The 63,960-nt window shown below is 36.5% G+C and overlaps 1 protein-coding gene and 1 pseudogene across 1 annotated transcript; one reads left to right on the forward strand and one right to left on the reverse strand.

Moving 5' to 3' along the window:
- Positions 1-34,177: 34,177 nt before the first annotated feature.
- LOC122897436 (melanoma antigen preferentially expressed in tumors-like) lies at positions 34,178-37,135 on the reverse strand. Its single transcript, XM_044235678.1, has 3 exons — positions 36,846-37,135; positions 35,519-36,121; positions 34,178-34,691 (listed from the first exon to the last, which is right to left on the reverse strand). Exons 1-3 carry the CDS (start codon positions 37,133-37,135, stop codon positions 34,178-34,180), a joined length of 1,407 nt encoding a protein of 468 aa, XP_044091613.1.
- Positions 37,136-59,502: 22,367 nt separating this feature from the next.
- Positions 59,503-60,137, forward strand: LOC122896559 (annotated as a pseudogene).
- The last annotated feature ends 3,823 nt before the right edge of the window (positions 60,138-63,960 follow it).

Here is a 63,960-nt window from a genome sequence, read left to right on the forward strand (position 1 = left end):
GAGGACAGAAAATTTATTTGAAGAAATAATGGATGGCTGTTGCCATTTTTGATGATATGGATGATGAAGATAGAGAGGATTATGCTAAGTGAAATGAATCAGTCAGAGAAAGATAAATATCATATGATTTTACTCATATGTGGAATTTAAGAAACAAAACAAATGAAAAAGGGGTACAAAGGAGATTTAAACCAGAAATAGACTCTTAATTTTAGAGAACTAATGGTTACCATAGGGGAAATGAGCAGAGAGATGGCTTAAACAGGTGATAGGAATGAAGGAGCGCACTTGTGATGAACACTGGGTTTTGTTATGTAAGTGCTGAATAACTAAATTCTACATCTGAAACTAATATTACATGGTATGTTAAGTAACTGGAATTTAAATGAAAACTTGGAATTAAAAAAAAACTTTAAAGAGAAAAAAAAATGAAGAATAATGGCTGAAAATTGTCCTAACCTAAGAAAGAAAACAGACATCCAGCTGCGAGAAACCCAGAGAGTTCCAAGTAAGATGAACCCAATGAGACTCGAATCAAGATATATTATAATTAAAATGTCAAAAGTTGGGGTGCCTGGAAGGCTCAGTGGGTTAAGCCTCTGCCTTCAGCTCAGCTCATGATCTCAGGGTCCTGGGATTGAGCCCCATATCGAGCTCTCTGCTCAGCAGGGAGCCTGCTTCCCTCTCTCTCTGCCTGCCTCTCTGCCTACTTGTGATCTCTCTCTCTGTCAAATAAATAAAATATAAATAAATAAATAAATAAAATATCAAAAGTTGAAGACAAGAAGCAAACCTTAAATGTGACAAAAGAAAAACAAGTTGTTGGGATTAAGAGAACCCTGTAAGGCTATCAACAGATTTTTCAGCAGAAACTTTGCAAACCATAAAAAACTGGCATGATAGATTCAAAATACTGAAAGAAAAAAAAACTTAACAAAAAATATCTACTCAGCAAAGTTACCATTAAAAACTTTTCCAGACAAACAAAAGCTAAAGGAATTCATCACTACTAAACCAGCCTTGTTCTTCATGATAAAGAGAAAGGGTGTTAATTATTAGCAAGAAAATATATGAAAGTATAGGGGTGACTGGGTGGCTCAGTGGATTAAAGCCTCTGCCTTCAGCTCAGGTCAGGATCTCAGGGTCCTGGGATCAAGCCCTGCATTGAGCTCTCTGCTCAGCAGGAAGCCTGCTTCCTCCTCTCTCTGCCTGCCCCTCTGCCTACTTGTGATCTCTGTCTCTGTCAAATAAATAAAATCTTTAAACAAAAGAAAATATATGAAAGTATAAATATCACTGGTAAAGTTTAATATATAGTAAAGGTAGTGAAGTAAACACTTATGAAGCTAGTAGAAAGTTAAAAGACAAAAGTAATAAAAATAACTACAATGATAGGATGGAGGCAAGATGGCAGAGGAGTAGGAGACACTGTTTCAACTGGTCCCCTAAAGTGAGCTGATTATCTACCAGAACACTCTGAATACCCATGAAATCAGCCTGAGATGTAGGATTATACATTTCTAGATCTCTACAGTGGGCAGAAGATGCCAGTGGACAGGTAAAGTGGAGTGGGAACATCAGACTGATATCAGAACATAAACAAAAGGGGAGGGAGCCAACAGAAGTGACCCATTGGAAAGCAATACCCCAATATGAGAGTGCCCTGTAATTGGGGACCAGCATTAACTTGGAGTCTAGTTAAAAGCACTTGAAAAGAGCAAAATATCTTAAGGGGAAATTGGTGGAATTGGGTGGCTACAGGCACGGGCTTAAGCACACAGACCCAGGATGGCCACTGCTCGTGCCATGCCAGAGAGAGTGAAGCAAAGCCCACAGGCCATTGTCTATAAGCCACAGGCATGTGTGAGAGCATCTGGGTGGTGGCACGCATGACAGAGTCTGGTGTGGATGCCAGCCGGCGCTCTCTAGAACGACAGCCTTTTGCATTCTGCGTGCGTGCTATGCACTGGGGTCTGAGCTATACTCCATACCCTCCCCTGAGAGAGGTCCATGTGGGTGCTGGCTGGTGCTCTCTAGGACCTGTAAGAGTCTGAACACTTCCAGCCCGGGCCAACACAAAAATCTCAGCTCTCTGTTTCTGTTTGGGATCTCTCTGGTGGTCTGGACCTGCCCAGACAGCCTTGGCAAAGGCAGCCACTGGAAGAGGGCTCTCTGAACTAATATTGTTCACTGTTTTAATAGCCCCAGGGTACAGAGACAAACAGAAGCTCCTTCAACCCCTCTGACTGTGGCTGGGGACCTGCTCTGCTGGTGGGAGGTGGCAGAGGGGGAGTCTATGTGCTCTGGACGACCCAGAGGGAAACAGACTGAGGCTTATCTCTGAGATGGAGGTCTGGGAGAAGTCTTCTTTCCTCTAAACCTCCAAGAACCCCCAAAAGCCACAAAGGGGACAAAAAAAAAAAACCCTCCAGAGAATAAAAGCCTGAAAAACCAGTTTCCTCAGAGCCCAGTCCCTTGATAGGGGGGCAGGAGGATTTAACTCTAGCAAGACTGCCTGAAAAACCATGCAGCTGGTTCCTCCCACAGAAATCCAGCCAAAAGAAACAAGAGGACAACTACCACAGGGTCCCCATAAAACTGTAAAACCCCAATATCAGGGGAAAAGAAGATATTAAGCTCCCAGTATTGCCCTAAAACCTGTATACTTCATAGACACAGCTTTTATTTTTAATTTGTTCCCCCTATTCTCATTCTTTTTAATTTTTAATAATTTTTAACATACTTGCCATTACAATGAGAGGCTTAGTACAACAAATTCCATAATAACCTTTTAACTTGAACTTTTTTTGATACTTATGCCTGTGTTTTTCTTTTGCTTTTCTATTTTTTTAATATTCATATAGTGATAAGCTTCAAGGTAATCATCTTTCCCCAATCAATACTACCCCTATATATAAACCAATTTTAATCCCCCTTTATCTCAGGAAACTTGAGTCCTTTAACAAAGATATCAAGATACAGCAAGGAAGAATCAAAATAACCTTCTTTACCCACACTGAGGATTTATAACCACCCTCCCATCCTTTTCTTCTGTCAGTGTTTCTGTGTATCTGTTTTTGTTCTGGTAGTATATAAATCTTATACTTGGGGTTCATTTTGGCTGGGTTCTTTTTTTTCTCGTCATTTACTTTTGTCAGACTTTTTGTTTGTCTGTTTTTGTTTGTGTACTTTATAAATCTTACCTTTGGGGCCCATTATGGATGGGTCTTCTCTCTTTTTTTCCCTCTCTCTCCTTCTCTCTCTTTTTTTCTTTTTTCTTTCTTTTTGGTGGGGACTCCTGATTGCTCAGAAGCGTTCCATGGTGCACCTTGCCTGGATTATGGTTGATACATTCAGCTACACATCCTCTCAACCATCTCTCACCAAAATGACTAGGAAGAAGAATGTCCAACAGGGGAAAAGTTCAGAGACTGTGCCCTCTCCATCAGAGCTATTGGATATGGACATACACAGTATGTCAGAAAGGGAATTCAGGCTAACAATTATCCAGGCAATGGCTAGGTTGGAAAAAAACATTAACGACAACATGGGATTAATTAAGGCAGAAGTGAAAGCCACCAGGAAAGATGTGAAAAATGCTATCAATGAGTTCCAATCTAATCTAAATTCTCTAACAGCTCGGGTAACTGAGACAGAAGGTAGAATTAGTGATCTAGAGGACAAGCTGATAGAGAAAAAGAAACAGGAGGAGGCCTGGAACAAACAGCTTAGAAGCCATGAAAACAGAATTTGGGAAATAAATGGCTCCATGAAGTGTCCCAACATCAGAATTATTGGAATCCCTGAGGGGGAGGAGAAAGAAAAAAGTACTAGAGGATATAGTTGAAGAAATTCTTCATGAAAATTTTCCCAATCTGGGGAATGGAACCAGCATTTGTGTCCTAGAAGCAGAAAGGTCAACCCCGCCAAGATCATAGAATCTAGAAAGACCTCAAGACACATGATTGTGAAACTGATGAATCATAATTTTAGACAGGAGCTCTCGTAAGCAGCTATGGGGAAGAGATTCCTTACATACAGAAGAGGGCCCATCAGAATAATGTCAGACCTGTCCACAGAAACCTAGCAAGCCAGAAGGACTGGCAAGATATATTCAGGGCACTAAATGAAAAGAATGTGAAGCCAAGAATACATTATCTAGCAAGGCTGACATTCAAAATGAATGGAGAGATAAAGAGCTTCCAAGACTGGCAAGGTTTAAAAGAGTATGTGACCACCAAGCTGGAACTACAAGAAATATTAAGGTGGGGGGGAGTTCTATAAGAGAAGAAAGAACCCCAAAGTGTCATAGAACAGAAATTTATGGAGACAATCTATAGAAACAAGGACTTCACAGGCAGCACGATGTTAATAAAAACATGTCTCTCAATAATCACTCTCAATGTGAATGGCCTAAACGCTCCCACAAAAAGGCACAGGGTTGCAGATTGGGTAAAATGACAGGACCTATCCATATGTTGCCTACAAGAGACCATTTTGAACCTAAGGATACATCCAGACTGCAAGTGAAGGGATAGACAACCATCTTTTGTGCCAATAGGTCTCAAGAGAAGACCTGGAAGAGAGATTCTTATATCAGATAAATTAGATTCTAAGCTAAAGACTAGTCAGAGATAAAGGACACTATATCATTCTTAAAGGGTCTATCCACCAAGAAGATCTAACAATTGTAATTATTTATGCCCCCAATATGAGAGTAGCCAACTACATAAGACAACTGTTAATCAAGATAAAGTCATATTGATATGAATACATTAATAGTAGGGGATTTTAACATGCCACTCTCAGTAATAGATGATCCAAGCAGAAAATCAATAAAGAAACAAGAGGTTTTAATGACACATTGGACCAGATGAACCTCATAGATATATACAGAACATTCCACCCTAAAACAACAGAATACTCATTCTTCTCAAGGGCACATAGAAATTTCTCCAGAACAGACCACATACTGGGTCACAAACCAGGACTCAACTGATATCAAAAGATTGAGATTATTCCGTGCATATTGTCAGACCAAATGCTTTGAAACTGGATCTCAACCACAAGAAAAATTTGGCAGGAATTCAAACACCTGGAAGCTAAAGACCACCTTGCTTAAGAATGCTTGGATCAATCAGGAAATCAAAGAAGAACTTTAAAAATTCATGGAAACCAATGAGAATGAAGACACTTTCATCCAAAACCTATGGGATACAGCAAAGGCAGTCCTAAGGGGAAAATACATAGCCATCCAAGCCTTCCTCAAAAAAATTGAAAAATCCAGAATACATATCTGCTTACACCTTAAAGAACTGGAGAATCAACAACAATTTAAGCCAACTCCACACACAAGGAGAGAAATAATCAAGATTAGATTAGAGATCAATGAGATAGAAACTAGAGACAGTAGAACACATTAACAAAATTAGAAGCTGGTTTTTTGAAAGAATCAATAAGATCTATAAATCATTGGCCAAACTAATCCAAAAGAAAATAGAGAGGACCCAAATTAATAAAATTATGAATGAAAAGGAACTAACACCAAGGAAATAGAAACAATGATCAGAAATTATTATCAACAGTTATATGCCAATAAGTTAGGCAACCAAGAAGAAATAAATGCATTCCTGGAAACCTATAAACTTCCAAAACTGAACCAGGAAGAAACTGACAACCTGAATAGACCAATATCTAGTAACAAGAATGAACTAGTTATCAAAAACCTCCCAAAAAACAAGAGCCCAGGACCTGACGCATTCCCTGGGGAATTCTACCAAACTTTCAAAGAAGAAATAATACATATTCTCCTGAAACTGTTTAAAAAACTGAAGCAGAAGGAAAACTTCCAGGCTCTTTTTATGAAGCCAGCATTACCCTGATACCCAAACCAGGCAAAGACCCCCACCAAAAAGGAGAATTTCAGACCAATATCCCTGATGAATGTGGATGCCAAGATTCTCAACAAGATCCTAGCTAATAGGATCCAACAGTACATTAGAAAGAAAGTTGCTTTATTATACACTAACAATGAAAATACGGAAAGGAGGGGCACCTGGGTGGCTCAGTGGGTTAAGCCGCTGCCTTCGGCTCAGGTCATGATCTCAGGGTCCTGGGATCGAGTCCCGCATCGGGCTCTCTGCTCAGCAGGGAGCCTGCTTCCTCCTCTCTCTCTGCCTGCCTCTTTGCCTACTTGTGATATCTCTGTCAAATAAATAAATAAAATCATTTTAAAAAAAAAGAAAATACAGAAAGGAAATCAGAGAATTCATTCCATTTACTATATCACCAAGAACCATAAGATACCTGGGAATAAACCTAACCAAAAAGGTAAAGGATCTGTACTCAAGGAACTACAGAACACTCATGAAAGAAATTGAAGAAGACACAAAAGGATGGAAGACCATTCCATGCTCAAGGATTGGAAGAATAAACATTGGTAAAATAACTATAGTGCCTAGAGCCATCTATACTTTCAATGCCATTCCAATCAAAATTCCACCAACATTTTTCAGAGAGCTGGAGCAAACAATCCTAAAAATTGTATGGAACCAGAAGAGACCCCGAACGTCTAAGGAAATGTTGAAAAGAAAAACAAAACTGGGGACACCACATGGCCTGATTTCAAGCTTTACCACAAAGCTGTGTTCACCAGGACAGCATGGTACTGGCACAAAAACAAACACACAGACCAGTGGAACAGGGTAGAGAGCCCAGATATGGACCCTCAACTCTATGGTCAAATAATCTTCGGCAAAGCAGGAAAAAATATCCAGTGGAAAAAAGACAGTCCCTTCAATATAAGATTCTGGGAAAATTGAACATCTATGTGTAGAAGAATGAACCTTGACCATTCTCTTACACCATAAACAAAGATAATCTCTAAATGGATGACTGACCTCAGTGTAAGACAGGAATCCATCAAATCCTAGAGAAGAACATAGGAAGGAACCTCTTCGACATTGGCCACAGCAACTTCTTTCAAGACATGTCTCCAAAGTCAAAGGAAACAAAAGGAAAAATGAACTTTTGGGACTTTATCAAGATCAAAACTTCTGCACAGCAAAGGAAACAGTCAACAAAACAAAGAGGCAACTCATGGAATGGGAGAAGATATTCACAAATGACAGTACAGACAAAGGGCTTATATCCAAGATCTATAAAGAACTCCTCAAACTCAATGCACACAAAAGAGATAATCATGTCAAAAAATGGACAGAAGACATGAACAGACACTTCTCCAAAGACACACAAATGGCTATCAGACACATGAAAAAATGTTCATCAACATTAGTCATCAGGGAGATGCACATCAAAACCACATTGAGATACAACCTTACACCAGTTAGAATGGCCAAAATTACCAAGACAGTAAACAACAAGTGTTAGAGATGATGGGAGAAAGGGGAACCGTCTTACACTGTTGGTAGGAATGCAAGTCGGTGCAGCCACTTTGGAAGACAGTGTGGAGATTCCTTAAGTAATTAAAAATAGAGCTACCTTATGACCCTGCAATTGCACTGCTGGGTATTTACCCCAAAGATACAGACATAGTGAAAAGAAGGGCCATCTGTACCACAATGTTTATAGCAGCAATGGCCACAGTCGCCAAACTGTGGAAAGAAACAACATGCCCTTCAATGGATGAATGGATAAAAGATATGGTTCATATATACTATAGAGTATTATGCCTCCATCAGAAAGGATGAATACCCAGCCTTTGTATCAACATGGACGGGACTGGAAGAGATTATCTGAGTGAAATAAGTCAAGCAGAGAGAGTCAATTATCATATGGTTTCACTTATTTGTGGAACATAAGGAATAAGACAGAAGACATGCAGAGATGAAGAGGAGAAGGGCGTTGGGGGAATTTGGAGGGGAGATGAACCACGAGAGACTGCGGACCCTAAGAAACAAACTGAGGGTTTTGAAGGGGAAGGGGGCTGGAGGTTGGGTGAGCCTGGTGGTGGATGTTATGGAGGGCACGTATTGCATGGAGCACTGAGTGTGGTGCATAAAGAATGAATTCTGGAACACTGAAAAGAAATTTAAAAAAGAAAGAAAAATTTAAAAAAGAAAAAAAATAACTACAACTGTAATGTTTAGTTAAGGGATACACAGAAAAAAGGATGTAAAATCTGACTAAAACATGTGGCTGGAGTAGAGCAAAAATATAGAGCATTTGAATGCCATCAAACTTAAGTTGTTCTCAACTTGAAATAGATGGTTATAAATATAAGTTGTGATATATAAGCTTCATGGCAACCCCAAAGTAAAAACCTATAGTATATACACACACACACACACGACGAAGACCAAAGAACTCTAAACATACCAGTAATAAAAATAATCAAACTGCAAAGGAACATGAAATGAACAAGAGGAACTACAAAACAGCCAGAAAACAATTAAGAAAATGGCAAGAAGTACATGTCTATTAATAATTACTTCCAATGTAAATAAATAAATCCTCCAATCAAAAGACATGGAGTAGCTGAGTAGAATTTTTAAAATGCCCCATCTGTAGGCTGCCTAAAAGAGGCTAATTTTAGATGAAGGACACACAGACTGGAAGAAAAGGAATTGGGAAATACATTATATAAAAATGGAAAATGGGTTTAGCTATATTCATATCAGACAAACTAGATTTTAAAATAAAGACTGTAATAGGAGAGAAAAAAACATCATTGCATAATGGTAAAGGGGTGAATCCAAAGATAATATAATATTTCTAAATATATCTTCAGGTAAAAAAGAAGACCTAAATATATAAAACAAATATTAACAGACATAAAGAGTGAAATAGACAACAATACAATTATAGTAGGGGACTCTAAAACCCTGCTTACATCAATGAATCTATCACCCAAATAGAAAATCAATTAGAAGGTATCAACCTTAAAAAAAAAGAAGACATCAACCTTAAACAACACATTGGACCAGATGTACATAACAGATATATACAGAACATTCAATCCAGAAGCAACAGAACACACAATCTCCTCAAGTGCACATGGAATATTCTCTAGTATGGATCATAGGTGAGGCCACAAAACAAGTCTGAATAAATTTAAGAATAGTCAAATCATATCAAGCAACTTTTCTGACCACAATGTCATTAAAATAAAAATCAGGTGCAGAAAAAAACTGGAAAATTTACAAATATGTGGAGTTTGAACAACATGCTATTGAACAACCAGTGAGTCAAAGGATAAGTAAAAAGAGAAATAAAAAATACACTAAGACTAATAAAAATGGAGATACAATATACTAAAACTTAAGGGATGCAGCAAAAACAGTTCTAAGAGGAAAGTTTATAAAGATAAATGCTTACATCAAGAAACAGGAAAAAAATCAAATAACACAAATTCACACCTGAAGTCACTAGAAAAAAGAAAATCTACCCTCAAAATTAGCAAAAGGAAAGAAGTAACAAAGATTAGAGTAAAAAATAAATGAAACATAGACTAAAAGGACAACAGAAAAGATCCATGAAATTAAGAACCGGTTCTTTCAAAAGATAAAGAAAATTGGCAAACCTTTAGCTAGACTCACCAAGACGAAAAGAGAGAGAACTCAAATAAATAAAATCAGAAATGAAAGAAGAGATATTATGACTGATGACACAGAAATACAAAAGATCATAAGAAAATACTGTGAACATCAACAAATTTGACAATCTAGAAGAAACAGATAAGTACCTAGAAATACACACCTTACCAAGACTGAATCATGAAGAAAGAGAACTCTGAAAAGAATGATTATTAGGAAGGTGATTGAATCAATAATCCAAAAAACTAAAAAAAAAAAAAAATCCAGAGCCAGAGAGCTTCACTTTTAAATTCTGCTAAAATATTCAAAGAATTAATACCAGGGAAGAGAAGAAAAGGTGTCAGCAAAGTAGGTGGACTCTAGGCTCATCTTGTCCCTTGAACACAGCTAGATGGCTATCAAATCATTCTAAATACCTTATAAATTAACCTGAAAAAATGACAGAACAAATTCCACAACTAAAAGGAAAGAAGAAGCCACATAAAAGAAGGTAGGAAGTGTGGAGATGTGGTTTATGAGAGAAATGGATCACGGGAGCTGCAGAGCTGAGGGAGCCACAGTCGTGAAGGGCAAGAGAGAGAGAACACACAAGAAACTCACAAGGAGAACATTTCCCCAAAGCCATTGTCTAGAAAAGGGAGAAGGGCTGATTTTGTTAGTTCTTGCAACCAGTGGGGCTTAAAACCTGGAGGGTTTAAATATTTATATATATATATAAATATATATATATAATTTATATATATAAATTATATATAATATATATAATAATATAATATATAATTATATATAATAATATATATAAATATATATAGATAGATATATAATCTATCTATCTATCTATCTATTTATTTATTTTGACAGAGACACAGTGAGAGAGGAAACAAAAGCAAGGGGAGTGGGAGAGGGAGAACAGGCTTCCTATGGAGCTGGACACTACATGACCTCTTCTTTATAAAGCCATTATTCTCAGAAGTAGGAAAAATAGCTGGCTTTTCTAACAGAAGACAAAAACTTAGCCAAAATGCCAATATGGAGGAACTTATCCCAGATGAAAGAACAATATAAGGTCACTGCCAGATATCTAATCCCAGGACTCTGGGATCATGACCTGAGCAGAAGGTAGGCGCTTAATGGACTGAACCATCTAGGCACACTGGAGTTTTAAAGGTCAGAGATCTTGGCTAAGATAGAGCCCAGAGGGCAATGTACCACTCCTAGAGAGAAGGCAGGTAAATAGCCTGGAGGCAGACAGCATGGAAACAAGGATCTGAAATTTTTTAAAAAATGCCTGGGGAATATAGTGGGGAGGGGATGGGGGTATTATTTGATCTTCTTGGAGTGCTTCCTTCAGAGGCAGCATTCATGTTCATGGAGATGCTTCTCTGGAGACAAAGGAGATGGCTGACACAATTTCCCTCCCCTCCAGACCCTCAACTTTAAACCACCTGCAGGAAGCAGGGCAGCGCAGACACAGGCTGCCTACCTTGCTTTCACCAAGTCCCACACCACTGCACTCCGGTAGGACTGCCCATCTCAGTCAAACTTGCCTTGTCCCAGTGTGGCAAGCTCCTTCTCCAGCAGAGCAACACAAACCACTTCCCAGAGAGTTCCTGAACAGAGAGTTCTGCAGGGCTTTGGTTCTAGTGGAAGTAGTATCAAGTCTCATTTAACAAGCAGATCAGAGCACACCTAGTTAAAACTTGCCATATTCTGGCCAAGAACCAAACATTGTCCACTGCAGGCAAGGACAGCCTCTGCAGAAGGCTGGCTTGAAGGGTAGAACAGCCAAAATGCAACGGCAGAGTTAATGTAGCACAAAACTGCAACACTCCCTGAAGTGCCAGGCCCTGGACACTACATGACCTCTTCTTTATAAAGCCATTATTCGCAGAAGTAGGAAAAATAGCTGGCTTTTCTAACAGAAGACAAAAACTTAGCCAAAATGCCAAGATGGAGGAACTTATCCCAGATGAAAGAACAAGATAAGGTCACCATAAAGATACTCACTTGGCTTGAGAAAAGAATGTAAGACATCACTGAGACCCTTACCACAGAAATAAAATGGTTAAAAAAGAATCAACCAGAGAGGAAGAGTGCAATAAACAAGATTAGAAACACGTTTGATGCAATGAACAGTAGGCTGGGAGAAGTAGAGGAATGAATCAGTGACTTAGAAGACAAAGTAATGGAAAGCAATGAGGCTGAACAAAAGAGAGAAAGGAGAGTTACACAACATGAGAATAAATTTAGGGAACTCCATACTCCATCAAATGTAATAACATTTATATTATAGGAATCCCAGAAGAAGAAGAGAAAGAAAAGGGGACAGAAAGTTTATTTGAGGAAATAATAGTGGAAAACTTCCCTAATCTAGGGAAAGAAATAGACATCCAGGTCCAGGAGGCACAAAAAACTCCCATCAAAATCAATGAAAATAGACCAACACCAAGACATATTGAGATTAAATTTGGAGACCATGGTGATAAAGAAAAAAAATTTTAAAACAGCAAGACAAAGCAAGTCCTTAACTTACAAGGGAACCCCTTGTAAGTCTAGCTGGAGATTTCTCAATAGAAATTTGGCAAGCCATAAGGGAGTAGCATGATATATTCATTGTGCCAAATGGTAAAAATCTGTGGCCAAGGATATGCTACCCAGCAAGGCTATCATTCAGACTAGAAGGGGAGATAAGGAGTTTCCCAGACAAACAGAAACCAAAGGAGTTTGTGACCACTAAACCAGCCATGGACGAAATAAAGGGTACTCTCTGAGCAGAAAGAAAGGAAAAACCAAAACTGACAAAGAGAAGAAAGCATCAGAGAAAATCTCCAGGAAAAAAAAAAGACAAAACAAGCAATAAAATGGCACTATATACTGACCTATCAATAATTACTTGAATGTAAGTGGACTAAATGCCCCAATCAATACACATAAGTTGTGAGAATGGATAAAATCAAGACCCGTCTATATGCTATGTACAAGAGACTCACTTTAGACCTAAAGAAACTTGTAGATTGAAAGTGAGGGGATGAGAAAACATATATCATGCAAATAGATGTAAAAAAATGTACTGGCAATACTTGTATCAGAAAATAAACTGGATGTTAAAAAAAAGACTGTAACATGAGTCAAAGAAGGGCATTATATCATAATGAAGGGGACAATTCAACAAGAAGATATAACAACTGTAAATATTTATGTACCCAACACAGGAGCACCCAAACACATAAAACAACTAATAACAAACATAAGGAACTCACTGATGATAGAATAGCAGTAGGGAACTTTAACATCCCACTTACATCAAAGGACCAATCATCTAAACAGAAAATCAACAAGGAAACAATGGCTTTGAATGACACACTGGACCAGATGAACTTCACAGATATATTCAGAACATTTCATCCTAAAACAGCAGAATACACATTCTTTTCAAGTGCAGCCACTCTGGAAAACAGTATGGAGGTTCCTCAAAAAGTTAAAAATTGAAGGACCCTAATGATCCAGTAATTGCACTACTAGGTATTTACCCAAAGAATACAAAAGTATGAAATCAAAGGGATACACTCATACCTATGTTTATAATAGCATTATCTTCAATTGGGATTCCAGAAGAAGGAGAAAGAGAGAGGGGAGCAGAAGGTATATTGGAGAAAATTATTAGAGAGAATTTCCCTAATATGGCAAAGGGAACAAGCATCAAAATCCAGGAGGCTCAGAGAATCCCCCTCAAAATCAACAAGAATAAGTCCACACCCCGTCACCTAATAGTAAAATTTACAAGTCTTAGTGACAAAGAGAAAGTCCTGAAAGCAGCCCGGGAAAAGAAGTCTGTAACATACAATGGTAAAAGTATTAGATTGGCAGAAGACTTATCCACAGAAACATGGCAGGCCAGAAAGAACTGGCATGATATATTCAGAGCACTAAATGAGAAAAACATGCAGCCAAGAATACTATATCCAGCTAGGCTATCATTGAAAATAAAAGGAGAGAGTAAAAGCTTCCAGGACAAACAAAAACTGAAATAATTTGAAAACCAGCTCTACAGGAAATATTGAAAGGGGTCCTCTAAGAAAAGAGAGTGCCTAAAAGTAGTAGATCAGAAAGGAACAGAGACAATATACAGTAACAGTCACCTTACAGGCTATACAATGTCACTAAATTCATATCTCTCAATAGTTACCCTGAATGTTAATGGGATAAATGCCCAAATCAAAGACACAGGGTATGAGAATGGGTTTAAAAAAAATCTATATGTTGCCTACAAGAAACTCATTTCAGACATGAAGACAACTCCAGATTTAAAATGAGGGGGTGGAAAAGAATTTACCATGCTAATGGACATCAGAAGAAAGTAGGAGTGGCAATCCTTATATCAGATCAATTAGATTTTAAGCCAACGACTATAATAAGAGATGAGGAAGGACACTATATCATAATCAAAGGATCTGTCAAACAAGAAAATCTAACAATTTTAAGTATCTATGCCCCTAATGTGTGAGCAGCCAAGTATATAAACCAATTCATAACAAAATCAAAGAAACACATCAACAATAATACAATAATAGTAGGGGACTTTAACACTCCCCTCAATGAAATGGACAGATCATCGAAGCAAAGGATCAACAAGGAAATAAAGGCCTTCAATGACACACTGGACCAGATGGACATCACAGATGTATCAGAACATTTCATCCCAAAGCAACAGAATGCACATTCTTCTCTAGTGCACATGGAACCTTCTCCAGAATAGATCACATCCTGGGTCCTAAATCAGGTCTCAACTGGTATCAAAGATTGGGATCATTCCCTGCATATTTTCAGACCACAATACTCTGAAGCTGGCACTCAATCACAAGAGGATATTTGGAAAGAACCCAAATACATGGAGACTAAACAGCATCCTTCTAAAGAATGAATGGGTCAACCAGGAAATTAAAGAAGAATTGAAAAAATTCATGGAAACAAATGGTAATGAAAACACAATGGTTCAAAATCTGTGGGACACAGCAGAGGCAGTCCTGAGAGGAAAATATATAGTGGTACAAGCCTTTCTCAAGAAACAAGAAAGGTCTCAAGTACACAACCTAACCCTACACCTAATGGAGCTGGATAAAGAACAAGAAAGAAACCCTAAACCCAGCAGGAGAAGAGAAATCATAAAGATCGGAGAAGAAATCAATGAAATAGAAACCAAAAAAACAAGAGAGCAAATCAACGAAACTAGGAGCTGGTTCTTTGAAAGAATTAATAAGATTAATAAACCCCTGTGCAGACTTATCAAAATGAAAAGGGAAAGGACCCAAATAAATAAAATCATGAATGAAAGAGGGGAGATCACAACTAACACCAAAGAAATACAATTATAAAAACATACTATAAGCAACTCTACACCAACAAATTGGACAATCTGGAAGAAATGGATGCATTCCTAGAGACATATAAACTACCACAACTGAACCAGGGAGAAATAGAAAGCCTGAACAGACCCATAACCAGTAAGGAGATTGAAACAGTCATCAAAAATCTCCAAACAAACAAAAACCCAGGCCCAGACGGCTTCCTGGGGGAATTCTACCAAACATTTAAAGAAGAACTAATTCCTATTCTTCTGAAACTGTTCCAAAAAATAGAAATGGAAGGAAAACTTCCAAATTCATTTTATGAGGCCAGCATCACCTTGATCCCAAAACCAGAGAAGGAGCCCATCAAAAAAGAGAATGACAGACCAATATCCTTGATGAACACAGATGCAAAAATTCTCACCAAAATACTAGCCAATAGGATTCAACAGTACATTAAAAGGATTATTCACCACGACCAAGTGGGATTTATTCCAGGGCTGCAAGGCTGGTTCAACATCCGCAAATCAATCAATGTGATACAACACATTAATAAAAGAAAGAACAAGAACCATACAATACTCTCAATAGATGCTGAAAAAGCATTTGACAAAGTACAACATCCCTTCCTGATCAAAATTCTTCAAAGTGTAGGGATAGAGGGCACATACCTCAATATTATCAAAGCCATCTATGAAAAACCCACTCCAAATATCATTCTCAATGGAGAAAAACTGAAAGCATTTCTGCTAAGGTCAGGAACATGGCAGGGATGTCCATTATCTCCACTGCTATTCAACATAGTACTAGAAGTCCTACCCTCAGCAATCAGACAAGAAAAGGAAATTAAAGGCATCCAAATTGGCAAAGAAGAAGTCAAACTAGAACTCTTCGCAGATGATTTGATACTATATGTGGAAAACCCAAAAGACTCCACTCCACAACTGCTAGAACTCATACAGGAATTCAGTAAAATGTCAGGATATAAAATCAGTGCACAGAAATCAGTTGCATTTCTCTACACCAACAACAAGACAGAATAAAGAGAAATTAAGGAGTCAATCCCAAAATACAATTGCAGCCAAAACTATAAGATACCTAGGAATAAACCTAACCAAAGAGGCTAAGAATCTATACTCAGAAAACTATAAAATACTCATGAAAGAAATTGAGGAAGTCACAAAGATATGGAAAAATGTTCCATGCTCCTGGATTGGAAGAACAAATATGTGAAAATATCTATGCTACCTAAAGCAATCTACATATTTAATGCAATTCCTATCAAAATACCATCTATTTTTTTCAAAGAAGTGGAACAAATAACCCTAAGATTTATATGGAACCAGAAAAGACTTCGAATAGCCAAAAGAATATTGACAAAGAAAGCCAAAGTTGGTGGCATCACAATTCTGAACTTCAAGCTCTATTACAAAGCTGTTATCATCAAGACAGCATGGTACTGGCATGAAAACAGACACATAGATCAATGGAACAGAATAGAGAGTCCAGAAATAGACCCTAAACTCTATGGTCAACTAATCTTCCACAAAGCAGGAAAGAATGTCCAATGGAGAAAAGACAGCCTCTTTAATAAATGGTTTTGGGAAAATTGGACAGCCACATGCAGAAAAATGAAATTGGACCATTTCTTTACACCACACATGAAAATAGACTCAAAATGGATAAAGGACCTCAATGTGAGAAAGGAATCCATCAAAATCCTTGAGGAGAACTCAGGCAGCAACCTCTTTGACCTCAGCTGCAGCAACATCTTCCTAAGAACATCGCCAAAGGCAAGGGAAGCAAGAACAAAAATGAACTATTGGGATTTCATCGAGATCAAAAGCTTTTGTACAGCAAAGGAAACAGTTAAAAAACCAAAAGACAACTGACAGAATGGGAAAAGATGTTTGCAAAGGACATATCAGATAAAGGGATAGTGTCCAAAATCTCTAAAGAACTTAGCAAACTCAACACCCAAAGAACAAATAATCCAGTGAAGAAATGGGCAGAAGACATGAACAGACATTTCTGCAAAGAAAACATCCAGATGGCCAACAGACACATGAGAAAGTGCTCCACATCACTCGGCATCAGGGAAATACAAATCAAAACCACAATGAGATATCACCTCACACCAGTCAGAATGGCTAAAATTAACAAGTCAGGAAATGACAGATGCTGGCAAGGATGCGGAGAAAGGGGAAACCTCCTACACTGTTGGTGGGAATGCAAGCTGGTGCAACCACTCTGGAAAACAGCATGGAGGTTCCTCAAAATGTTGAAAATAGAACTACCCTATGACCCAGCAATTGCACTACTGGGTATTTACCCTAAAGATACAAACGTAGTGATTCAAAGGGGCACATGCACCCGAATGTTTATAGCAGCAATGTCTACAATAGCCAAACTATGGAAAGAGCCTAGATGTCCATCAACAGATGAGTGGATCAAGAAGATGTGGTATATATACAGAATGGAATACTATGCAACCATCAAAAGAAATGAAATCTTGCCATTTGCGATGACGTGGATGGAACTAGAGGGTATCATGCTTAGCGAAATAAGTCAAGCGGAGAAAGACAACTATCATATGATCTCCCTGATATGAGGAAGTGGTGATGCAACATGGTGTGTTAAGGGGGTAGGAGAAGAATAAATTAAGCAAGATGGGATTGGGAAGGAGAGAAACCATAAGTGACTCTGAATCTCACAAAACAAACTGAGGGTTGCTGGGGGGAGGGGGTTTGGGGGTGGGGTGGGGTTATGGACATTGGGGAGGGTATGTGATATGGTGAGTGCTGTGAAGTGTGTAAACCTGGCGATTCACAGACCTGTACCCCTGGGGATAAAAATGCATTATATGTTTATAAAAAATAAAAATAAAAATAAATGCAATATTACCCAGCCATAAAAAGAATAAATTCTTACCATTTGCAATGACATGGATGGAGCTAGATAGTGTTATCCTAAGTGAAATAAGCCAGGCAGAGGAAGACAAATGTCATATGCTTTCACTCATATGTGGACTTAAGAAACAAAACAATCATAGAGACAAAAAGAGAGATATGCATACCAAGAAACAGATTCCCTACTATAGAGAATAAAATGATAACCATCCAGAGGGGAGGTGAGAGGGGGGATGTGTTAAATAGGTGTTGGGTATTAAGGATTGCATTGTGATGTGCTCCAGGTATTGTATGGAAGTGTGAATCACGAAATTCTACATGTGAATATAGCATTACACTGTACATTAACTAACTGCAATTTAAATAAAAACTTTTTAAAAAGATTTATTTGTTTGTTTGAGATAGATAGCTGGGGAAAGGGCAGAAGCAGAGAATATTCAGGCAGACTTCCCACTAAGTTCAGAGGCCAGCTTAGGGCTCCATGCCATGATCCATGAGATCATGACCTTAACCAAAACCAAGAGCTCGATGCTCAGCAAGTGAGCCACTCAAGTAGCCTAAAATAGAAATTTTTAAAAAGCATAAATACCAATCCTTCTCAAACTTTACCAAAATATTAATTATAATAGTAATAACAATAATAATAATAGTAAAAATAGGAAAGGAAAGAACACTTCCAAGCTCATTTTATAAGGCCAGCATTATCCTGATCACAAAACCAAAGATTTTACCAAAAAAAAGCCATAGGCCAATATGTCTGAGGAACATAGATGCAAAAATCCTCAACGAAATATTACCAAACTGAATACATTAAAAGGATCATACACCATGATCAAATGGAATTTATTCTAGAGATGCTAGGATGACTCAACAACCACAGATTAGGAGCGCTTGGGTGACTGAGTCAGTTAAGTGTCAGACTGTTGGTTTTCTCGGGTTACAATCTCAGGGTTGTAAGACAGAACCCTGTGTCAGGCTCTGTGCTCAGTATGGAGTCTGCTTGGGATTCTCTCTCCACCTCTCCCTCTGACCTTTTCCCCTCCTCTTTAAATATTTTTTAAAATCCACAAATCACACAATGTGATACATGACATTAACAACGTGAAAGATAAAAGTCATAGAAACATCAAAATAGATATAAAAAAGGCATTTGACAAAATCCATCATCCATCTATCTAAACTCTTGACAAAGTAATTATACAGGGAATGTATTTTAACATAATAAAGGCCGTATATGACAACCCCACAACTTGTATCATACTCAATGGTGAAAAGTTGAAAGCTTTTCCTCTAATATCAGGAACAAGACAAAAATAACCACTATTGCCACTTTTGTTCAACGTAGTATTGGAAGTCCTGGCCAGAACAACCAGACAAAAATAATAAATAAAAAGCTTCCAAACCAGAAAGGAATAAATAACCGTGTCACTACTTGCAGATTATGTGATATTTTATATTTTAAAAAACCATAGACACACAAAACAGATAATCATATCAAAAAATGGGCAGAAGATATGAACAAACACTTCTCCAATGAAGACATAAAAATGGCTATAAGACACATGAAAAAATGTTCATCATCACTAGCCATCAGGGAGATTCAAATTAAAACCACACTGAGAAATCACCTTACACCAGTTAGAATGGCCAAAATCAGCAAGACAGAAAACAACATGTGTTGGAGGGGATGTGGAGAAAGGGGAACCCTCTTACACTGTTGGTGGGAATGCACGTTGGTGCAGCCACTTTGGAGAACAGTGTGGAGATTCCTCAAGAAATTAAAAATAGAGCTTCCCTATGACCCTGCCATTGCACTACTGGGTATCTACCCCAAAGATACAGATGTAGTAAAAAGAAGGGCCATCTGTACCCCAATGTTTATAGCAGCAATGGCCACAGTCACCAAACTGTGGAAAGAACCAAGATGCCCTTCAACAGATAAGTGGATAAGGAGGATGTGGTCCATATACACTATGGAGTATTATGCCTCCATCAGAAAGGATGAATACCCAAATTTTGTAGCGACATGGACGGGACTGGAAGAGATTTTGCTGAGTGAAATAAATCAAGCAGAAAGAGTAAAAAAAAAACCATAGAGATTTCACTAAAAATGTTAGAATTAACAAATTCAGTAAAGTTGCAGGACACCAAATCTTTATGAAAATATTATCTCTGTACACTAATAACAAACTATGAGAAAGATAAATTAAGAAGACAATCCCATTTAAAATTGCATCAAAAAGACTAAAATACCTAGAAATAAATTTAACCAAGGAAGTAAAAGACTGGTACACCAAAAACTGTAAGGCATTGATGAGAGAAGTCAAGAAGTTGCAGATAAATAAAAAGATATGCCATGCTCCTGGTTTGGATGAATTAATACTGTTTTAATGTCCATACTATCCAAAGCCTTCTACAGACTCAGTGCAATCCCTATCAAAATTCCAATGGCATTTTTTCATAGAAATAAAATAGAAATAAATTATAAATAAATTTATTTCATAGAAATAAAACAAATAACCCTAAAGTTTGTATGGAACCTTAAAAGACCCATAATAGCCAAAGCAATCTTGAGAAAGAAGAAAACTAGAGCACATGCCCAGATTTCCACCTATATTACAAGTTTATTACAACTATATTACAAAGTTTTAATAATCAGAACAGTATGATTTTGGCACAAAAACAGATACATAGATCAATGCAAGAGAATAAATAGAATAGACACCCCAGAAAAACTCATGCATATATGGTTAGTTTATGACAAAGAGACAAGAATATACAATGGGGAAAGGACAGGGTCATCAATAAATGGCCATCCACATAAAAAAGAATGAATCTGGAACACTCTCTTATACCATACCTAAAAGTTAACTTAAAACGGTATATAGACTGGAATATAAGGCCTAAAATCATAAACCCTAGAAGAAAACATAGGCAATAAGATCCTTGACATTAGTTTCTTTTCAGTGTTCCAGAATCTTGGTGATGATTTTTTCAGATTTTTGGTTTTGGATTTGACACCAGAAGCAAAGGTAACAAAAGTAAAAATGAATAAGTGGGGCTACACCAAACTAAAAAACTTCTGCACAGGAAAAGAAACAGTCAACAAAATGAAAAGGCAACCTACCAAATGAGAAAAAAATATTTTCAGAACATTTATATAATAAGGAGTTAATACCCAAAATATATATAAAAATTCATCTAACTCAATATAAAAAAAACATTAAAAAATGAGCAAAGGAGTCAATTATCATATGGTTTTACTTATTAGTGGAGCATAAGGAATAACATGGAGGACATGGGGGAGATGGAGAGGAGAAGGGAGTTGGGGGAAATTGGAGGGGGAGACAAACCATGAGAGACTGGGGACTCTGAGAAACAAAGTGAGGGTTTTGAAGGGGAGGGGGTTGGGAAGTTGGGTGAGCCTGGTGGTGGGTATTTTGGAGGGCATGTATTGCATGGAGAACTGGGTGTGGTACATAAACAATGAATTCTGTAACACTGAAGGAGCACTGGGTGTGGTGCATAAACAATGAATTCTGGAACACTGAAAATAAATAAATAAATAGAATTTTTTTTTTAAAAAGGTAGCTAGAGGAAAAAAAATGAGCAGAGGATCTGAAAAAACAATTTTCCAGAAAAGACATACAGATGGCTGGCTAATAGGAACATGAAAGGATGCTCAACACCATTAACAATCATGGAAATGCAAATCAAAACTATAATGAGATACCACCTCACACCTATTAGAATGGTTATTATAAAAAGAGAAGAAACAGCAAGTGTTTAAAAGGATGTGGAAACAGTAAAGAAAACAAAGAGGCAACCCACAGAATGGGAGAAGATATTTGCAAATGACAGTACAGACAAAAGGTTGATATCCAGGATCTATAATGAACTCCTCAAACTCAACACACACAAAACAGACAATCATATCAAAAAATAGGCAGAAGATATGAACAGACACTTCTCCAATGAAGACATAAAAATGGCTATCAGACACATGAAAAAATGTTCATCATCACTAGTCATCAGGGAGATTCACATTAAAACCACATTGAGATATCACCTTACACCAGTTAGAATGGCCAAAATTAACAAAACAGGAAACAACATGTGTTGGAGAGGATGTGGAGAAAGGGGAACCCTCTTCCACTGTTGATGGGAATGCAAGTTGGTGCAGCCTCTTTGGAGAACAGTGTGGAGATTCCTCAAGAAATTAAAAATAGAGCTTCCCTATGACCCTGCAATTGCACTACTGGGTATTTACCCCAAAGATACAGATGTCATGAAAAGAAGGGCCATCTGTACCCCAATGTTTATAGCAGCAATGGCCATGGTCGCCAAACTGTGGAAAGAACCAAGATGCCCTTCAAAAGACGAGTGGATAAGGAAGATGTGGTCCATATACACTATGGAGTATTATGCCTCCATCAGAAAAGACAAATACCCAACTTTTGTAGCAACATGGACGGGACTGGAAGAGATTATGCTGAGTGAAATAAGTCAAGCAGAGAGAGTCAATTATCATATGGTTTCACTTATTTGTGGAGCATAGCAAATAGCATGGAGGACATGGGGAGATAGAGAGGAGAAGGGAGTTGGGGGAAATTGGAAGGGGAGGTGAACCATGAGAGACTATGGACTCTGAAAAACAATCTGAGGGTTTTGAAGGGGCGGGGGGTGGGGGGTTGGGGTACCACATGGTGGGTATTATAGAGGGCATGAATTGCATGGAGCACTGGGTGTGGTACAAAAACAATGCATACTGTTATGCTGAAAATAAATTAAAAAATTTTTTTTAAAAAAAGGATGTGGAGAAAAGGGAAACCTTAGGCAATGCTGGTGAGAATGGAAATAGGTACAAACCAATTATGGAGAACAGTATGGAGATTTCTCAAAAAATTTAAAGTAGAACTATCATATGATTCAGCATTTCCATTTCTGGATATTTATCCAAAGAAAATGTAAAACACTAATTCAAAAAGATATGCATCCACAGAGCATTATGTACAGTAGCCAGGACATGGAAACAACTTAAGTGTCCGCTGATGGAAGAATGGATAAAGAAAATGTGATACACACACACACACACACACACACTGGAATATTATTCAGCCACAAATAGAATAAAATGTTTCCATTTGGGACAAAATGGTTGGACCTTGAAGGCATTATAGTAAGTGAAATAAGACAAAAAGAGAAAGACAAGTAGCATGCGATTACACTTATATGTGGAATCTAGGGGAAAAAATCTGAGCTCATAGATACAGAGAACAAAGTAGTAATTGCCAGAGGCAAGTGATTAGGGGATGAGTAAAATGAGTGATGAGTGTCAAAAATTATAAACTTTTAGTTATAAAATAAGTCATGGGGATGTAATGTACAGCATGGCGACTATACTTAATAATACTGCATTGCATATTTGAAAGTTGCTAATGGAGTAGGTTTTAAAAGTTCTCATCATGCACAAAAAAATTGTAACTATGTTTGGTAATGGATGTTAACTAGACTTATTGTGGTAATCATTTCACAATATGTACAAATATTGAATTGTTTCATTGTATACCTCAAACCAATATGTTATATGTCAATTATACCTCAATAAAAAAGAGAGAGAAGGAAGGAAGGAAATAAGGAAGGGAGAAAGAAAAGAAGAAGGAGGGAGAGAAGGAAAGACAAAGGAAATAAAAACAACATATTTATCTTTGGTCAAACATTTTACAACTTACTCAGAGTTTCTATATGTAGTTTTAGCACAATCCTGAGTGATTTCAATGTCTGTATGTAAAATTAATCTGGTAGTGCAATCAGTATCACTGTGATGTAAGACATCCCTCTTTTTTGTCCTCTTTTATGTCCACTAAGTGAACTGGTTGCAACTTCTCTCAGTCATGGTTGAAAAATCTGAAGAATACTAACTTGGGTAGACACCCATGGATAAGAGACTTTGTAGAAGTTCAGGTTCCCAATGAGATACTCCAGTACTCTCAGTTGGAGCAAATTATATATAGAGAGAGACACAATAGAAAGGAAAAGAGGAACTTTGCCAGTGCTGCCTCTATCCCAAGATGAATACAGAGCGGAAATAGCTAGTGGCAACCTCTCCTGCAGGGGAAATGGAAAGCAGTGAGTGAGTGCCTGGCTACTCCAGCTGTATGGGATCCTGTCAGAGAAACCTGTTTCTTTCCAGCAGCACCCAGTATAAGCAAGACCTCCATAAGTAGGGGGTAAGAGGAGTTGAGAAAAGAGGCAGACAAGAATATCAAAAGACATTAAAGGGACATTGTTCCTGCTGTCTGTGTTCAGAACTCCAGCAGGAAACCTCATCTAAGGATTTCCCCATTTGGCCCATGGGCACCTCAGCGTTCCAAGTGCTAAACCCACAATGCCTCCTACTCTACAACTGTCTCCTTGTGTTCTCTCCTGAGTGTGTTGGCAAGAGCAAGCTCCAGTAAATTGCAAGTACACTCAGAATATCAATCCAGAGTCTGTGCGCAAGGAAGAAATCACAAACTTGATCTGTAGTGCGACCCTCTGGAAAACAAAAGAGAGGTTCCCAACAGCCCAGCCCGGTGAGTTGTAAGAATCAGAGAAGACATACAAGCTTAAGAATTCAGTCATGAGAAGGAGTAAGTTGTCTAGAGAAGTGTATTCAAAGGTGGAGGAATCTCAGATATAAGCAGGACTAACTAAAATATCGCCTACCAGAGGACAATTAGTAACTATTTGAGGAGTTGTCTCCTACTTCAACTGTGAAAGCAACAACACAAAATCCAAGGAATATGTAAAATCAAGAAAACATGTTACCACAATAAAAAAGATTACAATAATCCTCTAGCAACTGAACTCTAAGACACAGAATGTTGCAATATAGCTGTAAAAAATTCAAAATTGCTGTTTTGAAGAAATGAAATGAGCTACAAGAGAACACAGAAAGGTAATTCAACCAAATCAGGAAAATAATACATAAATAAAATGAGAAATTTAACAAAGAAATAGAAAGCATTAAAAGGACCAAACAGAAATTCTGGAGCTGAAGAAATCAGTGAATGAAATGTAAAATGCAACAGGGAATTACCATTCTAGTACAGTAGAGCAGACCAAACAGAAAATAAAGAAAACTTTGAAATAACTCAGAGGAATGAAAGGAGCAAAGAAAGACTATGGGATCTATGGGATGCCACCACACATACAAATATTGAAACTGAAGTTCCAGGAAAAGAGAGGGAGAGGGTGGTAGAAAGTTTATTTAAAGAAATAATACTGACAACTTCCCAAACCTAGGAAGAAACTTGGATATCCAAATTCATGAAACTAATAGGTCACCCCATTATCTCAATGCAAAATGGCCTTCTCCAACACATTTTAGAATAAAACTGTCAAAAATTAAAAAAAAACATAGAATCCTAAATGCAGCAAGAAGAAAATTGTAATGTCTAAACAACAACAACAAAAAAGCATTAGGCCATCAGTAGATTTCTCAACAGAAAACCCACAGGCCAAGAGAGAGTGGAATGATGTATTCAAATTGTTGAGAGAAAAAAAAAACTGTCAGCCAAGAATTTCCAGTAAAGTTATGAAGAATAAATAATGTCTTTTCCAGATAAACAAAAGCTAAGGGAGTTCATTACCACCAGGCTTGCCTTGTAAGAGATGATGAAATGAGCTCTTTTTTAAAAAGATTATTTATTTATTTATTTGACAGACAAATCACAAGGAAGCAGAGAGGCAGGCAGAGAGAAAGAGAGAGAGCGAAGCAGGCTCCCTTCTGAGCAGAGAGCCCGATGTGGGGCTCGATCTCAGGACCCTGAGATCATGACCTGAGCTGAAGGCAGAGGCATTAACCCACTGAACCACCCAGGTGCCCCTGAAATGAGTTCTTTAGGCTGAAAAGAAGACACTAATTAGTAACACTGGGTAAAAGTAAATTTACAGTCTTATTTAGAGTACTCCAATGCTATAATAGGATGGTATTAACTGCTTAACTATAGTATAAAAGTTAAAGGAAAAGAGTACTTAAAGTAACTATAGCTACTATAATAAATAAAAAGAGGCAAGTTGTGCCACCAAAAACATAAGGGGGAGAGTAAAATGTTAGAGCTTTTGTAAGTGAAAAAAGTTAAGTTGCTATTATCTTAGATTTATTTTATCTGTAAGATGTTTTATGTAAGACTCATGATAACCACAGAGCAAAAAAACCTATGGTAGATTCACAAGAGATAAATAAGGGGAAATCAAAGCACATCACCACAGAAAATCAATAATTCAAAAAGGGAGGCAGAAACAGAGGAATAAAGAAAAAATAGAGCTACAAAACAGCTAGAAAGCAATTAATAAGATGCCATTAGTAAGCACTTACATATCAATAATTACTCTAAATGTATATAGACTGAATTCACCAATCAAATGGCACAGAGTGCGTGGGTGGATTAAAAAAAAAAAGATCCAACAATATGCTCCCTGTAAGAGACTGACTGCAACTTTAAGGACATGTAAGCTGAAAATGAAGGGATGTAAGAAGATACTCCTTGCAGGTGGAAACTAAAAGAAAGCAGGAATAGCCACACTTATATCAGAAAAAATACCCTTAAGCCAAAAACAATAACAAGAATTAGTAGGTCATTATATAATAATAAAGGGCTCAATTCATCAATAAGATGTAACAATCATAAATATATATGTAAGGGCCTGCTCAGCCAGAGCGAGCCATTTTGTTGTTTATGCAGTAAACTTAGATTGACCCTGACCCCCCCCCCAGAGGAACTTACTTAGAAACAAGTCTGGGAAACCAGAAAAATATGACCGATCAGCCCCTGATAACAGAGCCCATATACCAGTACATGTCAGGTTAGGGGGAGGTAACAGAGCCCAGAATATAAGGATGAACCAAGCCAGGTGGGGACAGCCAATCAGGAAAGCACCTCCCTAACCACCCAAGAATGTGGGCCCTGCCCTTTGGGCGCCAATTCTGACCAGAGTGATAGGCTAGTTCAAATAACTACTATAGGGTGAATTGGCCACCTGTGTGTGGCCAGGCTCAACCACATGGCCTTTACTCTATAAAAGTTAGTCTATGAGGCTGGAAGGGGTCACCTCTTTGCAAGAGATGGCCCTGGCTGGTCAGTTTGATTCTCAATGCTTGGTGCAAAATAAAGCTTTGCTTGACCTTCGCTTTGTATCAGTCTCACTCCTTTGACCATGGACCCAACAATATACATACCCAACATTAGGTTACCTAAATATACTAAGCTAATACTAACAGATCTGAAGGGATAAACAGGGATAAGTAGCCATTAAAAAGAATGAAATCTTGCCAAATGCAACAACATGGATGGATATAGAGGGTATGTCAGAGAAAGACATATATTATATGATTTCACTCTTGTGTGGATCTAAAAAAAACACAAATGAATGGGCAAAAAAAGAAGAATCAAATCTATAAATACAGAGAAAAAACTGATGGTTGCTAAAGGGGTGGTGTAGGGAGATGGGCAAAATAGGTGAAAGAGAGTGGGAGATAAAGGCTTCTAGTTATGAATGGAATAAACAAGTCACGGGAATAAAAGTCCCAGCATAAGAAATATAGTCAATAATATTGTAATAAACTTGTATGTGACAGATGATAGCTACACTTGTGGTGAACAGAGCATAAAGTATAGAAAAATTGAATCATGATATTGTACACCTGAAACTAATACCTCACTGTATGTTAACTAACTGGAATTGAATAAAAATTTTAAAAAATAATTTCAATTAAAAATGAAAGTGGACACACAAGGAAAAAGTAAAAGAAGTTAAGTTGTAACAAAAAGACAGTAATTAACAATAAGAAAACAGATGAAAACATAAAACTTGCTAGTAAAGGTAAGCAAATAGTCACATTCAGAACACTCTAACACTGTAATGAATAAATAACTCTTAACTTTAGTAGAAAAATTAAAAATTCAAAATTATTAAAGTATAGCTACAATAATTTTTAATGGACCCACAATATAAAAAGATGTGAATTGTGCATAAAATCAAAATTAAGTTGTTATCAGCTTAAGATCATTATCTCTAAAATGTTTTATGTAAACCTCATGGTAACCACAAAGCAAAAATCTGTAGTAGACACACAGAAGATGAAGAGAAAGGAATCAAAGTATATCACTACAAAAAAAGTACCAAATTACAGGAGAAGACAACAAGAGAGGAATAAATGGACAAAGGGACAAAAAAACTGTCACATAACAAAATATCAATAGTAAATTCTTACCTATCAATAATTACTTTAAATATAAATGAATTATATCTCTGATCAAAAGACATAGAGTGGCTAATGGATACAAAAAACAGGAACTAAATATAGACTGCTTACAAAAGACTAACTTTAGCTTAAAAGACACACATAGGCTGAAAAGGAAGGGATGGAAAAAGATATTTCACACAAATGGCAACTGCAAAAGAGTAGGGCAACTGTACTTATATCAGACAAAATAAATTTTCAGTCAAGAAGTGGCACAAGAGACAATGAAGTCATTTTAATAATGATAAAGGGATCAATTCACCAAGATGCCACAACAATTATGTTTTTATATTTGTATATGTTGTGAAATGATTAATGATTATTACTATAATCAAGCTAATTAATATTTCTATCACCTCACATAGTTACCTTTTTTGGTGGCAATGCATTTATGATCTACTTTCTTAGCAAATTTTAAGAAACAAATATTATTGACTATAATCACCATGCTGTACATTAGATCTCCAGAATTTAGTCATCCTATGAAACTGAAACTTTGTATCTTTTGACCAATATCTCCCAGTTGTCCCTACTCTCCAGCCCTGATAAACACCAATTTCCCTGTTTCTATGAGTTTAACTTTATTTGACTTTTTTATAAATGCAATGGAATATTACTCAGCCATCAGAAAGGATGAATACCTAGCTTTTGCATCAACATGGATGGAACTAGAGGGGATTATGCTGAATGAAATAAGTCAAGCAGGAAAAGTCAATTATCTATGGTTTCACGTATATGTGGAACATATGGAGACATAATGGAAGACATTAGAAGAAGAAAGGGAAAAATGAAGGGAGGGATTCAGAGGGGCAGAGGAACCATGAAATTCTGGGAAACAAATGGAGGGTTTTAGAGGGAAGAGGATTGGGGGATGGATGAACCTGGTGGAGGGTATTAAGGAGGGCACATAGTGCATGGAGCACTGGGTGTTATATGTAAACAGTGAATCTTGGAATACTACATCAAAAACAAATGATGTACTGTATGGTGACTAACAACATAATAAAAAATTCTGTAAATAAGTGGTATTGTCTTTGTATTTGTCTTTCTGTATTTTTTGTCTTTTTGTCTGACTTTGTATTTGTCTTTATTTTTATTTCTTTTCAGCATAACAGAATTCATTGTTTATGCACCACACCCAGTGTGTATTTATCTTTCTGACTTATTTCACTTAAGATAATGTCCCTATGTTTATCCATGTTATCTCTAATAAATGCATTTCTTTTTTTAAGACTGAGTAATATTTTAATCTGTGTGTGTATATGTGTGTGTGTTCACCCTGGAACTCTAGTACACTGTAATGGGGATGTAAATAGGTACAGCTATTGTGGAAAATATTATGGAGTTTCTCTTAAAAATTAAAGATAGAACTACCATATGATCTAGCGATCCCATTTTTTGGATATTTATCCAAAGGATTTGAAATCATGATGTTGAAGAGACACATGCACTCATAAGTTCTTTGCAGCATTCTCATTGTCAAGATATGGAAACAACCTGTCAACAGATGAATGGATAAAGAATGTATGATACACACCTATAATGAAATGTATATCATGGTGATTCTAGTTAACAATACTGTACTGTATAGTTGAAATGTCCTAAGAGTATAGATCCCAAGTTTTCTCTCCATAAAAGAAAGGTAAGTATGTGATATGATGGATATGTTAGTAATAAGTTGATTGTGGTGATTTGTTTACAATGTATAAGTACATCAAATCATATAGTTGTACACCTTAAATATATTCATTAAAAATAATAAAGAGAAAATTGAAAGACATAGTATCAGAAACTCTTGCAGAAAAATTAGGCAATAAAAAGAAGTAAAAGGGGCGCCTGGGTGGCTCAGTGGGTTAAGCCGCTGCCTTCGGCTCAGGTCATGATCTCAGGGTCCTGGGATCGAGGCCCGCATCTGGCTCTCTTCTCAGCGGGGAGCCTGCTTCCTCCTCTCTCTCTGCCTGCCTCTCTGCCTGCTTGTGATCTCTCTCTGTCAAATAAATAAAATAAAATCTTAAAAAAAAAAGAAGTAAAAGGCATATAAATTGGAAAGAAGAAAAATTATCTCTTTGCAGAATGACATGATTTTATATGTAGAAAACCTTTAAAATTCTAGAAAAAAAAGATTAGAAGGGAAATCAAAACCACAATGACAAACCACTTCAGAGTCTTTAAGATGGCTATTATCCAAAAAATAATAATAACAGAAAATAGCAAGGGTTGACCAGAATATGGGGAAACCACATTGCTGGTGAGAATTTTTAATGGTGCTTCCAATATTAAACAAATTATAGTGATTGTTTAAAAAATCACACAGAGTTCTTTTTTTAAAAATTTCTTTTCAGTGTAACAGAATTCATTGTTTTTGCACCACACCCAGTGCTCCATGCAATATGATCTAATCATTCCACTTCTAGGTATACATTTGAAATTATTGAAATCAGGAATTCTTACAATATTTCCACACAAATATTCATAGCAGCATTATTTCACAATAACCAAAAAGTGAAAATAACCAAATTACAATATACGAATGAATGGATAAACAAAATGTGGCATACACACACAGTGGAATGAATTCCTGGAATTAGGTCAGTCTATCTCTATGACCCTAGCAAATAGTAATACAGAACTCTTGTGTAGAAATAGAAGTCAGTTCTTTGAATGTCTTATGATATCCTCCAAAATTATTGTTTTTTTAATAGAGTGAGAGCAGGGGAGGGGCAAAGGAGAGGAAGAGAGAGAATTCTAAGCAGGCTCCATGCTCAGCAGCACTGAGCCCAATGTGTGACTCAAGCCTGAGATCATGACCTGAGCAGAAATCAAGAGTCAGAGGCTTAACTGACTGAGCCACCCAAGTGCCCCTCCTCCAAAGTTATTTTTAATGATTCCCTGATGAGTCATTTAGGTCATTCTTCCAATCTTCTGAAAGCAAAGAATTGGGAACCACTAATCTGGCAAAAAAAAAAAAAAATCTAAACATGTCATTCATATTGTCAGCACCACAGGAATAATGTTCCTAATTATCTCTTTGCGTAGCGTTCTAGAAGTCTTGACATTTGTTGTGGTTTCTAAGGGAAACACAAGGCAAGGAAGGTTAAATAGGCTTTAATGAGCTAGCCTGAGTATTTTCAGTGGGCACTGCAGCATAGAGATTGTCTCCAAGTTATTTGTTACCTGTACCTGGGGTGATTGGGGCAGGAGAATAGTAGCCCAGAATATTAAAAGCCTTGTGAGAGAGCACAAAGAAGGTGATTGGTGGTTAGGGCTCTGTATTGGCTGGTTTGCATAAGAAAGGCAGGCTCACAGATGAGTAGTTTCCACTCCCTAGGAATTAGCTAGCCTTGGGAGAGGCAGTCTCTCCAGTGTCAGCAAGGCCCCAGATGTCAAAACATCAGAAAATACAGAAAATAAAAAGGCATGATTAATACATAAACTAAACAGAAACAGTCTGCCCAAATGGAGTTAATGGTCTAGTGCCATATTGACCAATAGAAATACAGTATGAGCCACACCAAAAAAAGTAAAAAAACAAAGAAAAAGTTAAAAGAAAAAGGTGAACTTAATTCTAATAATTATTTTTAACACAAAAGTAAAGAAATTATAATTTCTACCTGGGAACAATATGAATAAATTATGAATTAATTTTATATTTTATACCAAGTCTTTGAAATGCAGTGTATTATATCATTATTTCAAAATATAAACAATATGAAACAACTAATTTTGTATTCTTTTTCTTATGACATGTTTGAAATGCCATGTGTTATTTCAATAAACAGCATATACAATTCTCTTATTAGTTATTCTAACATGTTTGTCTAAGTCAGAAAAGCAGTGTGTTATCACACAATGGAATTAACAGGTTATTAATTATTTTTATTAATCATCAACTTTCATATTTTTTCCTCTAGGTCTTTGAAATGCAGTTTGTTTTCATTTCAGGGTTGTAAGCAATAAGAAAAAATAATTTAAAAAATTTTAGTGAGTCTTTGAAATGCATGTTTTATTTCAACATGGAAACAACATCAACATATCATTGTTACTTGTACATTCTTCTTACTGAGTCTTTAAAATGAAGTCTGTTTTCATTTCAACAAGGAAAGACTATACACAAAGTAGTAATTATTTTCCATTCATCTTTTTGTTACTAAATCATTGAAATTCAATGTTATCATTGTAACATATGATAGGAATAAATTTAGATTCTTATTCTTCAATAAGTCTTTGAAATGCAATATTTTATCATTCCAACATGTAAATATATAAAAAATCATTAACATTTTTTTCTTAACAAGTTTCTGAAATACAGTGTTATTATTTCAAAATGCAAACAATATGGGGTGCCTGGGTGGCTCAGAGGGTTAAGCAAGCATCTGTCTTCAGCTCAGGTCATGATCCTGAGTCCCAGGATCAAGCTGCGTAGGGCATCAGGCTCCCTGCTCATTGGGGAGTTTGCTTCTTCCTCTGTCCCTACCCTATTCTGTCTCTGGTTCTCTCTCAAATAACGAAATAAAATCTTTAAAAAATATAAACATTATTATGGCCTCTAAGAAACAAACTGAGGGTTTCGGAGGGGAGGGGTTGGGGATATAGGTGAGCCTGGTGGTGGGTATTAAGGAGGGCATATATTGCATGGAACATTGGGTGTGGTGCATAAACAATGAAGCTCAGAACAATGAAAAAAATAAAATTAAATTTAAAAAAATAAAAAGTTAATTTACATTTTTTCTTTATGTCTCTGACATGCCATACATCATCATTTCGATATATAAAGAATATCAGTAAGTTATCAATTTGTTATTCTATATCTTTGGTTTCTGATCAAGTCTTGGATGTATACTGTGCATTTAATACTTGGAGCAAGTTTCTAGTGCTCAGTAGCCACATATGGCTAATGTGGAACATTAGCCACATAAGGAACAGTGTAATTCTAGTGGAAGAGCAGAGGGAGCAAATACATATGGAATTATGTGTACCATGAAGGAAATGTACATGGTACATTAAGAGAGAGCATCAGCAGAGACAATCTACTTGGATAGAGAAAAAGCCTACCTGAGGAGGAAAAATTTAAGCCATGACCTGAAGGCAGAACAATAGCATAGAGAGGCCAACATGGATTGAGCAGAGTATGTAAGAGAAAAGGTGAAACAAATCTGGGGAGGAGCGGCAAATACTTTTTGAAAATGCCCTAAAAAATTGTGGAGAAACTGAAAAAATCATAGGACTATCTATACGCTGACTGGTTTGAGATCAAGGACCTTATATTTTGCAGCACCTGGAACAATATCTACATTATAATAGGTATTTGGTGAATATATGTGAAATAAGGAATAACTGAGCCAGAGGTCTGAGACCTGGGAAAGCAGGTAGCAACACATTAACAAAAACATCAGCAGGAAAAGGCACAGCATAGGGAATATAGCCAATGATATTGTAATAGGGTTGTATGGTGACAGATGGTAGTTATACTTGTGGTGGGCATAGCATAACATACAGAGAAACAATCACTATTCTGTACACTTGAAATGAACATAACATTTCATGTCAACTACACTCAAAAACAAGTAACAAAAAACACCAGTAGGTCGTAGGCATAGTTTGTTTCCCTTTACTCACACAGGATTTCTCATAAGCAACCCAAGGCAATCATAAATATAAGAAGTTTGCAGGACCCTAAAGGGTAAAATTATTAGCTTCAATAACTACCATAACCAGGAAGTTTCAATTGTTCTGATTTGTGTCATATGTCCATAAGTGGATAAGTGGACCAATCAGTGTGACAACAAAAATGATGGTACAGTCACTGGGTTAGCCTATCTCATATATCCAACATTGTGGTTAGTAACCAGAAAAGGATGTAGAGGGGAATGTGCAAAAGATCCACAGGACTTTTCAAATTCTTCTATTTTCTTTTTAGAGTTTTTCTTTTATAGAGGTCAGGTATAGATCCAATCTCCCTAACCCATTTCCTCAAACAGTAGAATTTTATCTCTGTGTCTAACTAATCTGAGCTTTAGACAAAACACTGAATGCTTTAATGGTCACACATCAGTGTTCAAACAACTCCTTGTACTATGGAAATCACTCAGGACAAGTGGTCCAGGTCATGTCATCTCGCCGTAATACCTGCAGCCTTGCTGTCAATTGGGCCTGCACTTCAGCAAGTTTTTGTCGGTCCAAACTGCCAGGAAAATTCCATTGTTCATAGCAGTGGACAGGAACAGGACAAATAACATGCTTCAGATCTACCAAGCATGTTAAATGCTGCAGAAGGCCCATGAGCAGAGGCATTGTAATGGGGTTGAAGGCAAAGCTAAGGACACGGAGGTGGGTACAGTGGCTCAGGGCTGGGAGGACAGCAGAGAGAGTAGAATCAGTTATCAGGCAATTATTTATCTCCAGATACTGCAGGGTGCCTGATACCTTCTCTAGCAGAGTCTGGAAGGGCTCATAAACTTCTGAGAATATCTGGTTGTTGCTGAGATTCAATAGCTTTAGGTAGGTGGCCTGAGAACTCTGGGACAGGACAGTGATATCTCTGTTAGACAGGCCACAAAAAGATAGACACAATGTATCCAACTGAGGTGGCAGGATTCTGTAGAGAGAAAAAAGGAAGGCTATTTCAGAAAAATGAGGATTGGATTAGGGCAACGAGACCAGAATTATAAATACCTAAGGCTCTAGAATAAAACAATTTGTACATATTTTGCAACAGTGGTTAACTATGTGGGCTTTGCAATCAGACTTTATAGGCTTGTGACTCTGAGAAAGTTACTTTTCCCCTCTGAGATACAGGTTTTTAATCTTTAAAATGTGCACACAACAGTTATTCTGATACATCGTTGTGGGAAAGATTAAGTGAAAAAAGTTGTATGCACTTGGTATATACAACACAGTCAATAATGGATCTTGTTCACTTAGTGAAGATAGGTCTAAGAAGGCATCCAACTGAGGGTTCCCTTTGACTAAGTCCCAGAAAACAAGTTCTCCATTCAGGGTCTAAGCCTTGGAGAAAACACAGGAGCAAAATGATCGGGCAGTGTTAACTATTGCAGCTAGCCTATGGGGGTATGCAACATCTGAATGCCTCCCCTTCCTGTCTAGAAAGCTATATACGCCAATAGAAGAAGAACTGAGTCTTTTTCACCAATATATTTAAAAATTTTTCATACTGTCTGCACATGGTCAACTGAATGAATGAATAAAAGAATGAGCACAACTTTCTTTTCAAATATTGTCTTGTCTGTCTCTTCACAATGAGATACCTCTTACTAGCCGGGCCAGTTTCAAGCTCCTGCCAGTGCACATGCTGATGCGGAAGGAGATGCAGGTTACAAGGAGCCTGGGTTATCTATATGGTCTCTTCTCCTGTTTTAACAATGGGGTTCCCTAAGGAACCCAGATTCCTCCCCACCCCTTCACCTGAGCAGTTTATGAAGTTGATCTGTAAGGCAGAATAAAGCCAAGCTGAGTTCCTGGAGGTTGGAGAGTTGCCCAAGCTGGATGAGAAAAGTTCTGAAGTCTTCCCTCTTACAATGTTTAAAGGAGATGTTAGACAAACTAATGCTGTTCAGGTGGATCATCTGAGCCAGTAGTGTGGTGACTTCTTTCAGATAAGCCTGATTCAATTCCAGGTGATCAATGCATCCTAGATCCAGAAACTGCAGGACACTTTTGTGGGCAGACATTTTATCAATTTGCAAATCTCTGCAGCAGAGGTGCAAAGACCCAAAGCTCTGCTCAACTTTACTCTGAAGGAAAGAAAGAAATTGCTTTGTTCTCAAGGTACCATTGAAAGAAAGGTCCACTAATAATTCCATGGGTTTCTGGGTTGACAGAGGCTCAGATTCTGAATTAACAATTCCAAGACACTTGACACTATGCTGGGCTTCTTCTATTTTAAGGATAGAGTGTTGAGAGTAAACACAAGACTGAAAACAGAAAGGAAATGTGGTACTGATCTCTGAGCATGTTGTTCCACAGTCTGGGTCCTGTCTCAAATCTAGGATCCTCAGTTTTGGCCCCCTGTAAGGAGAGGAGGAGACAGAACACACATGAGAAGTAGTTGGTTTTAATATAACCCAGTAAGACCCATAATGGGAAGCTGAAACAGAACTCTTTATCCCTGGTTTTCATTCCGTATACCATTCACCAGGAAGTCCTTTTCAGCATCTTTCGTTCTTTTCTTTCTTTCTTTCTTTTCTTTTCTTTTTTTTTTTTATCCATGAAGGAGGTGCTGCTCCATTTATTTTAGGTCTTTTTTTTCCAATTTATTTATTTTCAGATAAACAGTATTCATTATTTTTTCACAACACCCAGTGCTCCATGCAAGCCGTGCCCTCTATAATACCCACCACCTGGTACCCCAACCTCCCACCCCCCCGCCACTTCAAACCCCTCAGATTGTCGTTCTTTTCCATACTTACTTCACCTCTGGTCCTCCCCAGTTTCATCACCCATGTACTTCTATGTAATCACACTCGGGAGATAAATCCACCACCTCATAACCTTTATTCTATAATCAAGCCAGTAAGACACTAGATCCCCTAAGGTAACCCCAAGTTTTGGACCAATAGCCCCACAGAGATCTTCAGCATTCACCACTGGCTACTTTTGGGAGGCTTTTAGCCTCCCCCCAAAAAAGCCAAAAGTAAGGCCTTTAGCCTTACTTTTGGGAAGTCAGAGGTATGCCCTGACCCAGGCTCTAGCATACTCTTCTGCTGACTATTTCTTCTGGACATAGGCTTACCAAGAGGAAGAGTTCTGGTCAGGGAGGATCTGCAGACCATCAATCATGGCTTCCAAGATTTCATAATAGGACTCTTGTACACTCAGTGCCCCAATATGGAGACAGTGAAAGGGCCAAGCCCTCACCATTGCTTTTAGTATCTTCTCATGCCCTCCCATGAAGGCATCAATGAACAAGGGAACAAAGAGGTCTCTTGGGAGTTCTTCCAGGGCATGGATAGCCGCAGGCTCATTACTTAGCAGACTTTTTGCAGCAAGCTCTAGCAGTGTGGCTACGGTCTTTTGGTCCATCTTTGTGAAGGTGCTTCAGGGTGAGGAATATTTAGAAATCTTGAGAAGATATCTATAGTCTTATCTGCCTCCAAGATTAGATATGAACAAGATGGATATTGAATAAATATATAGTGAATCAGACAGCCAACTCAAGTGACCTCTACTAAAGAAACAGAACAAAAATAGACTTCTATGTGTGTCTAAATATATATGTGCATGCATACACACACACACACACACATATATATATATATATATATTTGCATAAGATAAAAGGCCATTAAAGGTAAGTTAGCAGAACACAATGTTAACTACCCAGCTGACTTCTTCCCAATATTTCCTGCCCAAAGGATATAAACCAGTAAGAAGGAAAATATAAATGTGAATAAAAGCCATATCCTTATCATTACTTTAAAATGGGAAATTCCAGAGGTACCTGGGTGGCTTAGTCAGCTAAGTGTCTGACTCTTGATTTTGGCTCAGGTCATGATATCAGGGTTGTGAGATTGAGCCCTGCATTGGACTCTACAATGCTCATGGAGCCTGCTTAAGATGCTCCCTCTTACTCTTCCTCTGTCCTTGCCCCACTTGTGCTCACTTTCTCTCTCTCTCTCTCTAAAAAAATAAAATAAAATGGAAAGTGCAAGACTTCAAAATAATTTTAAGTTAAAAAAAAAACTCATAAAATCCCAGCATACAATCTGTTACACTCCCATCAGTAGGCTTTGTGGCAAGCAAAGACAGAACAAAAAAAATCTTCAAAAGATACAGAAGAAGAAAGATGGTGAGGAGCTTAAAGCTGATCTAAAACTATAAAAGAATGACAAAGCACAAAACCAGTCTGAAAAAGATATCCTGGAAGATGAGAACAGGGAACCAAGGGAAGGGACTCCCAAATATGAGCATGTAAAGGAGAAGGAATATTTAAAGGTTCAGTCTTTGAAAGACATAACTTCTAGAAAAGAATAAAGGCAAAAGGGAAGGGAGAAGCACCCTTTAGCAACTGGGTATGACAGTGGAAATAAACAAAAGAGAAAAAGGAAGGATCTTGCCACACAATCCAATCACCAAAGAACCACAAAACCAGTGCATTCATAAATCCCTCCATTACCAAAACAAACATACAAAATAAGTAAAGGATCTGGACTTCGCTACAATGACAGAAAAGGACATCATTAAACTAAGACTCTTGTGAGTTTTTCAACATACAGGAACTTAGGAAATTCCCCACCCCTCAGTCTTTCCTGAGGAATCTACTAGAGCAGGGCTCTGTAAATTGTGGCCAGATTATGCCAAATATAGTCCACTGCCTGATTTTGTAAATAAAGTTTTATTGGAACAAAGTTGTGATCAAACATTTATGTATTATTTATGGATGTTTTTGCACTACAATGGCAAAGCTGTTAAAACAGAGACACTATGGCCCACAAGCTTAAAATATTTACCAAATGTCTCTTTACAGAAAGTCTGTCAAGTAATCTTCAAAAAGATGAACTGGTGGTGGGTATTATAGAGGGCACAGCTTGCATGGAGCACTGGGTGTGGTGATAAAATAATGAATACTGTTTTTCTGAAAATAAATAAATTGGGGGAAAAAAAAAGATGAACTGAGAATGTGAGCTTACATGTGATGACAGGGAAAATGTCACCAAAATATCTGATTTTAACATCTAACATTAAAATCAAGATAGGGGAAAAGAAGAAAGGCTAATGTACAAATGCTTCATGTTGTGAAAAAAAAAACAGAAATCATGTGACTGAAAATGAGCATAAGGAGAGAAATAGAAGAGAATAGGATAAACTTTTTTCCATAATGCAGTAGGTGGGTATTAAATAATACCAGTGGGGGGATGAAGAATGGACAAGATAGTAAATTGTTAAGAAAACAAGTGGTTAAGGATAATTTTTTAAAAAGTATTAAACATGACAAAGAATATGTCTTGATGATAAAAGCCAAGATGCACAATAAAGATATAACACTTAGGAACATTTACTTACCAAGTAACACAGCAACCGCTGTTATAAAGCAAAAGGGAAAGGAGACAGATTTTAAAACAGTAATAATAAGGGATTTAAGAAACCAGTCTCGGTACAAGAAAGATCAAGTGGTATAAGTAAAGAATGCAGATGCAGAAAATCTAAACAACATAATCAATAAGGTAAACCACATAGTGCACACAAACATACACACCAACACACACACAGACAAGGAATACAGAGTACATTTTCTTCAAATCTTTCTATTAAAAATTGATAATCATTTCAGAGAAACAACATCATTAAATTCCATAAAGTAGAATTATTACAATCTAATCACAATACAACAAAAGTTAAGCTTACTAACAAAACAGAAAGCAGAAAGAGCTTTCTACCTGCAAAAGTTATTATAAGCCTCTATTTAAAAATTCTTAAGTTAAAAGGAGATACAAATCTTGGTAGAAGGAAGATGGGAGTGGAGTAGGAAGACTCTATGCTTGCCTCATCCCATGGGCACAACTAGATAACTATCAAATCATCCTGAATACGCCAGAAATTGACCAGAAGATTGACATAACAAATGTTACAACTAAATTGAGAGAAAAGGTAACATCAAAGAAGACAAAAAGTATGGAGATGGTGTTTAAGGAGAAATGGATCATAGGTCCTGCAGAGTGCAGGGAGACATGGCACAGAGAAGGGCAAGAGATAGAGAAGCACACAGGGGAGCAGAACAGGAGAATGTTTCCCCAAAGTCATGGACTTTGAAAATGAGAGGCTCTGAATTATGAGTTCTTACAACCAGAGGGGCTTAAAGCCTGGAGTTTTAAAGGTCAGTGGGCTTGGCTGGGATAAAGCCTGTAGGACACTGTGCTACTCGGGAGAGAAGGAATGCAAACCCAGGGGCAGACAATGTAGAAATAGCAATCCAAAGAGCATCTGAGGCACACAGTGGGGAGATAATTTACTCATCTCAGAGTGCAATTTTGAGAGGCAGCATTCACAGAGACACTTCTCTGGAATAAAGGAGCTGACCAATACCATTTCCCTCCCTTGCTGCTCAGCATAAACACAGAGCCACTTATCAGAAGCAGTGTACTGCTGACACTGGCTGCCTAACTTGCTTACACCAAGCCCCACCTCCCTGCACTCCCATGGAACTATCTATCCATCCCAGTCATACTTGTCTCAGTCCCACTGTGGAAGGCTCCTACCACAGAGCACCAGCACAAACCACTGCCCAAACCATATCTCCTGACCAAAATGTTCTGCAGGCCTCAGCTCTTGTAGAAGAGGTGTCCAGTCTCATTTCATAAGCAGACCAGAGGATATTTAATTAAAACTTGCCCAATTCAAGGCCAGGGACCAAACACTTCCCACAGTAGGCAAGGAGAGACTCTGTAGATGATTATCCTGAAGTGCAGAGCAGCCAAAACACAACAGTAGAGCACATGCAGCACACACCAGAGACACTACCTAAAGCACCAGGCCCTGGGCACTACATGACTGCATAGTGCCATTACATTTAGGAGCAGGGGACATAACTGGCCTTTCTAACACAAAAAAGAAGGCAGAGACTTAGGCAAAATGCAAAGATGGAGGATTTCATCCCCAATGAAGAACAAGATATAGTCATGACCAGATATACAAGCAAAACAGATACAAGTAATATGTTAAATGAAGAAGTTAAAACAACAATTATAAGGATACTCAGTGGGATTGAGAAAAGAATGAAAAACTTCAGGGAAGTCCTTACTGCATAGATAAAAGCATTAAAAAACAATCAGAGATGAAAAATAAAATAACAGAGTTAAAACTCACTTGATGCAATTAACAAAAGAATGGAAGAAACAGGAATGAATAAGCAATATAAAAGATAAAATAATGGAAAACAGTGAAACTGAAAAAAAGAGAAAGAATTATGAAACATAAGAACAGACTTAGAAAACTCAGTGACTCAATCAAAAGTAATAGTTTTTTGTATTATAGGAGTCCCAGAGGAAGAAAGAGAAAAGGAGGCAGAAGTATTATTTGAGGAAATAATAGCTGAAAACAGCCTTAATCTGGGGAAGGAAACAGGCTTCCAGATCCAGAAGGCACAGAGAACTCCCATCAAAATCACGAAAGCAAGCCAACACCAAGACATATTATAATTAAAATTTCAAAATACAGCGATAAAGATAAAAATCTTAAAAGCAACATGAAAAAGGCCTTAACTTAACAGGGGAAAACTTATAAGGCTAGCTGAAGATTTTACAAAAGAAACCTGGCAAGCCAGAAGAGAGAGGCACAATATATTCAATGTGATAAACAGCAAAAATCTGTGGCCAAGAACATTCTACCCAGCAAGGCTATGAGTGGAAAAGAGAGTCCAAAAGTGACAAAGATAAGAAATGATCAGAGAAAATGTCCAGAAACAATGACAAAATAAGTAACAAAATGGTACTTAATACATATCTATCAATAACTACTTTGAATGTAAATGGAACAACCACTCCAATCAAATGACAGAGGATGTTAGAATGGATAAAAAAAAGATGAGGCATCTATATGTTGCCTACAAGAGACTCATTTTATACCTAAAGACACCTGCATATTGAAAGTGAGGGAATGGAGAAATATTTGTCATGCAAATGGAAATCAAAAGAAAGCCTGAGTAGCAATAGTTATGTTGGATAAACCAGACTTTAAAACAACGACAATAACAAGTAATACAAAGGAGAAAATCTAACAAAAAGATAAACAATTGTAAATATTTGTGCACATGGAAGCACCCAAATATATAAAACAATTAATAGTAAACAAAAAGGAACTAATCAATAATAATACAATAATAGTGGGGGACTTTAACACCCCATTTACATCAAAGGATAGATCACCTAAACAGAAAATCAACAAGAAAACAACGGCTTTGAATGGCACTCTGGATCAAATGGATTCAAGAGAGATATTCAGAACATCCCATCCTAAAACAGCAAAAATTTCAAGTACATATGGAAGATTCTCTAGAATAGATCACATATTAAGTCACAAAATGGGCCTGAACAAATACAAAAATTTTGAAGTCATACTATGCACCTCTTCTGACCACAATACTATGAAATTTTAAGTCAACTACAAAAAAAAAAAAAAACTGGAAAGACCACAAATGCATGTAGGTTAAACAACATGCCACTAAGCAATGAATGGGTCGACCAGGAAATAAAAGAAGAAATAAAAAAATACATGGAAACAAACAAAAATGAAAACACAGCAGTCCAAAATCTTTGGCATGCAGCAAAGGTGGTCCTAAGAAGGAAGTATAGTGCAACACAAGCCTACCTCAAGAAGAAAAATCTCAAATAAAAAACCTAATCTAATACTTAAAGGAGCTGGAAAATGCACAACAGATGAAACCCAAGCCAGAAGAAGGAAGGAAATAATAATGATTAGAACAGAAATAAATGAAATGTAATCTAAAAAAACCAATAGAACAGATCAATGAAAGTAGGAGCTAGTTCTTCAAAAAAGTTAATGCAATTGATAAACTTCAGCTAGATTTTTCACAAAGAGAATGAACCCAAATAAAAAATCACAACTGAAGAGGAGAAATGACAACCAATACCAAAGAAATACAATTATAGAGAATATTATAGAAAAACTGTATGACAACAAAATGGACAACCTAAAAATGAATAAAGTCCAAGAAACATATAAATTACTAAAACTGAAACAGGAAGAAACAGAAAACTTGAACAGACTGATAACCAGCAAAGAAACTGAACCAGTAACAAAAAACTCCCTATGAACAAAATTTTGTCCAGGAACACATGGTGAATCCTATCAAATATTTAAAGAAGACTTAATATTATTCACCTCAAATGATTTTGCCCCCACCCCCAAAAAAACCCACAGAAAAAGAAGGAAAGCTTCCAGAATCATTCTATGAAGTTAGCATTCCCCTGATACCAAAATCAAATAAACACTCCACAAAAAAGAAAACTACAGGTCAATATCCCTGATGAACAAAAAAGCAAAAAGTCTCAACAAAATACTAGCAAACAAAATTTAGCAGTATATTAAAAATAATTCATCATGATCAAGTCAGATTTATTCCTGCTTGTAAGTGTGGTTCAATATTTACAAATCAGTCAATGTAATATATCACATTAATAAAAGAAAAGATAAGAACCGTATTATCATTTCAATAGATGTAGGAAAAGTATTTGACAAATTACAACATCCATTCATGATAAAAATTATTAATAAAGTAGGTTTAGAGGGAAAATACCTCAACATTATAAAGGCCATATATAGGAAAAACCCACAACTAATATCATCCTAAATGAGGAAGAACTGAGAGCTTTTCCTGTCTGGTCAGGAACAAGGCAGGGATGTCCACTCTCACCACTTTTATTTAACACAGTACTGAAAGTCATAGCCACACCAATCAGACTACAAAAAGAAATAAAAGGCATCCAAATTGGCAACTAAAACTTCAATATTTCCAGATGACATGACACTATATATACAAAACCTGAAAGATTCCACCCAAAAACTCCTTGAACAGATAGATGAATTCAGGAAAAATACAGGATACAAAATCAACATACAGAAATTTGTTCCATTTCTATATACCAGAAATGAAGCAGCAGAAAGAGAAATTAAGGAATCAATCCCATTGAAAATTGTACCAACACCCATGAAATACCTAGGAATAAACCTAACCAAAGAGGTTAGGACCTGTACTCAGAAAGTATAAAACACTAATGAAAGAAATTAAAGATGACACAAAGAAATCAAAAGACCTTTCATGCTTATGGATTAAAAGAACAAATACTGTTAAAATGTCTATATTACCTAAAGCAATCTACACATTTAATGCAATTACTGAATACCAACAACTTTTTTCACAGAGCTAGAATAAATAATCCTAAAATTTGTATGGAACAAAAGACCCTAAATAGCCAAAGCAATCCTGAGGGGGGGGAAAAAAAGCTGGTACCATCACATCATATCACATCACCATCATTATATTAGAAAGCTGTAGTGATCAAAACAGTATGGTACTGGCAAAAAAGAGAAGCATAGGTTAATGGGACAGAATCTAAAAGCCAGAAGTAAATCCATAACCATATGATCAATAAATCTTCAACAAAATAGAAAATATGCAATGGAAAAAAGACAGCCTCTTCAACAAATGGTGTTGGGAAAGCCAGACAGCATCAGGCAAAAGGATGAAAATGAACCATTTTCTTATACCATAAACAAAAAAAATTCAAAAGGGATTAAAGAACTAAATGTGAGACCTGAAACCATAAAATTCATAGAGGAGATCTTAGGCAATAACTTCTTTGACATCGGCCAAAGCAACTTCTTTCTAGATATATCTCCTGAGGCAAGGGAAACAAAAGCAAAAATAAACTCTTGGAAATTCATCAAAACAACTGAGTAAACAAACAAGCAAAAACAAGCGAAGAAATAATAAGTATTAAAGCAGAAATGAATGAAATGCAAAATTTTAAAAATCAAAATTCTGCTTTTTAAGACAGAGAAACCACTAGCTGGCTTGATGAAGGAAGAGAGGGAACAAACATACAAAATAATAAATGACAAAGGAAAAATAACCATTGAAACAGAAAAAGAAAATACACTATTTGTAAATCTCTATGCAAATAAATTTGAAATTCTACATGAAACAAATAATTTCCTAGAGAAATAGAAATGGCCAGAATTCTGACTTTAGTCTTATAAAGGTTAAATTAGGCAATTTTCATAGAAGTGGAGAAAGTTACTAAGAAATTACCTTTAGGGGGTACCTGGGTGGCTTGGTCAGTTAAGCAACCAACTTGATTTCCACTCAAGTCATGATCTCAGGGTCATTAGACCAAGCCCTGCTTAAAATTCTCTCTCCCTCTCCCTCTGTCACTCCCTCCGAAACCACCCCCCACCCCAAAAGAAGGAAGAAAGAAAGAAAGAAAAAATAAAAAAAGAAATTATTCAAGAGCTTTTAAAAGGAATGAACATTCCTTACCACCTTTTATGAAGCAAGTATGACATTGACAATTAACATGTAGATACAAAAATAATATAATATTAGCAAACATCCAACAATACATTTAGAAACCAATAAACTGTTATGAAGTGGGATTTATTTCATTAATACAAGGTTGGTTCTATATTAGGAATTTCATTTATATCATTCACCATAGTATTATAGTTAAGGACAAATACCATGTGATTATCACCATATATACTAAACAAACCTGTGGGGAAATTCAACACCCATTCATGTTTTTAAAAAGGGTGGGGGGGAAGCTCAAGAAAATAGGAATCAGGCAATTTTTTTCTTAACATGATAAAAGATCTTCAATGAATTCTTAATGCTAATATTTTATTTAATGTGGTACCACTAGAGGTTTTCCATCAAGTTCAAGAAAAAGGGAAGTATGCCCACCACTTCACTCCTATTCAATCTTGTACTACATATATTAGCTGACTAGAGAAATCAATTATATTAAGAACAGATAGCAAAGTTATTATGCTAACACCAGATAATTATACTAATACAGGTAACAAGGGTATATTATGTTCATGAATTAAGTCAATCAGAGAAAGACAATTATCATTGTCTTTCATATGGTTTCACTCATATGTGGAATATAAGAAATAGTGCAGAGAACAATAGGGGAAGGGAGGGAAAACTGAATGGGAAGAAACCAAAAAGGAAGACAAACCATGAGAGACTCTTGATCCCAGGGAAACAGACCGAGGGGGGTGGAAAGGGAGGTGGGTGGGTAGGAGGATGGGGTCACTGGGGGATGGGCATTAAGGTGGTCACATGATGTGATGAGTACTGCATTTTATATGCAACTGATGAATCACTGAACATTACATCAAGAACTAATGATGAACTATGTGTTTGCTAATTGAATTAAAATTTTTAAAAATTTTAAAAGCATGGATAACAAGAAGTAAAGCCATTCAAATATGCAGATAATATAGCATACCTATAAAAACAAAAAGTCCTATAGAAACAAGATAAGTTAATGTAAGCAATAAAGAAATCAATAAGATAGCAGGATGTAAAGTTAACATACAAAAATTAGTAGTCTTTATACTTTATACATACAAACATACACACATGCACATGAAATCCAGCTGGAGGACACATTTTTAGAAAACATCTTATATGCAATAGCAACAAAAAGATTAAATGTATAGGAATAAACTTAATAGGAACATCTATATAAGGACATCTTTAAGTGTTTATTTAAATTCCAGTTAGTTAACATGCAGTGTAATATTAGCTTCATGTGTACAATATAGTGATTTAACACTTCCATACATCTTATGCTAATCACAAGTGCACTCTTCATTGCCCATTACCTATTCAACCCATCCCCCAACAAACCTATCTTATGATAATGATCAGTTTATTCTCTATAGTTAAGAGTCTATTTCTTGGTTTGTCTGTCTGACTGTCTATCTCTCTCTCTCTCTCTCTCTCTCTCTCTCTTTTTATATAAAGCACTCTTGAAGGATACAGGGAAACTTGAATAAATGAAAATATGTTCATGGTCTTTGGATAAAATAACTCAATATTAAAAAAATTCAATTCTCCCTGTTAATGTATAAATGTAATAGAATCTCAAAACACCAGCAAACACTTTTATTGCAGTTAGACAAGTTGATAATAAAATTCATATATTTAAAAAAGACAAGAATAACTAGGATATAAGTGAAAGAGAAAACCTATGAGAGGTGGGTAATGGTACCAGCCATTAAAGCATACTATAAAGCCTATGTAATGACAACGTTGTGGTACTGGCACATAAACAGATGACAGCCCCCCAAAATAGAATAGAAAATCCCCCAAAATGCCCAAGAACATGTGGAGATTTTAGTATATGATAAAAGGGCATGTAAAATCACTGAGGCAAAGATGGACATTTAAAAAATGGTGTTGGAACAACTGAGACATTTGGGAAAAATAAAAGATCCGTATCACACATCATATACAAAAGCAAGTGATAAAATCAGCCAGAATATGGGAGGCACCCTACTTCAAATACAAACAACAAAAGATTAATCTAACTATATTACAAATGACTATCTTAACCTCACTGAGGAGATGAGGAAGAACATAGCTAAACTAAGAAACTTGGGAAAACAGTATTTTGATTGAATCCCCTGAAGCTAAAGACAAAAAGAACTGTTCATAAATACATATTAGCAAATCTATCTCTTTTTTAAAGATTTTTATTTATTTGACAGACAGAGATCACAAGTATTCAAAGAGGCAGGCAGAGAGAGAGGGGAAAGTAGGCTCCCTGCCAAACAGAGAGACCAATGCGGGGCTTGATCCCAGGACCCTGGGATCATGACCTGAGCCGAAGGCAGGGGATTTAACCCATTGAGCCACCCAGACACCCCTAGCAGATCTATTTCTAACAGGTGTATTGTTTAAGATTTCTTCAATTACTTTTTTAAAAAAAGATTTCATTTATTCATTTGAGAGACAGAGAGAGATAAAGCAGAGGGAACAGCAGGAAGAAGGAGAAGCAGTCTCCCCACTGAGCAGGGAGCCCAATGTGGGACTCGATCCCAGCACCCTGGGATCATGACTTGAGCTGAAGGCAGATGCCTAACCGACTGAGCCACCCACGTGCCCCTCCCCAGCTACTTTATACCTACACCAGGAATGAACAAATGAGTAAATATTGTAGATAATGAGAGACAGGTCAGAGAAAGTAGTTATAAATAAAGCTAGAATGGATTGAAATCAGAATTACCAGTCTGAGCTCCTGAATTTTAATATCTATACATATAGGTAGGTACAGAAATGAATACAGCTATATCTGTAAGTAAGGGCATATACATACCATATATTTCCTACCTTTGTTGATGGAGAGGACCTAGCAGCAATGAAACCCTAGTAGCAATAAACACACTTTGAGGTATTGGTTTCCAAATGTCATTCTACAAGAAATAAAATGGGGATCCTTAAAGAAAGAGCTTGATTCCAGGACTGTGATGAGGAAAAAAAAAACACAAGATGAATTGAACATTTTATTATGCCAGTAAAGAAAGAAGTACACAAAAAAAGATAGGGTCATTTTGAAGGAACGCAGAACCAACCAAATGTAGTTCCCAATGAGTAAAGCTGGAATGATTCAAAGAATAAAATAATCATATAATTTGATTATAACTCATGTGCAACATTGTGATTCATGAGTCAATATTGATATAAATTATTTGAATCAATATTTTGAAATACATGTTATAATTTCTATAAATAATTTAAAACATAAAAATAAATGGAGGAAAAAAATGGCTTTTCAGGAGAATTCCAATAAATGTAGTAGGAGTGAGGAAAATGGAAATTCACCATTGGGTAGTAACTGTTGTAAGCAAGATCCTTAGACAGATTCTAAAAGTAGTGAGTAAAAGCCTCAGAAGAAACAGTATCTTTATACTCAAAGTATTTCTTACACAGTATTCCTACACAATATTTCCCATTACAAATGGGAAAAACACCATTACAATAGAGCAACATCACCTTAATCAAGTGATCAAGATAAATATGATTAGTAATACCACATATGGACATCATGTACCCCATGACATCATGCACAGAAAGGGAACAAAATTGCATGTGCAGTACAGTGTATAACACCTAAAGTTAAGTCTCAATCATACGTATGCCTTGACATCTGGAGGAAACCCAGGGGGCCTCAAATGGCCTAAACAATGCTCCCTTCCCTATTGTGTAACCACAAATAAGGCCCCCTTGACAAAGAACCTTCCTTATCATGGAAACCAGGTACAATACCTGCTTAGATAATGGAAACTAGGTACAATACCTGCTTAGATAATGGGCATAGTTCTGCACCAGAATTATTCAAACAAACCAATCATAACTTTCCATGTAAACCAAGGGTCACTTCATCCTCTTTTAACTACAAAACTGCCCCCCAAGCTCCCATTCTTCACCCTCTTCCAGAGCATAACCTGTAAGGCTCTACTTGGCTCTACTTAGTGTCTTCTTCCCCAAGACGATGAGTAAATGTTACTAATAACCTGCTATGAATTCATCTGTTCAGTGTCCAGCATCATGTGCTCAGCCAGTCCCATAACAATAGAGTGGAAAAATCTCTCCATTATTAATGGGGTGGAGGGGAAGAGAATAAAACAGGTATTCTTGCCAAAAATGTGTAACTTCAATCTAATCATAAGAAAACATCAGACCAATCCAAATTGACAGATGTTCTATAAAATACTTTACCAGTGTCTTCAAAATGTCAGGGCTGTGAAAGACCCAGAAAGACTGATAAACTGTCAGCCTCAAGGAGACTAAGGTGAGATGGCAACCAAATGAAGTGTGGTATCTTGAATGGGATCCTGGAATAGAAAAAGGACATTATCCATCAACAGATGAATGGATAAAGAAGATGCGGTATACACACACACACACACACACACACAATGGAATATTATGCAGCCATCAAAAAAAGAAATCGTGCCATTTGCAATGATGTGGATGGAACTAGAGGCTATTATGCTATGCTAAGTAGGTCAATCAGAGAAAGACAATTATCATATCTCACTGATATGATGAATTTGACAAACAAGACAGAGGATCATAGGGGAAGGGAGAGAACAATGAAACAAGACTGAAACCAGAGGGAGACAAAACATAAGAGACTCTTAGTCTCAGGAAAAACACTGAGGGTTGCTGGAGGGGTGGAGGGTGGGAGGGATGGGGTGGCTGGGTGATGGACACTGGGGAGGGTATGTGCTATGGTGAGTGCTGTGAATTGTGTAAGACTGATGAATCACAGACCTGTACCCCTGAAACAAATAATACATTATATATTAATAAAAACAAAAAAATTTCAATAAAAAAATAATAAAATGGGAATGGACTAAAAAAAAAAAGAAAATGACATTAGTGGGACAATTGGTAAAATCCAAATAAAGTATGCATATTTGTTAATAGTACTGCATTGGTGTTAATTTCATAGTTTTATAATTTTTATAAGGTTATATAAGACACTAACATTAGGGAAATCTTGGTGAAAACTTTCTATGCTATTTTTGCAACCTTTCTGTAAGTCTAAAACTATTTCAAAGTTAAAAAGAGATAAAATCAAGTGTTAAAAGAAAATTTATTCCGTAAACGACAGTGTTCAACAACAGTCTAATCAATTGAAATATGGTTAGGAGGATAATTAAAAAGATGGACAAATGCTCATATCACATCATCTACTAAAAATGAATTAAAAAAAATGAATTCTAACTGCTTTAGGGAGTCCATTATAAGAAATGAACCTGCAGTCATCTCCAAGATGTAAATGAATATTTATTTGTTCTTTAGATGAGAAAAGAATTTTTAAGTATAAAAGAAATGAAATGCAATAGACAGAAATATATATAATTCACTATTTGCAATTTAAAGTCTGGGATATCTAAACTAACTGCAAGCAAAATTAAGATGCAAAGGAGAATTATAACTTTTTTGAAGAAGAGGAAAAAAAAGAGAAAGGTTTTTAGGAGGTTTTAAAAGAGAGAACATGGTATGATTAGCCATACAACTAAAATGAATCATACCTTAGGATGGGGTATGCACAAGAGGGTGGAGGGGAAAGTAGACCTCTGAGTAATCCAACTGGACTGTCTTTGCCCCCCCCCTTTTTTAATTAATCCCTAAAGATTGACCCTGGATAAATTAGGCCACTATAGGTGTAATTTATAGAAAGGATACTGCTGAAATTTACCTAATTGGAAGAAGAGTTGGAAAAGACTTGGGTGCAATCCAGGACTTCAGCAACAGGAGTCCTTTACTTTCTCCCAGGAACTTTCTAAAAACAAGAAACAGGTTTGCTAACGCTCGGCGTCTTAATGGTTCCTTTCCAAAGTCAAACTGGCTGGGAGAGGACTTCCATTGGCAGAATTTAGGCCACGTGACCCCGTGATTCAATCAATTTTGTACTGGAAGGCGGGACCAGACTTCTGACCCGCCCCAAGAAATGGAGTTCAGTTCCCCTCCACAAAAGTGAAAGGGTTATGATTATGTGCTCAGTCCACCTGTTAGAATCTGCATGGGTGGAAAGCAAGACACAATGTGTCTGCACCTGGTCAGAGTTTCTACCAGGCCAGGTCTCAAACCTAGAGAACCAAAGTCCAGATTTATTGGCAATACGGCAGTGGGTGTTAATTTAAAAATTAACACTTGATGACAAAAAGCTGTCAGGTATTAGCGTCCCCGGTATTCTGATATATTAAACAAGTCAAGTTTCCACCAAATATTGGGAAAATGTGTTCTGACCCCTGCGCAGTGAAGCCATTATAGCATTTACATTGACACCTGACAAAAGCAGCACAAAAGAGAAAATTTCCACCCAATAAAAGTCATATCAATGACAAGAATAGTTAATATTTTTTAAGCTTCTCTCACCCCACACTCCTAATTCCACTTCTTCCTTTTTGTTTCTTTTTCTTTTCCACATTATTTATCACCTTTTGGAATACAATATATTTTATTCATATGTTCTTTTTTTAAATCACCAATCTCCTGTGGTGGAACAATATAAATTCCAGGAGAGCATAAATCTTTGTTTATTGTTCATTAATATATCCTAAGTGCCTATAGTAGTTCCTAGATCATGGATAGTTGAATATTTGTTGAATGAATAAGTAACATTTTCTCCAGCCACATTAGCCTCTTTTTCCTTCCTCTAACACTAACTCACTAGGCATGCTTCCATGCCTTTCTATGTGCTTTCCTGTAACAACCTGCCTTCAGATATCCCTTTTTACCACCTCCTTACTTAATTCATATTTCAGGTCACCTTATAAGACAAGTCTTACTCTTCTTCATCACACTGAGCATGTAATCATAGTTTCGTGTTTGCTTGTTTTTCCTTTGCTTTAGTTTTTTCTTTTTCTGCTCTTTTTAAAAAAAGAATTCTTTTATCCTAATGGCAAGTAAAGAAGTAGATGGGCCATGATTGTTTTAATTTTTGCAGAACAATGTCATCTTTCAATATAGGGGATAATGGCATGAGATATCTTAAGATCGGATCCCTGGTCTTATGGCTTTAGTACCTAACAGCTTCATGACATTGGACAGATATATTAACTCTTCCAAGATTTCATTATTCATCCTTAAAATGAAAATAGCAACAGATGTGACCTCCTAAGGCTGTTGGGGGGGTTGCTGGTGTTCATTCAGATAACACTTAATAATTAGCATTGATTGTAAGTTATCAGAACTGAGGGTCAGGAGATCTCGGATTCTTCCCAGTCTCTATTTCTTAAAGCTATTTTGTGATTTCCAAGAAGTCACCTTAAGCCACACTGTGCTTTAGATTGTACTTCTGTCAAAAGGAATAAGCCCAATCAATATTATTTACCATAAGTGGTTTAAGATTTAAATTTTTAATTCGTCATGAACATCATTAACTTTTTTAAAGGGTGATGGACAGTTGAAGTGCTTAGGATGTTCAGAAAAAAAAATCCTAGAAAAACACAGAGATGATGAGAAAACCTGTTATTCCTCCCTTAAAGGGCAGGACATTTTTCCAGCCTAATGTCAAATATTGCGCAGAGAATCCTGAAGAGAAAACAATTGAGAAGTCAGATTGGAATCCCACTTGTACTGAAGAGAAACCCCCCAGGGTCTTAGTGCAGAACAGAACAGTAGATACTTTTCAAGAGCAAAATTTTAAGGTAAATTTTAAAAATTTTTTTCTCATATCCCTAAACAAATCTTGAAAACATCCCCCTCATATTTTTAATTTGCAAAGGATATAATTTCTGGTATATTGCATATTTTATATGTCCTTTAAAATCCTTTTTCTAAATCTTGGTGCCACAAACATAGTTCAGTCAATTTATGGAAAATGTTCAGTATGTTACTCAATTGGAAAATTAGTCTGATCAGGATTTACTCTTTTTTTTTTCTTCTTAAAGATTTTATTATTTATTTATTTGACAGAGAGAAATCACAAGTAGATGGAGAGGCAGGCAGAGAGAGAGAGGGAAGCAGGCTCCCTGCTGAGCAGAGAGCCCGATGTGGGACTCGATCCCAGGACCCTGAGATCATGACCTGAGCCGAAGGCAGCGGCTTAATCCACTGAGCCACCCAGGCGCCCCAGGATTTACTCTTTATAAGAAAAAACTATGATTTAATTTTTCAGTTTCAGTAAACGTATAAATGACTATGTATGGTATTTTTCTTCTGAATCCTAAATCTAATACTGGTAGGTCTATAGTAAGATAGCTAAATACAGGAAACCCACTTTGCCACCTCAAAACTATGATTCAGATCTATGCAATTTCAATAAGCAATATACTAGATATTTCTTCCCCTGGATGAGTGCAGCATAGATTCAGGAAGAATTAGATACATGTCTTCCTTTTGTAAAAAAAAATTAAGATATTTTTAACATTTTATTCTGAGATGATTGTAGATTCACATGCAGCTGTAAGAAATAATGCTTAGAAATCCAAGGTACACTTTATCCGATTTTTCCCAGTGAAAATATATTACAAAATTATAGTATACTATCAGAACTAGGATACTGACATTGATAATACCCACTGATCTCATTTAGGTTGTTTCAGTTTTACTTCAGTGTGTGCGTGTGTGTGTGTACTTACTTCTATGCAGTTTTATCTTGTGTAGGTCCATGTTTCCACCACAACAGACAAAATTCTAAACAAGTCCAACATCACAATGATCTCCCTAGTGTTAGCATTTTGCAATTACACCTATCTTCCTTCTAGAATGATTCTCCATACCAAACCACTGGAAACTACTAAACTGTCTTCATGTCTAAATTTTTGTCATTTCAAAAATCTTATATAAATGGAATCATAAAATACATAAGTTTTAGAATTGGCTTTTTTTAAAAAACCCATAATTCCCTGGAGATCTATCAAAGTTTTTGCAGGTGTCAAGAATTTATTACTTTTTGGGCAGCAGGGTGGCTCAGTCATTAAAGCGTCTGCCTTGGCTCAGGTCATGATCTCAGGGTCCTGAGATTGGGCCCCACATTGGGCTCCCTGCTTGGCAGGAAGCCTGCTTCTCCCTCTCCCATTCCCCCTGCTTATGTTCCATTTCTCAGTATGTCTGTGTCAAGTAAATAAATAAATATCTTTTATAAAAGAGTTTACTTTTTAATTTTGAGTAGTGATCCATAATATGGTTATACCAGTTTGTTTCATACGTTCAAGGATTCATTCATTGGGTTTTTCCAATCATTGACTTACGAGTAAGTTTACTGTGAACTATTGTGTAGATGTTTCTGTGTAAAATTAAACTTTTAATTCTGTGGTCTAAAAACCCACAAGTGATATTTCTGGCTTGTATGTTAAATTCATATTTAGTTTTACAGAAAGTGCCATACTGTCTTATAAAGTGGCTAAACCTATTTTACATTCCCTCCAGAAATGTATAAGCAATCTAGCTTCCCTCCACATCCTTTCCAGTATTTGGTGTTACCATTTTTTAATTTTAGTTGTTCTAATATGTGTGTAGTAATATTCTCACTGAAGTCTTAATTTGCATTTTTAATGATTAATGATGACTAATGATGTTGAAGATATTTTACGGTGCTTATTTGCCATCTGTATATCGCCTTTGGTGGAATTTTTGCTGTCTTTTGCGCTTTTTCTTCTTGGATTCCTTGGTTGTTGATTGTTGAGCTCTACGAGTTATTTTTATTTTCTAGATAGTACTTTTTTGTTGGATACATGGCTTTCAAATTTTTCTCCTGTCTGTAGCTTGTATTTTCATTCCTTCATAGCATCTCCCACAAAGAAAAGTTTTTGATTTAGATGAGGTCTAATTTCGTGAAAAGAAGGGCCATCTGTACCCCAATGTTTATAGCAGCAATGGCCACAGTCGCCAAACTATGGAAAGAACCAAGATGCCCTTCAACGGATGAATGGATAAGGAAGATGTGGTCCATATACACTATGGAGTATTATGCCTCCATCAGAAAGGATGAATACCCAACTTTTGTAGCAATATGGACGGGACTGGAAGAGATTATGCTGAGTGAAATAAGTCAAGCAGAGAGAGTCAATTATAATATGGTTTCACTTATTTGTGGAGCATAACAAATAGCATGGAGGACAAGGGGTGTTAGAGAGGAGTAGGGAATTTGGGTAAATTGGAAGGGGAGGTGAACCATGAGAGACTATGGACTCTGAAAAACAATCTGAGGGGTTTGAAGGGGCGGGGGGGGTGGGAGGTTGGGGTACCAGGTGGTGGGTATTATAGAGGGCACGGCTTGCATGGAGCACTGGGTGTGGTGAAAAAATAATGAATACTGTTTTTCTGAAAATAAATAAATTGAAGAAAAAAAATGGATTGTGCTTTTGATTGTCAAATCAGAGAACTTTGCCTAGGCCTAGATCCATTTTCCCCAGTGATATTTTCTGAAATTATTATAATTTTACACTTTACATTTAAGTCTGTGACAAATTAAGTTAATTTTTAGTTCTATGTTCTGTTCTACTGATATATGCGTCTATACCTCTTCTAATGCCACATTATCTTAATTGCTGTAACTATATAGTAAGATTAACATCACATAAAATGATTCTTTTTACTTTCTTATTCCTTATCAATTATGTTTTAACTATTCTAGTGTTTTGTATTTCCATATAAATTTTTTTTTATTTTTAGATTTTATTTATTCATTTGACAGAGAGAGACAGAGCAAGAGAGGCAACAGCAGTAGGGGGAGTGGGAGACGGAGAACCAGGCTTCCTGCCAAGGTGGGAGCCTGATGCGGAGCTCCATTCCAGGATCCTGGGATCAGGACCTGAGCCTAAGACAGATACTTAACGACTGAACCACCCAGGCACCCTTTCCGTATAAATTTTAGAATAAGATTCTCTACATCTGTATTGTATGGGTGGAGGTTCCTTTGATTTGTCCTGCATACCTGACCACCCCAACATGCACATACACAGACAAGCTAAAGAATATGGTTTGTGAGATTTGTGTTGCATAAGTGACTTCAGGAGCCTAACTAGTTGACATTAGCTGACCTCCAGGTAAGAACTAGCCCTTTTTGTCTGGAGGCCAAGAGTTATAAATCTCACCTTACACCCCCTCCTGCTCCAGGCTGGGCTGCACACCCCCTGCCCCGCCACCGGAATGGAATCTGGGAAGGGAGGCATGCACACATAGCCAGGATCCTTGAATACATTAAGACATGATAACATAGGAATGTAGCTCACTCCAAACTGCATGTAGGCAAATAAATATTTAACTTCAGACCCCATCATTTGCCCTATAAATACATGGAGATGGTCAAATAGAAGTCTTACCTGAGGGGAGGATGCTCTGCCCAGGCCTCTCAATTGGGATTCCAGCCAGCTGCCTTCACTGGGCTTCCCCAGCTAGGGAGATTGGATGTTGTAAGTGCCTGCTCCAGAGGAGAAACTGATAATTTTTTTCTCCAGTTTAGAGACTGGTGCCCTGTCTTTGATAACAAGGTTCAAGACTGAAAGCCTGTGAAACCTTCAAAATGTAAAAGGAACATTGCGTTTCTTTTGTTTAATAAATGCCATTCCTGAGTGAATAGGAGAGAATGAAAAGACTCTTTGAATATTGCAGAAACCTCCTATGCTAATGATTAAAGCTACGAAGTATCCATTCTCAATCACCTTTTAGCAATAATATTTTTTTTCCTGCGAAGTTTGTTGGAATATGTCATTGTGTCTGAATTTGCATTTGACCTTAGGTTGTGGAGCTGAATCTGCAAGCTCTTGGTGTGTCTGTAAATAAAGTCTTTCCTCCTAAGTATGTGAGAGCATATGTTTTTTTATGTTTGGAAAGTTTAATAAATTTGATAATTTTCTTAAAATTAGTTCAAACCCTAGTCTTCTTGAATTATTGATTCTAAAAAATGCTTAAATACAATAATTCCCAGAGGGAAAAAAAAAACTGCTACTTTAAAAAATTTAAGCAAATTTTGGAGTGCCTGGGTGGCTCAGTGGGTTAAAGCCTCTGCCTTCAGCTCGGTCATGATCCCAGGGTCCTGGGATCAATCCCCTATGGACTCTGAAAAACAATCTGAGGGTTTTGAAGGGGTGGGGGTGGGAGGTTGGGGGAACCAGGTGGTGGGTATTATAGAGGGCACGGATTGCATGGAGCACTGGGTGTGGTGCAAAAACAATGAATACTGTTACGCTGAAAAGAAATAAAAAATTAAAAAAAAAAAAGACCCCGAGATTGAGCCCCCAATCAGGCTCTCTTCTCAGCAGGGAGCCTGCTTCCCTCTCTCTCTGCCTGCCTCTCTGCCTACTTGTGATCTCTGTCTGTCAAATAAATAAATAAAATCTTTAAAAAAAATAAAAATAAAAAAATAAAAAATTTAAGTAGATTTTAAAAATCTGCTACTTTTTTTTTCAATTTATTTATTTTCAGAAAAACATTATTAAAAATCTGCTACTTTAAAAATGTGCTGGCCTTTCAGGAAGACAGACAAATAGAAAACCACCTTTCTCAAAGAAACTAGATCTTAGGATCATTTTTAGTAATAATCCATATTTACATGAATTCTTAAGCAAATAAGACTAGTTTGATAATTTTAGCTTATATACAGATACATTTCTTCATTCTGATTATAATATTGAATTTAATAAAAGTACATATTTTGTTTTCTGGAAGAGTTGGGTTTTTTTTCTCATGAAGAATTTAATTTATCTAAATTTCCTAAATACCTATACTGGTTTTATTAAATATACAAGTTAATATCACAGCCACATAATCCTACATAGAGTAAAGCTATTTCTCAAAAGTGAAGGCAACATAAAAACATTTCCAGATAAAGAAAACTGGGGAAATTTATTTTTAGCAGGCCATTCTTATAAGAAATACTGGAAGAATTTCTTCAGGATCAAAGCAAGTGACACCAAATGGTAATTCAAATGCAAACAAAAAATAGAGACTAATATGCTAAGCAAAATAAATCAGTCAAAGAAATACAAACCATTTCACTCATATGTGGAATTTTAAGAAACAAAATAAATGAGCACAGGGAAAAATATAAGACAGAGAGGCAAACCAAGAAATAGACTCTAGACTATAGCTACCATAGGGAAGGTGTGTGAGGGAATGGGTTAAATAGGTGATGGGCAATAAGGAGTGCATTTGTGATAAGGATAAGGTATTGTATGGAAACATTGAATCACTGTATCGTATACCTGAAACTAATATTACACTGTATATTAACTAATTGAAATTTAATTTAAAACTTAAAGAATAATGGTAAAGATAATTATGTAATTATAAAAGTCAATATAAATTCATATTTTTCTCCTTTCTCTTAGACTGAAAAGCAATTGTATTAAATAATATGTATATATGACTGGACTTACAACATATAAAAATGTAATATACTTGTGATATGTTACCAATAATAATTCAAAAGAGTTGGGTGGAAACAAAGCCGTACTGGGCTAAAGAAATGACTACAGATGGTGAAGTATTAATGATAATAAATAATAATTATAATAGTTAATATTATGTAATATTAATAGATGTAGTATGTACAATAATAATATGACAAAAAGGGGAGGAGAAAGGGAATAGAGCTATATAGGAGTAATGTTTCTATATATCACTGGAATTTAACTAATACAAATATGCATCTGATAAGATATAATGTATATGGTAAGCCCTACAGCAACAACTATATAGAGAGATTTAAAAAAATAGAGAAGCGTTAATACTTCACTAGAAAATAGTTACTTACTGCAAAAGAAAGGAGTAATGAAGGAATACAAGAACCAAAAAAAGCCCATGAGACATAAAAAATAAAAATAGAAATATTTTAGTCTTTATAATTAGTTACATGCAATATAACCACATTAAACCCACCAATTAAGAGACAGACATTGACAGAATGGATAATTATGATCCAACTATATGCTGTATACAACAAGCTCACTTTAGATTCAAAGACACAATTAGGATGAAAATGAAAGGATAGAAAATGTATCACATGCAAACAGTAACTGAAAGAGAGCTAAATTGGCTATATTAATATAAAGACACATTCCACATAAACAGAAAAACTGTTCAAGATAAAAAAGGACATTATCTATTTTTCAAAACATATATGTACAAAGCAATCAAAGCAATCAATTCATTTAGAAGATATAATAGTTACAAATATATACAATTAGATTCCAGAGTATGAAGGTATAGGAAGTGAACACTGACAGAACTGAAGGGAGAAATAAGCATACAATAGTATTGGAAATTTTAATATCCAGTTTTCAATAATAGAACAACCCCCTCAAAAAAAGAAACAACCAGGCAGTGGCAAGGTCATAAATCACAGACAGTAGCCAGTCATGCAGGGACTGCGCGAACGCAGTACCACCCAGGAGGGTGCATGTTGGCAGCTGCCTTGGCTGCCATCGTCCCAGCAGAGGCGGGACCTCTGTTCACCTATGGAGTGAGGCTTGGGAAGGAGCACGGAGATCAATTCGTGGTGCCACCTCGAAGTCGGCTACCTTCACTTCCAGGTGCCCAGCAAGGTTTGAGTTCTCAGGCTACTATGGAAAGAGAATAGAGAAACTAGGAGCATTTTCTTTAAATCATCCTTTGACTTCACAGAGTTACTGTGGCCTTTGGAACTAGCATGACAGATACAAAGCATCTAGCAAAATAACGGCAGCTGCTTACTTTGACCCTAACTTGAATCACACACTGAATTTGAGTACCAGTATTCACCCGGGTACTGGAGCAGAACGTTCCCCTGAGGCAATGGAGCAATTGTTGAAGTCTTTTATTATTTTGAAAACAGCAGTGAACCATCCACTTGGGCCAGTATTATCAGGCATGGAGAGACATCCGGGCATCTTTCAGAAGACAGTGGACAGTCACAAAGTAAAGCACATGGCCTGCTATGGATTTTGCCTCAGTCACCTGTGGTCAGAAGAGGTTTACTGGCTCCATTTGGATATGGTTGTCTCTAATGTGAGGGAGAAGTATGAACTTGCACATCCACCAGAGAAGTGGAAGTAAGATTACGTACCTACTTTGGTATAACTCACACTTGATTTATTTTGCATATCCTCACACATAAGAGGATAAATGTCTTTGCTTAATTTTCATACTGATTATGACTCCTGTATAAATAAAATTGTCTGGTAATGATTAACCAGTGATATCTTCTGAATAAATAAAGAAAAACAACTAGGCAGAAATCAACATAGAAAAAGAAGACTTGAACAATACTAATTATTGTTGAGCCAATTAGCCTTAATAGACATTTACAGAACACACCATTCAACAACAGAATGTACATTCTTCTCAGTGAATGTTGGGAACATTCTCCAGGATAGACTTTATGTTAGACCATGAAACAAACCTCAAAAAATTCCAAAATATAGAAATAATTGAGTGTAGTTCTTTGGTCATGAAAGGAAGAAATTAGAAACCAATAACAGAAAAATAAATTTGGGAAGCTCATAAATATGTGGAAATCAAACAACACATTTGAGTACCCAATGAATCAAAGAAAAAATAAAAAGGGAAATCAGAATACTTTGAGATAAATGAAGATGATGACACAACATACCAAAAGTTATGAGATGCAGATAAAGCAGTGCTTAGATGGAAATTTATTGTTGTAAATGTTAATATTAATAAACAAAAAAGATTTAAAACCAGTGATTTAAACTTTCCCCTTAGGATACTAGATAAAGAAGAGCAAACTGAACATAATGCAGCCAAAAAAGAAGGAAATAATAAAGACTGGAGTGGAAATTAATGAAATCAAATACAAAGAAAATAATAAAGAAGATGAATGAAACCAAAAGCTGGTTCTTTGAAAAGATTAACAAAATTGGCAAACTTTCATTTTTTTAATCTACAAGAAATTTATTTTTAATTTAATTTTATTTTTTTTCAGTGTTCCAAGATTCAGAGTCCAGAGAGTGTTCCAAGATTCATTGGCAAACTTTTAGATAGATTGATCAAGAAGGAAGAGATAAAATTCAAACTACTAGAATTAGATAAAAAAGTTGGAACATTACTATGATTTTAATAAAAATAAAAAGGATTATAAAAGAATACTGTGAACAATTATATGCTAATAAATTAGATAATTTACATGGAATGAACAAATTACTAGAGAGACATGAACTATAGAAATTATTCCAGAAGAGAGACAACCTAAATAGACATATGTAATAAGTGAAGAAATTGAATTAGTGAAAAAGAAATACTACCCACAAACAAAACCCCAGGTCCAAATAACTTCAGAACTGAATCATACCAAATATTTAAAGGATAGTCAGTACTTCACAAACTCTTACAAAAAACATGAAAAAAGAACAGTTCCCAAATCATTTAAAAAGGGGAGTATTGGCCTGATATCAAAACCAGACAATGATATCACAAGAAAACTAAAGATCAATAATTCTTATGAATATGAATATAAAATTTATGAACAAAATACAAACAGAATCTAGCAAACTAAAAAAGAGTTATACACCCTTACCAAGTGGGATTTATCTCAAGAATGCAAGGCTGGCTTAACACCCCAAGATTAATTAATGTAATACATTATAAAAATAGAATAATAAATAAAAACCACATGACTATTTCCCTAGACACAGGACAAAAATATTTGACAAAATCCAAGATTACTCATGATATAAAAAAATATTCAACAAACTAGGAATGGAAGGGAAAAACTTCCTCAGTTTTTTTCCTGAAAAGCCCAGTACTAAAACACACTAATGGTGAAATATTAGATGTGTTCCTTACAAGATTACAAAAATTACAAAGATTTTTTTTATTAGTACTGCTGAGCAACATTGCATCAGAGGTTTCCAGGGTGACTAGGCAAGAAAAAGAAAGGTATCCTTGGAATTGAATTGGAAAGGAAGAAGTAAAACTATATCCACAGATAATATGAACTTCCGTGTAGAAAATCCTAAGGAATCCACTATTAGAATTAATAATGACTCCAGCAAAATTGGAAGACATAAGAATAAAATGTGAAAAATCAATTGTCCTTTTACACACTTGCAATGAAAAATCTAAAATAAAATTAAAAATATAATCCCATTTACAATGGCACCTCCAAACTGAAAGTGAGAGGGTGGAAAAACATCTATCATGCTAATGGACATCAAAAGAAATCTGGAGGGGTACCTGGGTGGCTCAGTGGGTTAAGGCCTCTGCCTTTGGCTCAGGTCATGATCCCAGGGTCCTGGGATCCAGCCCCACATTGGGCTCTCTGCTTGGCGGAAAGCCTGCTTCCCTCACTCTCTGCCTGCCTCTCTGCCAACTTGTCAAATTAATAAATAAAATCTTTAAAAAAAAAAAAAGAAATCTGGAGTAGCCATACTTATACCAGAAAAACTAGATTTTATTTATTTATTTATTTATTTTTAAAGATTTTATTCATCCATTTGACACAGAGAGAGCGAGGGAGAGAGAGAGACAGAGAGACAGAGAGCAAGCACAAGCAGGGGGAATGGCAGGCAGAGGAGAAGCAGGCTCCCCACTGAGCAAGGAGCCTGATGTGGGGCTCGTTCCTGGGACCCTGGGATCATGACCTGAGCCAAAGGTGGCCATTTAACCAATTGAGCCACCTAGGTACCCCCAGACAAACTAGATTTTAAACCAAAGACTGTGATAAGAGATGAAGAAGGATACTATATCATAATAAAGGTGTCTATCCAACAAGAAGTTCTAACAATTGTAAATATTTATGCTCCCAACTTGGGAACAGCCAAATATATAAGCTAATTAATAACAAACTTAAAGAAATTCATTGATAATAATATAATAATAGAAGGTGACTTTAAGGGGTGTCTGGGTGGCTCAGTGGGTTAAAGCCTTGGCCTTCAGCTCGGGTCATGATCTCAGGGTCCTGGGATCGAGCCCCACATCGGGCTCTCTGCTCAGCAGGGAGCCTGCTTCCCCCTCTCTCTCTGCCTGCCTCTCTGCCTACTTGTGATCTCTATCTGTCAAATAAATAAATAAAATATTTAAAAATAATAAAATAAAAAATGTTATATAAAAAATAAAAAATAAAAAATGCACCAAAATGAAAAAAATAATAATAATAAAATAAACAAAATTAAATTTTTTAAAAAAGTGACTTTAACACCTAACTCACAGCAATGGAAAAAATCATCTAAGCAGACGTTCAGCAAGGAAACATTGGCTTTGAATGACAGTGGACCAGATGGACTTAACAGATATATTCAGAGAATTTCATCCTAAAGCAAAAGAATACCCATTCTTTTCAAGAGCATGTAGAGCATTCTCCAGAATAAATAACTGGGTTACAAATCAGCCCTCAACCAGTACGGAAAGATTGAGATCACACCATGCATATTTCAGATCACAACGTTATGAAACTTGAAGTCAACCACAATAAAAAAATCAGAAAGACTGCAAATACATGGAGGTTAAAGAACATCCTACTAAAGAGTGAATGGGTTAAGCAGGAAATTAAATAAGAAAATTTAAAAATACACAGGCAAACAAAAATGAAAACACAACAGTCCAGGGATGCCTGCGTGGCTCATACAGGCCTTCCTCAAGAAGCAAGAAAGGTCTCAAATACACAATCTAACCTTACACCTAAAGCAGCTGGGGGAAGAATGGCAACTGATGCCTAAAACCTGCAGAATGGGACATAATTAAGATCAGAGCAGAAATTATATAGAAATTTAAAAAAAAAAAACAAGAAAAGATCAATGAAACTAGGAGCTGGTTCTTTGAAAGAATTAATAAGATTGATAACCCTGTAGCCAGACCTACCCAAAAAAAGGAGAAAAAAATGAAATAAATAAAATCATGAATGAAAGAGGATAAATTACAA

Source organism: Neovison vison, chromosome X (assembly GCF_020171115.1).
Source record: "Neovison vison isolate M4711 chromosome X, ASM_NN_V1, whole genome shotgun sequence".
In the NCBI taxonomy this organism is placed as follows: Eukaryota; Metazoa; Chordata; class Mammalia; order Carnivora; family Mustelidae; genus Neogale; species Neogale vison.

Excerpts from the sequence above, each read along its gene's own strand:
- LOC122897436 (XM_044235678.1), bottom strand. The coding sequence starts at position 37,135 with ATGGACCAAAAGACCGTAGCCACACTGCTAGAGCTTGCTGCAAAAAGT. Across the intron at positions 36,122-36,845 it reads GACCAGAACTCTTCCTCTTG|GGGGCCAAAACTGAGGATCC; the intron begins GTAAGCCTATGT and ends CTCTCCTTACAG. Across the intron at positions 34,692-35,518 it reads CAACTTCATAAACTGCTCAG|AATCCTGCCACCTCAGTTGG; the intron begins GTGAAGGGGTGG and ends TTCTCTCTACAG.